The sequence below is a fragment of the Triticum aestivum genome, chromosome 1D, assembly GCF_018294505.1.
Source record: "Triticum aestivum cultivar Chinese Spring chromosome 1D, IWGSC CS RefSeq v2.1, whole genome shotgun sequence".
NCBI classification, from domain to species: domain Eukaryota; kingdom Viridiplantae; phylum Streptophyta; class Magnoliopsida; order Poales; family Poaceae; genus Triticum; species Triticum aestivum.
The window spans coordinates 113,380,977-113,453,065 of record NC_057796.1 but is presented as its reverse complement, the minus strand read 5'-3'; the positions used below and the strand labels follow the sequence as shown (position 1 = coordinate 113,453,065).

At 44.5% G+C, this 72,089-nt stretch overlaps 2 protein-coding genes across 2 annotated transcripts; both read right to left on the bottom strand.

Annotated features, from left to right (window-relative positions):
- Nucleotides 1-12,948: 12,948 nt before the first annotated feature.
- LOC123180644 (RING finger and transmembrane domain-containing protein 2) lies at nucleotides 12,949-17,213 on the bottom strand. The gene is made up of 8 exons (XM_044592732.1): nucleotides 16,494-17,213; nucleotides 16,211-16,287; nucleotides 14,744-14,912; nucleotides 14,188-14,276; nucleotides 13,914-14,078; nucleotides 13,759-13,836; nucleotides 13,531-13,634; nucleotides 12,949-13,427 (listed from the first exon to the last, which is right to left on the bottom strand). The coding sequence occupies exons 1-8, from the start codon at nucleotides 16,939-16,941 to the stop codon at nucleotides 13,322-13,324; spliced, it is 1,236 nt and encodes a 411-aa protein (XP_044448667.1). The 5' UTR covers nucleotides 16,942-17,213; the 3' UTR covers nucleotides 12,949-13,321.
- A 560-nt stretch (nucleotides 17,214-17,773) lies between these two features.
- Nucleotides 17,774-19,791, bottom strand: LOC542899 (60S ribosomal protein L10-2). The gene is made up of 4 exons (XM_044592733.1): nucleotides 19,597-19,791; nucleotides 18,299-18,800; nucleotides 18,121-18,202; nucleotides 17,774-18,011 (listed from the first exon to the last, which is right to left on the bottom strand). The coding sequence occupies exons 1-4, from the start codon at nucleotides 19,604-19,606 to the stop codon at nucleotides 17,946-17,948; spliced, it is 660 nt and encodes a 219-aa protein (XP_044448668.1). The 5' UTR covers nucleotides 19,607-19,791; the 3' UTR covers nucleotides 17,774-17,945.
- Between the last annotated feature and the right edge of the window lie 52,298 nt (nucleotides 19,792-72,089).

Here is a 72,089-nt window from a genome sequence, read left to right as displayed (position 1 = left end):
ACAGAACCAAAAAGCAACAAACAAAAATAAAATTGGGTTGCCTCCCAACAAGCGCTTTTCTTTAAAGCCTTTTTAGCTAGGCATTGAGATTTCAATGATGCTCACATGAAAAACAAGAATTGAAGCACAAAGAGAGCATCATAAAACACGTGACAAACACATCTAAGTCTAACATACTTCCTATGCATAGGCATCTTATAGGCAAACAAATTATCAAGGCAAGCAAAAACTAGCATATGCAAGGAAGCGGAAAGAAACAATAGCAATCTCAACATAACGAGAGGTAATTTAGTAGCATGAAAATTTCTATAACCATATTTTCCTCTCTCATAATAATTACATGTAGGATCATAGGCAAATTCAACAAAATAGCTATCACATAACATATTCTCAACACGATCCACATGCATGCGAAGTTGACACTCTTCCAAAATAGTGGGATTATCATTAACTAAAGTCATGACCTCTCCAAACCCACTTTTATCAAAAATACCATAAGATTGAACATTCTCCAAATATGTGGGATCTAAAGTTGACACTCTTCCAAACCCACTTTCAATATTATTGCAAATACTATTATCAATCTCATATTTATCATGGGGCTTAAATAGATTTTCAAGATCATAAGAAGAATCACCCCAATCATGATCATTGCAACAAGTAGTAGACAAAGCAAAACTAGCATCCCCAAGCTTAGGTTTTTGCATATTATTAGCACAATTGACATCAAGAGAATTTATAGTAACATCGTTGCAATCATGCTTTTCATCGAAGGAACTATCATGTATGGGTGCAATAGCAACGATCTCATGTTTAACATAAGGAACTATAGCAAATTCATCTTCATAAATATTGGCATCATGGCCACAAGAATAGCAAGCATCATGTTCATCAAGGGATATTTCAATCAAATCATCGGAATCATAATTATCTATAGATTCATGCATATCATTATTTTCTTCAGAAGCAACGGTCATTCTTTCAATAAATTCTTTGACATAGACATTATGAGCATAGTTTTCATAGCAATATTTAAGTATGTCAAAATTTTCAGATTCGTAGAGAGTAGTATCATACTTTTCAATCAAAGAAGCAACTTCATAAGCACCCTTAAAAGCAACAAATTCTTCAATTTGTTCAATATCGTAGTAACTATAAACACCCTTTGCATAAGAAGATAAGATTTCATTATCATTAAACTCACATAGGTAGGGGAGGTATTTTTTAGGGTTCTTAGAGCAACAAGTAAAATCATACATTTCACAAAGATTCCAAGCATAACACGGCAATTTGTTTATTTGATCCCATAAGAGTCTCCCTTTTTCAGACAAACGGTGACGCACAAAATGAGCATGCTCATCTAAAGATTTCCCATCAACTAGGCTAGTTGGGGTTTTAGCACGAGCGCATAAGGATCGAAGATGATCCAAGTAGAACACTTTAAGTGGATCCATATCAATAGATTTTTAGCAAGAAAAGATGCAAGCAAATAGAAGGCACATGGAAACACAAAACAAAAAACATACGGGAAGAAGGCAAAGAAAAGGCAAGGGTGAAGTGAGGGAGAGGAAAACGAGAGGCAAATGGCAAATAATGTAATGCGAGGGATAAGAGTTTGTGCTGGGTACTTGGTATGTCTTGACTTGGCGTAGATCTCCCCGGCAACGGCGCCAGAAATCCTTCTTGCCACCTCTTGAGCATTGCGTTGGTTTTTCCCTTGAAGAGGAAAGGGTGATGCAGCAAAGTAGCGTAAGTATTTCCCTCAGTTTTTGAGAACCAAGGTATCAATCCAGTAGGAACTACACGCAAGTCACCTCGTGCCTACACAAACAAATAAGAACCTTGCAACCAACGCGATAAAGGGGTTGCCAATCCCTTCACGGCCACTTGCAAAAGTGAGATCTGATAGAGATAATAAGATAAATATTTTTGGTATTTTTGTTGTCTAGATTGAAAAGTAAAGATTGCAAAGTAAAATAGATTGGAAACTTATATGATGGAAAATAGACCCGGGGGCCATAGGTTTCACTAGTGGCTTCTCTCAAGATAGCATAAGTATTACGGTGGGTGAACAAATTATTGTCGAGCAATTGATAGAAAAGTGCATAGTTATGAGAATATCTAGGCATGATCATGTATATAGGCATCACGTCCGCGACAAGTAGACCGAAACGATTCTGCATCTACTACTATTACTCCACACATCGAACGCTATCCAGCATGCATCTAGAGTATTAAGTTCATAAGAACAGTGTAACGCATTAGGCAAGATGACATGATGTAGAGGGATAAACTCAAGCAATATGATATAAACCCCTTCTTTTTATCCTTGATGGCAACAATACAATACGTGTTGTTTCCCTTTCTGTCACTGGGGTCGAGCAACGCAAGATTGAACCCAAAGCTAAGCACTTCTCCCATTGCAAGAAAGATCAATCTAGTAGGCCGAACCAAACTGATAATTCGAAGAGACTTGCAAAGATAACAAATCATACATAAAATAATTCAGAGGAGATTAAATATTGTTCATAGATAATCTTGATCATAAACCCACAATTCATCGGATCTCGACAAACACACCGCAAAAAGAATTACATCTAATAGATCTCCAAGAAGATTGAGGAGAACTTTGTATTGAGATCCAAAGAGAGAGAAGAAGCCATCTAGATAATAACTATGGACCCGAAGGTCTGTGATAAACTACTCGCACATCATCGGAGAGGCTATGGTGTTGATGTAGAAGCCCTCCGTGATCGATTCCCCCTCCGGCGGAGCGCCGGGAAAGGCCCCAAGATGGGATCTCACGGGTACAGAAGGTTGCGGCGGTGGAAATAGGGTTTCGTGGTGCTCTCGGATGTTTTTGGGGTATATGGGTATATATAGATGAAAGAAGTCAGTCAGGGGAGCCACGAGGGTGGGGGGCGCGCCTACCCCCCTGGGCGCGCCCTCCTGCCTCGTGGCCTCCTCGGTTCTTTCTTGACGTCCACTCCAAGTCTCATGGATTGCGTTTGTTCCAAAAATAACTCTCCTGAATGTTTCGTTCCGTTTGGACTCCGTTTGATATTCCTTTTCTATGAAACACTGAAATAGGCAAAAAAAACAGCAATTTGCATTGGGCCTCCGATTAGTAGGTTAGTCCCAAAAATAATATAAAAGTGTATAATAAAGCCCATTGAACATCCAAAACAGATAATATAATAGCATGGAACAATCAAAAATTATAGATACGTTGGAGACGTATCACTTGTCAATCCTAAAGGTGCTAACAAAGTGTGCAAGCTCCAGCGATCCATCTATGGACTGGTGCAAGCATCTCGGAGTTGGAATATACAATTTGATAAGGTGATCAAAGCATATGGTTTTATACAGACTTTTGGTGAAGCCTGTATTTACAAGAAAGTGAGAGGGAGCACTACAACATTTATGATAAGTATATGTGAATGACATATTGTTGATCAGAAATGATGTAGAATTTTCTGGAAAGCATAAAGGAGTGTTTGAAAGGAATTTTTCAAAGAAAGACCTCGGTGAAGCTGCTTACATATTGAGCATCAAGATCTATAGATATAGATCAAGACGCTTAATAAGTTTTTTCAATGAGTACATACCTTGACAAGTTTTTGAAGTAGTTCAAAATGGAACAGTCAAAGAAGAAGTTCTTGCCTGTGTTGCAAGGTGTAAAGTTGAGTAAGACTCAAAACCCGACCACGGCAGAAAATAGAAAGAGAATGAAAAGTCATTCTCTATGCCTCAGTCATAGGTTCTATAAAGTATGCCATGCTGTGTACCAGACCTATTGCATACCCTGCCCTGAGTTTGGCAAGGGAGTACAATAGTGATCTAGGAGTAGATCACTGGACATTGGTCAAAATTACCCTTAGAGGACTAAGGAAATATTTCTCGGTTATGAAGGTGATAAAGAGTTCGTCGCAAAGAGTTACGTCGATGCAAGCTTTTACACCGAATCCGGATGACTCTGAGTCTCAATCTGGATACATATTGAAAGTGGGAGCAATTAGCTAGAGTAGCTCCATGCAGAGCATTGTAGACATACAAAATTTGCAAAATACATACGGCTCTGAAAGTGACAGACCCATTGACTAAGCTTCTCTCACAAGCAAAACATGATCACACCTTAGTACTCTTTGGGTGTTAATCACATCGCGATGTGAACTAGATTATTGACTCTAGTAAAACCCTTTGGGTATTAGTCACATGGCGATGTGAACTAATCACATGGCGATGTGAACTAATCACATGGTGATGTGAACTATTGGTGTTAAATCACATGGCGATCTGAACTAGATTATTGACTCTAGTGCAAGTGGGAGACTGAAGGAAATATGCCCTAGAGGCAATAATAAAGTTGTTATTTATATTTCCTTATATCATGATAAATGTTTATTATTCATGCTAGAATTGTATTAACCGGAAACTTGATACATGTGTGAATACATAGACAAAACAAAGTGTCCCTAGTATGCCTCTACTAGACTAGCTCGTTAATCAAAGATGGTTAAGTTTCCTGACCATAGACATGTGTTGTCAGTTGATGAACGGGATCACATCATTAGGAGAATGATGTGATGGACAAGACCCATCGGTTAGCTTAGCATTATGATCGTTAAGTTTTATTGCTATTGCTTTCTTCATGACTTATACATATTCCTCTGACTATGAGATTATGCAACTCCCGAATACCGGAGGAATACCTTGTGTGCTATCAAACGTCACAACGTAACTGGGTGATTATAAAGATGCTCTATAGGTGTCTCCGAAGGTGTTTGTTGGGTTGGCATAGATCAAGATTAGGATTTGTCACTCCGTGTATCGGAGAGGTATCTCTGGGCCCTCTCGGTAATGCACATCACTATAAGCCTTGCAAGCAATGTGACTAATGAGTTAGTTACGGGATGATGCATTACGGAACGAGTAAAGAGACTTGCCGGTAACGAGATTGAACTAGGTATGGTGGTACCGACGATCGAATCTCGGGCAAGTAACATACCGATGACAAAGGGAACAACGTATGTTGTTATGCGGTTTGACCGATAAAGATCTTCGTAGAATATGTAGGAGCCAATATGAGCATCCAGGTTCCGCTATTGGTTATTGACAGGAGATGTGTCTCGGTCATGTCTACATAGTTCTCGAACCAGTAGGGTCCGCACGCTTAACGTTCGATGACGATTTGTATTATGAGTTTATGTGATTTGATGACCGAAGGTTGTTCGGAGTCCCGGATGAGATCACGGACATGACGAGGAGTCTCGAAATGGTCGAGAGGTACAAGATCGATATATTGGAAGGCTGTATTCGGACATCGGAAAGGTTCCGAGTTTCGGGTATTTTTTGGAGTACCGGAGAGTTACGGGAATTCGCCGGGGAAGTATTGGGCCTTAATGGGCCATACGGGAAAGGAGAGAAGGGCCTCAAGGGGTGGCCGCCCCCGCCCCATGGCAAGTCCAAATTTGACTAGGGAGGGGGCTACGCCCCGCCCTCTTTCCTTCTCCCTCTCCTACTCCTTCCCTCTCTTCCCTCTTGGAAAAGGAAGGGGACTCCAACTAGGATTGGGAATACTAGTTGGACTCCCCCTATAGGCGCGCCCCTCCTAGGCCGGCAACCTCCTCCTCCCTCCTTTATATACGTGGGCAGGGGGCACCCCAAAGGCACTCCAAGATTTTTCTTAGCCGTGTGTGGTGCCCCCCTCCACAGTTACACACCTCGGTCATATCGTCGTAGTGCTTAGGCGAAGCCCTGCACCGATAACTTCATCATCACCGTCGCCACGCCGTCGTACTGACGGAACTCTCCCTCGGCCTCAACTGGATCAAGGGTACGAGGGACGTCATCGAGCTAAACGTGTGCTGAACGTGGAGGTGCCGTACGTTCGGTGCTTGGATCGGTTGGATCGCGAAGACGTTCGACTACATCAACCGCGTTACTAAACGCTTCCGCTTTCGGTCTACGAGGGTATGTAGACACACTCTCCCTGCTCGTTGCTATGCTTCTCCTAGATAGATCTTGCGTGATCGTAGGCAAATTTTTGAAATACTACGTTCCCCAACACTTAAGCATTCTTGTCCATCCGTTTGGCAAAAAGAAAAACCAAACAATCAAAGCAACAAATGGATGTCCTCGAATGAAGAAAATTATGCAACCAACATGCTCACACAATAAGATGGCAAATAAATTATGTGGCAAAGCATGCACAAACACTCTAGCATCTATCAAGCAATTGGCGATGACTAGGTCATCTATATATGAGTATATTGACTGGGGAGTCAAATGAGAATATTTGATCGTAGGTCATACTCATCGTTTAAACACAAGTGGGGTTGCCACTTTTACATAAAGCATTGTTGTGTTCACACCATTAGAGTTGCTTTAGCTCAATTCTTAGAGCAAAGATCCCCCTAGATGTGATATCCCCACTTAGAGGGATGAACTAACCTTGGCTTTTGTCGATGATGACTTCATGTAGGTGTTAAAGATGTGGATGCTCAATGTTGATGTAGATCATTTGAAGCAATCCATTGGAGTGAGTTGCACTTTCACTGCCTACATGGGTTAGTCCCACAAGGATATCCATAGGCATAGAGCGAAACACACATATGATGATGTCCATGAAAGCATTAGGTTACCTTGTCCCTTGTCTTACCAACAAGAGGGTTTGTGACTCCATGAACTAGTGCAAGATATGGAAGTTGGTTGCACTTGTGCTTGCCAAAATGAATGTGAGTGAAGTATGTTGGCAGAGTCACCCTCAAGAACTCTCTAGTTCTTCTTCTTTGGGATCCACATCAACTTGATGGGAATCCTTGGAGTTGTAGTCGTACTTGATGAAGTAGAACTTGATGTAGTCTTGGGAACCCACTTGACCAAGGCCTTAGGAGCTTCTTCAAATGAATCAATTTCCTCTTGAAGCTTGTCCTTGCCTTTTAGCTTGTGGTCTTGTGCTGGAAGATCATCTTGAGCTTGTGTTCCCTTGAAAGAAGTAGGGTCATACTTCTCTTGTTGAGGAACAAACTTCGTCTTGGGGTATTGATCTTCTTCCCACTCAACTCCATTGGCATTGAAGTTTCGTTCAAAACCAACACCTTGATTCTTCCGGTGCCTTCCTTGCTTGCGTACAATTTCCTCAAATTGCTTACTTCCGACAAGGCTTTTGTGAATACCTTTCTCTATAATTCCCTTTAATAAGCTATTTTCTTGCTCAAGTGTAACTTGGCTAAGAGAATCATTAGTGGAATCAAGAGAACTACTAGAAGCAACAATATCGGATTTAACATTGTTATTGTTACTACTAGAAGAAGAATTTTTCTTGTTCTTATTGCTAGATTTTACTTGTGGCATATAAGTAGACAGGAGTAAACGCTTGGAAATGTAAGAAGAACTCTTCTTTCGAAGATCATCATTGATTGTTTTTAAGAACCCATGCTCTTGCTCTAAATTTAGCTTCTCGAAGCGTAGCTTCTAATGAGTTCTTAAGAGCTCTATATGATCCTCTAGAGTTGTTTCATGAGCTAACTTAAGACTGTTTAGTTCTTTAGTTGAACGCTCAATCTCCTTCTTATCATTGTCATTCGTTTCATCTTGATTAGCATGATTAATAGCAATTTCATAATAGTTTTCATCACTAGTGTTGTCAACAAGTAAATCATCATCACTTAGCAAATCATCTTCATCACTATTGAAATCAACATACTCGGGGTGTGATACCTTAGGACCTTTAGCCATGAAGCATCTTCCAATTCCTTCATTTGGTGAGTCAAATATGTCGTAGGAGTTGGATGACACAAGTGCAAGACTGGCAACACCTTCATCTTGAGTATATTCGGAGTCGGAGTGATAGCTTCTCTCAGAGTAGTTGTCGGAGTCGGAACCGAATACTCATTCACCAACATGAGCTTGATGTCTTCGTCTTGTGTAGCTCTTTGATGACTTGTCCTTCCTTTCCGAATCCTTGCTTCTACGAGAGGGTCTTCGTTCACAACGATCATCTCTACTCCTTCTCTCTCTTGGTGGTGATTCATCTCTTTTACTTCTCCTCTTTGGTGAATCTTCTCTTCTCTTGTAGGGAGCCGTACACTCATTGGAGTAGTGCCCGGGTCTTCACAATTGTAGCAACTGCGATCACGACTAGAAGATCTTTTGTCATTATAGGACCTTGACTTGGAACTTCTCTCTTTGCTTCTATTCTTGTAGAATTTGTTGAAGTTCTTCACCATTAAGCTCAATTCTTCATTGAAGATTTGTTTCTCACTTGATGTTGTAGGAGCATCGCATGAAGCTTTGTAAGCACCACTTGACTTGTTGTGAAGCTCTTCCTTATCCTTGAGTGACATCTCATGAGCAACAATTCTACCAATGACTTCCGTTGGCTTGAGATCTTTGTAGTTGGGCATCATTTGGATCAAGGTGCACACGGTATCATATTTTACATCCAAGGCTCCTAGGATCTTCTTGATGATGAATTTGTCGATCATCTCTTCACTTCCTAAGCCGGCAATCTCATTTGTGATGAGAGCAAGCCTAGAGGACATCTCAGCGACTCCTTCACCATCCTTCATTTTGAACTTATCAAGTTGACTTAATTTGAAGCACATCCAATTTGGATTCCTTGACGGACTCGGTACCTTCATGCATATCAACCAAAGTATCCCAAATTTCCTTTGCATTCTCAAGGCGGTTGATTTTGTTGAATTCTTTGGGGCACAATCCGTTGAAGAGAATATCGCAAGCTTGAGCGTTGTATTGCAACATCTTCAATTCTTCGGCGGACGCATCACGATTTGGTTCTCTTCCATCCTCGAAGTGTTCATCTTGCAAGCCAATTCGCACAATAGCCCAAACGGCGGGGTTATGACCAAGAATATGCATTTTTATCGTATGCTTCAAACTAGCAAAATTAGTATCGTCAAAGTAAGGACCTCTACGATGGTAATTTTCCTTGCTAGACGTCATACTCTCCTAGGTTGTGAAACCAAGGCTATGATCACCAAATCTAGGGAAATCAAAGCAAATGGAGACCAAAGCTCTGATACAATTGTAGGATCGAAAGTAGATCTAGAGGGGGGTGATTAGACTACTTGACCAAATAAAAATGTAGCCTTTTCCCAATTTTAATTATTGGCAGATTTTAGCAACTAGTACAAGTCAAGCAATCAACCTACACATGCAATTCTAAGAATGTAGCGGCGGAAAGTAAAACATTGCATATGAAGGTAAAGGGAGGGGTTTGGAGAAGGCAAACGCAATGTAGACACAGAGATTTTTGGCGTGGTTCTGAAGATGGTGCTATCGTACATCCACGTTGATGGAGACTTCAACCCACGAAGGGTAACGGTTGCGCGAGTCCACGGAGGGCTCCACCCACGAAGGGTCCACAAAGAAGCAACCTTGTCTATCCCACCATGGCCATTGCCCACGAAGGACATGCCTCACTCGGGTAGATTTTCATAGAGTAGGCGATCTCCTTGCCCTTACAAACTTCTTGGTTCAACTCCACAATCTTGTCGGAGGCTCCCAAGCGACACTTAACCAATCTAGGAGACACCACTCTCCAAAAGATAATATATGATGTGTTGATGATGAACTCCTTGCTCGTGTGCTTCAAATGATAGTCTCCCCAACACTCAACTCTCTCTCACAGATTTGGCTATGGTGGAAAGATGATTTGAGTGGAAAGCAACTTGGGGAAGGCTAGAGATCAAGATTCTAGTGGTAGGATTGGAATATCTTGGTCTCAACACATGAGTAGGTGGTTCTCCCTCAGAAAATGAGTAGGGGAAGTGTAGGCACGTTCTGATGGCTCTCTCACAAATGGAGAAGGGGTGGAGGGGTATATATAGCCTCCACACAAAATCCAACCGTTACACACATTTGACCCAACTCGGTCAGACCGAATAGAAGAACTCGGTGAGACCAATTTAGTTCAAAATCTGAACGTTAGGAATCTTGGTGGGACCGGTGAGAATAACTCGGTGGGACCGATGTGCTAGGGCTTAGGGCAAACATCAACTCGGTGGCACCGATTGCATCAACTTGGTTAGACCAAAGTGAAGCAATAAGGCAATAGAGAGGATGTCAAACAAACTCGGTGGGACCGATCACACATTTCGGTGAGATCGAAATAGTTGCAATGGGCAACAGAGAGTTTGCAAGGCCATCTCGGTGAGACCGAGATCCGTATCGGTGTGACTGAATTGTCTAGGGTTTCTGGCAGTGGCTATATCAACTGAACTAGGTGGCGCCGGATAGAATGGTTCGGTGGGCCGAGTTTGACTTTGGGTTTTGGACATATTTGGAAATGAGAAAGTGGTTGAGGGCTTTTAGAGCAATATCACTAAGCACTTTGAGCAACTAGACCATTAAGCAACACAGCATCCCCTTTCAATAGTATTGGCTTTCCTATGGACTCAGTGTGATCTTGGATCACTAAAATAGAAATGAAGAATCTTGAGCTTTTGCCAATCTTTGTCCTTAGCATTTTGAGGGGTCCACATCTCTAGTCCATGCCATGCCAATCATTGAACTTTCTGAAATATTATTGAACTTTCTGAAATATTTAACTTGAATGGATATTAGTTCAATGAGTTATGAATTACCAAAACCACCCGGGGATTAGTTGCACTTTCAGATAGCATCACCACCACCGTCACCGCGTCGTCGTGCTGCCGGAACTCATCCACTACCTCATCCGTCTTGCTGGATCAAGAAGGCGAGGACGTCACCGAGCTGAACGTGTGCTGAACGCGGAGGTGCCGTACGTTCGGTACTTGATCGGTTGGATCGCAAAGAAGTTCGACTACATCAACCGCGTTATTAAATGCTTTCGCTTACGGTCTACGAGGGTACGTAGACACACTCTCCCGTCTCGTTGCTATGCATTTCCATGGATAGATCTTGCGTGTGCGTAGAATTTTTTTTGTTTTTCATGCAACGTTCCCCAACAGCCCGCCGGCTCTCTCTAGTAACGACGAGGAGCGGGAAGGAGGAGAAGGGTGGCGGTGGCGGCTAGGCTAGGTCATTGCCCGAGTTGCCCCTGGTGAGTGACACGAGGGCCTACACGAGGATCCGTTCCAAACCCACCAATTCCATAATTTTGTGATTTTAGGGCCTTGTGGGTAGCAAAGAGTCAGACTATCGTAGGGTGTGTTTCTAATGATGTCTATAGGCGATGTGGAGAGTTATTATGGACAACGTGTTTCAACACTAATGTACATGCCCTTAGCCAAAGCCGTTGGTGTGTTTTCTACAGAGATTCTATATGGAGTGGGTTGGAAATCCTAGAGAATTTTTTAGTCCACGACCCTCGTTCTTTCATTCCTAACCATAGCCGCGCTCAGGGGCGGAGCTTAGTTGGGGCCAGACTGGGCCATGGCCCGCCCAGGATTTTGCAGTTTCTTCGTGCTTTAGAGTCCAGTCCACCAGAATTCCACCAGTCCACTCCACTAGCAATCGATCAGCCTCAAAGGTCTCGCACGGCGGCGCGCAGCAATCAGCAGGAGCAGCCGGCGTTACTCGCATAGACAACTCCCTGCCTCGACTCACCATATCGCCGGCCAGATCGCCAGTCACTAGAGGTCCAACAGCTAGGAGCAGCGGCCAGCCGGCGACCAAAGTATGAAGGCAACGCGAACTAGCAATCCAACACTGCATCTCCATTTCCCTGCAATTACAAGTCTGCAAGACTGAAAGACAGCAAATGTGATCTGGCCGGCAAGTTTTCTTTACATTTTACAAATTGCAACGTAGCTATCCATGGCAAGGCCAATCACATTGAGCGAAGATTTTTTTAGCATTAATCTGGCCCGCCCAGCTTTTTCTTCCAAGCTCCGCCACTGGCCGCGCTCTCACCTCACCTCTCTTGTCCGGTGATCTCGTTGGCAATTAGAGGAGTGGGGGGCCATCGCTATGCCCTTGTTTCCCTTAGATTTTGTTTCCCTAGCGGTACTGACGAGGTGGTGGCGGCGATGGTGCATTGGAATAAGGTCTCTCCGGGCTCTGCCTACCTTGACGATAGTCGATCAGACGCCGACGAAGGGCTTGCAAGGGCAGACGTTGCCAGATTTTGTGGTTGTCTTCATATTCAATATGTGAAATCAAAGTCGCGATCAGATAGGTACCTATCCAAACGAGAATCCGAAAAGTGCTGGTTCAATCAAGGGAAGTAGTTGCTTGGCTCTTGGTGCAGTGATTTCAACCTCCTCTTTTGATTTGTTACTATGGCATGGTTCGGTTTCTCCTTCAAAGGCCGGTATTAAGAGGGTGTACATTTCTCTTACTGTCAATTCGGTACAATTTTTTAAGCTTCGACAGACAGCATACAATCAAAGGAAGAAGACAATCAGCATGGTTTGGTTGTAATTTTATTATTTGCTGGTTGTTTTATGACTTATTGTCTATCCATTGTACTAGCTATATTGTTTTCCTTGATGATCATTAGATATAAATTGACCGTCTTTCCTAAAAAATAACATCAACTTCTACTATAGAGCTCATCTCTTTCAGTCAGTTCAGGCAACGTTCGGGCGTCCGGGCAGGTTGTTCTCCCCTTGCCCTCTGCTCCGGCATAACAGGATATTCTTGTGCACCTTCCTGTGATGTCGACATAATAACGTCCACGCCCAGAATAACTATTCAACAGCACACAACTAATATTACACACATTAGTGCTGTCGGGGTCTAGGGTATGTTTGCCTGCTACCCAAAATCAATTCTACCAACCTTCTGGTTATGACAAACAGGCTTTTGCCTTGCCCGTCGGGTTCATGCCATCTTGCCTACTTTGGTTCATTTTCGGTGCCAATATTGGCTAAATCTGGAGCAAGCAAAACATACCTCACTATATCAAATCAGACCCAACTCCTTCGCCGAAATTACTAGAAGACATATTTTAGGTGGCAAGAATGATGATGCGACTCATGTGACACAAGCAGGAAATAAAGGGATATGTTCATCTCATTTTACAAGCAACAAGCTACGTTGGCTCAGGAGTCAAGAGTTAACATTTGTGATCTTGTATAAGGTCAATTCTGAATTTTGCAGATGTGGCGGCACCCACCCAGCCACATGCTAATGGAAATTCACCTCTATAGATTCAGTTATTTCATCATAACATTCCTCTTTTTTCTGATGGAGAATCCCGCAAGGACCTATACAGGGTAATATGCACACCCACGGCACCTACTACTTGTCACGAAGTGGCGGAAAAGGACCTGGACTGGAATAAGTCTCAGCACACGGCAGGCTGATGGAGAGTAACAGGGGGCGATCCAACATCTGCAGGCCGAAGGTTAGCGCTTCTTGTTTCTTGTTAGAAGAGCTGAAAGAAGAGGGTCGTTGAACCGTCGCTGAATGACCGGATGTCCCCTGGCTTCACCAGCGCCCTGCATAACGGGCATGTCCGCTCCCGCTCCAACCTGCCATCATTCGGCAAGCGATGAGAAGTTCCAATTTGGTAACTGTTAGAGTAGATGCCAGCAAAGCATCAAGAACCAGACAACAAAGGTGTATGGGATATACCATTCAGAGGCACAGTCTTCGCAGAAGATATGTTTACACTGCAGGAGGATGGGAGTATGCATCTTTTCTTGGCATATAGCACACAGATCTCCAGCAGCAAGAACCTGCATACCATATAGTGAAATGAATGCAGACTTTCTTAGCTAGAAGCTCCAGAGATATAAACCAAGAATGCATATGCCACCAACACATTTCACTCATGCGCCTAGAAGCCTAACACTGCATTACCTGCTCAGTTGTTGCATGTGAACCATAATGCAAGTCCTTATGAGACAGCGCATTCACTGAAGCCAAAAGTGAACGAACCTGGTAGAAAGCAGCAGTAATGTCAGCTATTATAAACCCAGAATCGGTTAAGAAATGAACAAGGGAACTAGAAGTACCTTTTCCACCATTGATGCCACCTTGAAAGTAAGGTACAATCCAGTTGTTAAAGATGAAAAAAGACTTCCATATTCCTTGTTCAGGAAAAAACGATACCACACAGGAGCCGGCAACAACGCACGGTACAGAAGAAGGGAATATTCCACAACTGTCAACATTTGACCCTAAAGAGAAAGTTGAGTTACAACGAGAAAAGCTTGGCTGTACATCTCTCCATCGAAACTAGTAAAATTTACATAATTAGCTGAACAATGATAATGTACAGCAGATTACCTGTCTACGATAGTGACGACCTTTGCTGTTTTTGTAGTATATGAGCAGCACACACTTGACAACCATAGCAGCTTGCCGGACCATTGTATCTGTGGAGCACAAAACAGCAGTCAGCCTGATTAGAAATTTTAAAGAGCGCAGTGCTAGTTTAAGAGTTATGGACAGATAGCAATGGTGCATAAATTCCTACTATTCAACAAACATAAGTTATTTCCAAGTGAAACGCAGGGCAAAGTTATCCGCTTCAAAACAAAACAGAACACACAGATACACACATCATCAAGTTTTTCCACAAATGAGTTACTGACTGAGCCTAGTTCATGAAATGACCAAGGGCCTCATCGGTTCACAGGACCTAAAAAACTCTTAAATAGGAAAACCATTGGGTTGCAATGTCATGCCCTCTCTTGAAACAACATGATCGAAAGGATGTCTTGAGTGCATCATAGAAAACCATAGAAGTTTTTCAAGGTCTCATATTACAATCATATGGAATAATTTGAAGCAGAGAGGCCCCAAACAGAGAAATCCTGCTGTGTGAGGGAAAAGAGAGTACCGTTCACAGCGATGAAAAATATAGCATGCCAGAATGGTGGTATTTCTTTTGGAGGAAGCATCACCAAAGGTCTAACAAGGTCATCATTCCTGTACCACCAGTAGACTCCAAACACGTGAATGGTGAATACTGTTACAATCCCGATAAGCATTGGCATTTTCCTCTCCCCCTGAAATAAGAAAAATAAATACAAGTGACAGATCAGCTGAAGATCTTGTTTAATTGATGTTGACCGCATTAACTTAAAGAGGAAACGACATGATAGTTACATTCTAGAGCACACATCCATACCAAAATATCTACAGTGTTTCCAGCTCTTCTAAGCATGTGAGATCACTATGAGGACAATCAAATGGAGTTATCTAGGCAATTTGACAATCAAATGGAGTTATCCCTGGCCCAATTGTTAAGGATGTATATGGCTGCAGCAGTCTGCCAGCCCGCTTCCTCAATAGAAAAGACAGACCCAGTGCTAGAAGCTCCCACGCCAGGTAGGGTCTGGGGAAGGATTATACAAGGCAAGCCTTACACCTGCACAGTGCAATGCAGAGAGGTCGCATCAACCCACGACCTCTTGGCACACAGCTTGCTTCCTCAATGACGCATGAAATTGCTATGAGGCTCACCGCACAGCTTTAGCGGCACTCAGCCCACAAACACCAGCAATTGGTTTCATCAGCAACAGCTAAGCCCCGACTCTCCTATGCCTAATTAAGAGCGTCACCTTTCCTGGCGCCCGAGCATGAGCGCAAGTCAGGCCAAAGAGGCTTCAACAGTTCAGTGAGGCACCAATTACACATCTATGTGTTGTTCTTTGTGTGCCATTTTGATAATACCTACTCAAGTAACCGTAAGGAGGCATGGTCATTGTGGATTATTCTCGGAGTTGGAATAGATCGTCTTATAGGCTTAGACATCCGTTGGCGTTATCAATTGCCCTTAGCTGTACACATTCATTTCCCAACACATGAAAGGACAACCAAACCCTTCATATTTCTTTTCATATCAAATGATAAGTGATGTGCATTTTTGGCGGACACGGCGTTGCCAAATGTTACATGGGCAGACGCATATGCCCACATAAAGGCTCGTGGCCAGCTCGCAATTTATCTACTTACATCCTGACCCAAACCCAATGTAGCCGTGCCGCTGAAAGCAGCAGAAGGGTTTGCATTTATTCACTGGGTTTGCAGAGCAGCTGTGCATCATGACGTTACATATGGCGAGAAGATATTCACATTTCTGCTGCCAGTTGCTGTGCAAAACTAACATGATCGACAATATGACATCCAAACAAACCTCTAGAAGCATACCAATTAACCTCGACACTAGAACCAGAACAAGAAAGTTGATGCACAAGATAAGCACAAGCCCTTGAGAGCAGTCTGCTTGCCAGAACAATTAATTAACCTCTAGAAGCAGAACAAGCACGTTGATAAGACAATTTATTATGAAGCACAAACAAACCTTGAGAGCGGTCTGCTTGCGCAAGATATCATTGGACTTGAACATGACTGCGGCAATCCAGATCATGACGAAGAAACCTACACAATATAAACTCAATTGGAATGAGGAACTCGCCATCATCTTCTGACCGGCGACTTTTTCACGCCGTGAAGCAGGCGCACAACGGAATGGATCGAACCAAACTCGCATCACAATTCACGCGTATAGCGCCTGGTGAGGCCGGCAAACCCTCACGCTACATAGAGATGGAGAAGGGGTAGGTGGTGCACGCGGATTCGCGTACCTTGCAGGTGCTGGCGGATGAAGACGCCGAGCAGGAGCAGGGAGAAGGGCAGCGCGTGCTCCACCCACCTGGCCAGGCGCTGCACGTCGTAGCCCTGGTACGGCGAGTCCCCCCTCCCGCTCCCGCCGCCCGCGCCGGCCTCGTCCCCCCGCGCCGCCGGGGCCTCCTCGTCCGCGGGCTGCTGCCCTCCTCCCGCGTCCCCCGCGCCGGCGCCGGGCGCGTCGTCGGGCCCGGCGATCCGAATCGACACCTCCCCGTCGGCCCCCGCGGATGGCTCCCCCCGCTGGGGCCCGCCGCCGCCGCCGCCCCCGCCGGCCTGGGCCCGCAGGACGCCCGAGGAGTACTCGAGCAGCGCGGAGAGCGGCGCGTGGATGAGGCCGGCGGGGGAGAAGCGCTGGGCGTAGCCCCCGTGCGCCGGCTGCGGCGGAGGCGGGGGCGGCGGGTCCATCGGGGCGGGCTGGCGTCGCCGTGCGATGGCGCGACCCGGTCACCGGCTGCGGTGCGGTGGGGTGGGGGTGGAGGGGAGGCGTGGAGCCGCGCTCGCAGCCGAGGGGGGAAAGGGGAAGAAGGAAGGAAGGAAGGGGGTTTATGTCCTCGTCGCTCTTGCGTTTGGATTTTGTGGGCAACAGAATGAGAATTCGATCGATCGATGGAACGTTCCTGTGGGCGATGCTCCTGCGTTCGGATTTTGTTCGTCTCGCCGGGTCTACCCCCTTGCTTTCGATGGTCGTCTATTGGTATTTCGCTTGTGGGCGAAGGGATTCGTCGGCGTCAAAGGCTCCAACAGACCGATCCCAACGTTGCTATCCCTGGGATAGCATGTTGGTCAATTGTGTTCCCAAATTCAGATCACCCTACCGCTGGTAATTCTAGGGATTTCGAACCATCAACTGCAGGCTATTCAATTTGGCACGGATGAAAAAAGAATCAACTACAGGGGAAAAAGGAAGGCAAAGTGACATGAATTTTATATTTTATAAAAAAGAGAAAATGAAACGCAGTTCGGATGCATCAAAGACACCGGCAGACGAAACACCAACCAACTGAACGAACTAGGCGTCCGGAAATTGTGTAATACTCTCCTAAACGCCAGCAAAATTGACCAGCACACGATACACTAACCAATTAGACATCCGGAAATTGTATACTGGTACTTCAAAAACATTACTGGGCCAGAATTTTGCTTGTTTCAAAGAACGTATAACATTTTCCTGATGTAGCTTCATAAAATGAAGCATCCACCACAGCAAAATACATTGACAAACGAATTCAAGCGGCAATGATTCAACAGGCGGTTCATATTAGTACCATCATCACAAAATAGATAATATCTTCCATAACAAGGTTCGACACAACATTCAGACAAAATAACATAGCACCACAGGCACTTGGAATCTAAGTTCCACACAGTAAAATAAGTTCTGATAGAACGGATAGACTTCTTCTGCTAGATTATGCGGCAGACAGGAAAGCTTGTCCAGGGGCACGGTTCGCAAGGCGGCCATGGCATCCGAGCAGCTGCAAAGCAAGAAACATGAACAATTAGTTGATGCAGGGACAACGGTTTACTAAGGCAGGATAAAGAAGAACATCGACAAAACAATTGCCCAGCATCAAGTATATTTACCTTAGCGTTGACTCCATCAGGCAAGATCCTGCCCTCACTCTTGAACTTGAGGTAGTCGTTGCGGTTGAACTTGGTGAAGCCCCTGAGAGAAGAAGCACAAATTAGAGATATGGGCGCACAGAAATTTAAACAAGCATATCATATCATCTCAGCACATTAAACAATCTTCAGTGCTTACCACTTCCTGCTCTCAATGATCTTTTGGCGGCCAGGGAACTTGAACTTGGCACGACGAAGGGCCTCAGTGGCATGGATGGCATTGTTGGGCTTGCACCGCACAGAAAGGAGGACCTGCCCAATGGCAACACGGGCACAGACTCCCTGCGGCTTCCCAAAAGCACCCCTCATACCAGTCTGGAGCCTATCAGCCCCGGCACACGAAAGCATCTTGTTGATACGGAGCACATGGAACGGGTGAACCCTGACCCTGAGGTGGAAGGCATCCTTTCCTGCATGCTTGGTCATGTACTTATTGCAAGCAATACGGGCAGCCTCAAGAGCCTCACTGGACACATTCTCCTTCTCCCATGAGACAAGGTGAACACAGTGAGAGAACTCGTCGACACCCTTCTTCTTCATGCCAACATCATAGATCCTGATCTTAGGGTCAGGCACACCACGGCAGTACCTTGACTTGGGGTACGGCTTGTTCTTGATCTGCCGATAGCACCTCGCAGGTCCTGACCAGAGAATTTTGTCATTCGCAGAACAAAACAACTAAAAGCAGCAAACATGCAAAGAAAATAACTAAATGCAGTTAACATTGAAAAGAATGTGCAACTCAGTTCAGACAGTGCATCATTCCAGGTACTGAGAATGAACCATTTTAATTTGCACCACATTCAACACTAGATATGAGTAACATGTAGAGTCAGACTCAATTTAACATAGGTTACCATTGACAGGCAAACAAGAGATTACAAACTACCATGATTCAGAATGAGCAGTTGGCGGGTTGAACGACTTATTAACAGGGAACGCATACCATTGTAACCACAGCAACTACTCATTCACATTCATGGAGTATCATTGACCATACAACCATACCAACAACAGCAGTGTTAAGAGTGATTAGAATAACTTTCAAGCAAGAGCATACATCTCTTCATTTACTAGCAAACTACTACATGAAGAGCACAGGAAATATTAACACCTGAGATGCCTAGAGCATTTTTCTGGCACCATTATATGAACCGAACAGAGGATGAACCCGAAGCTTGTACTACTCAAATGTTCTTTCGAATCCCCACAAGAAAACAGCTACGGGCATGAATTTGTTCTCCCAAATCATCCAGACAGAAACTAAATAAACAACGGGAGCAACACATATCACAGGTTCCGCGCGGCTACGACGGATCTAGGCCAGATTCACACGCAACCGCGCCAATTCAAACGATTGCCCGAACCATAGCTACCAGCCAGATGAACGCTAGACTAGAGTAACATACAGAGGGAGAGGGTAAAGCGCTTGCTTACTTCTCCCCATGGCGACGGCGGCTCGAGGCAGGCGGCGGCTGCGGCGGCGGCGGGAGGAGACGGAAGAGCTGCGGCTAGGGTTTGGTGTGGATCGACGGGGCCGCTTATATAGAGGTGGGGATTGCGAATGGGTTGCTGTCCTGGCTGGGGTTTCCGCGTGGAGGTGGTGCTATTGGACTTGGACTGTCCATATTGGGTCTGCGTCATGCGTGACCCGGTGGAGCTGTTGGGCCTGAGGAGAAATTAGTCCAGGCCCAGAAAACACTAGAAGATTCGGGCCACACTTTACTACCAGTATTAGCCGTTGGATTTTTCAATCGTTCGGCTCAAATCGGTTATTGGACTTGGACGGCCGACGTCCACATTTGGTTTGCGTCATGCGTGACCTGGGAGTTTGAGCCGCAGAAGAAAATGGTTTAGGCCGAGAAGCACCACAATCGTGTCATGATTAGCGGAAACTATCACGTTACGATTGTGACATTTCGCACCGAACCGAAAATCTGACAATGACAAAAACATTGAGCAATTTTTTGAGCATGTTTTGACGTGGCCGATCCCTCGCGGTCCGAGTGCGTCGACGGCGCGCCGTTAATGGCTCTATCCGAAGCGACTGGGCCGGCCCAACCCGAGCACTTCCTCCGTCACTCTCCTCCCTCGCTTTCTCTCCCTCGAGTTCCTCCTCTCCCTCTCCTCTCTTTTGGGCATGGCGGCGGTGGCGGCTCCGAATCCATCGGCGAGGTAGTGGTGAGGACAAGGCGTGGTGGATAGAGCATGAAGCGTAGTTGGCCGGTATGGCAGGGGGCGCCCTTTGCGAGGAGGAGATGAAGATTGTTGTGGCAATATCATATTCATTTCAAAGTATCTCATCGTCGCCAGCGACAACGGCAACAGCTGTCGCCCGCGCCCTCACGGTGGTGGTCGAGCCCCTAGGTGAGCTGCCTTCCTTTCTCCACTAGCAAATGCGGTTGCTGGAATTCTAGGGATTCGGATAAGTGAACTATGGTTTGCTGGAATTGTAGCAAATTTCGTTGCTGGGCCTAGTTAACTGGATCTTGTTGTCATGTTTGACTGAATTGGAGATGCCTCACCACCAGCTCGCCGTAGAGCCCTGCCGCGGCTCGAACGGTCGCCTGTGGGCAAATCCCTAAGAACCTCTGCCACTTCTGTTAGTCGCCGAAGACCATCGGCACGTGCCGCCGCGTTAAACTCCGGTGTGGGTCACCGACAGGTGGACCCCACGGGATTAGCCACTAACAGCCACCCCTAAACACCCATTGACACGCGGGCCCCTTTCCTGTAGTGATTAATTAAATTAACTAAACTCTGGATTAGTTATTGTCACAGACACGTCGACCCCACCCCGTAATTAACTAGTTAAATTAATTAACCCACGGGTTAAGCTAACAGTCACCACAGCTGGGACCTACTAGGCCCAGTTGACCCAGTCAAATGCTGGTTGGGCTAGTCCTAGTCCATGAAAGGTGGGTCCGTGTTGACCCTGTTGACTAGTCAACTGTTCAACTATTGACTGCTGAGTCAGCCCCCTGGCCCCACTAGTCAGCCTCTGCTGACTGGGCAGTTGACCCGGTCAACTGGGCCCACTGTCATCCCATGTAGCACATCTTTGGGTACACACATGCATGCAGTGCTTCCATCCCGGGCACACATATGCATGCACTTACTCCACTCCGTAGTACTACATCGAGAGCAAATTGCGGTTACCACGCCCTAATTAATTGAGCATTAAACCAAACGCGTCTAAAGTCTCTCTGGTGGTGGAAATGCATTGAGAGAAATGCATCATAATGAAGCGCGCCCTGTAAACTGTGACGGAGGGAGGAGTAGTATGAAGGTGCAAAACCAAGTACGCGTATGGCCAGTCGGTCAACGCACCTCCTCTTGGAATATCACTGACATGTGGGACCGGTGTGTGAGCAAACCGATCTCAATTGACGGTAAAATGGCCAACCCGCCGTTCCTTGAGAGAGACGAGGAGCGAGAACACACAGACGGGCTCGCACGGAGGCCAAGATATATTCGAGCATGGTTGATCGATATCATCATTACATGTTGGACTGCCGTTTTTCGCCCTTCTCCGGAATAAATGTGTACTTTATCAAAGATTGAGAAAAATAAGAGTACAGAGGCTCCACCATGCGGTTCCAGTAGTAGTACTACTCGTACTACTAAACCTTGCGCTTGGCTCTTCGCCTCTTCGTGAAGTCGAACAATGATGGTACTCCGCATGTTCGGTACTACAGTGTATGCCTCTGGCAATCTGACACCGAATGAACTGATGCATGTCCACCGCCTGGGCGAGGGTACGTTGCATTAGTCAAAAGGCGTAAGCGAGCTTCACCTTGTCCTGCAAGCTTCTCCTCATTCCGTGAGTTGACGGGACACACCAACAAGTAGTGCTAGTCCATACTCCCTCCTTTCCGGTTAATATGGCTTAATCTTTTTTGCGGGTAAATGAGAGAGCTTTATTCATATATAAGCATTCTTAGGACGATCAGCCAAGACACTGGTCACTAGGAAGAGAGGTACCCCGCAAAAAAAAAGAAGTAGGAAGCGAGGTGTTTCATCAAGCCAGCTCTCGGCAAATTCAAAGTGCAGCAAGCACGGTTCGCACAAAGATGCGCCGCAAGGTTTGCTGACCTGTTTACATGCTGAATAACAAAAAAAAGAGGAAATATTTGTTGGGGATCGTAGCAGAAATTTAAAATTTTCTACGTATCACCAAGATCAATCTATGGAGTCATCTAGCAACGAGAGAGAGGGGAGTGCATCTACATACCCTTGTAGATCGCGCGCGGAAGCGTTCAAGAGAACGGGGTTGATGGAGTCGTACTTGTCGTGATCCAAATCACCGATGATCCTAGCGCCGAACGGACGGCACCTCCGCGTTCAACACACGTACGGAGCGGGGACGTCTCCTCCTTCTTGATCCAGCAAGGGGGGAGGAGAAGTTGATGGAGATCCAACAGCACGACGGCGTGGTGGTGGAAGTAGCGGGATCCCGGCAGGGCTTCGCCAAGCGCAAGCGGGGAGGAAGAGGTGTCATTGGAGGGAGGGAGGCGCCAGGGCTTGGGGTGCTGCTCCCATGCGCCTCCCCACTATATATAGGGGTGGAGGGGCTGGTTTCTTGCCCTCCAAGTCCATTGGGGCGTTGGCAAAGGTGGGGGAAAGAAATCCCATCATTTCCCTTCCCCACCGATTGTTATCCCCCCTTTTTAGGGATCTTGATCTTATCCCTTCGGGATATGATCTTATTCCTTCTAAGGTGGGATCTTGGTGCGCCTTGACCAGGGGTGTGGGGCCTTGCCCCCACTACCCACGTTCATGTGGGTCCCCCCATGCAGGTGGGCCCCACTTCGGAACCTTCTAGAACCTTCCCGGTACAATACCGAAAAATCCCGAACATTTTCCGGTGGCCAAAAATAGGACTTCCCATATATAAATCTTTACCTCCGGACCATTCCGGAACTCCTCGTGACGTCCGGGATCTCATCCGGGACTCCGAATAACTTTCGGTTAACCGCATACTAATATCTCTACAACTCTAGTGTCACCGAACCTTAAGTGTGTAGACCCTACGGGTTCGGGAGACATGCAGACATGACCGAGACGACTCTCCGGTCAATAACCAACAGCGGGATCTGGATACCCATGTTGGCTCCCACATGTTCCACGATGATCTCATCGGATGAACCACGATGTCGAGGATTCAATCAATCCCGTATATAATTCCCTTTGTCAATCGGTACGTTACTTGCCCGAGATTCGATCGTCGGTATCCCAATACCTTGTTCAATCTCGTTACCGGCAAGTCACTTTACTCGTACCGTAATGCATGATCCCGTGACCAAACACTTGGTCACATTGAGCTCATTATGATGATGCATTACCGAGTGGGCCCAGAGATACCTCTCCATCATACGGAGTGACAAATCCCAGTCTCGATTCGTGCCAACCCAACAGACACTTTCGGAGATACCCGTAGTGCACCTTTATAGCCACCCAGTTACGTTGTGACGTTTGGCACACCCAAAGCACTCCTATGGTATCCGGGAGTTGCACAATCTCATGGTCTAAGGAAATGATACTTGACATTTGGAAAAGCTCTAGCAAACGAACTACACGATCTTGTGCTATGCTTAGGATTGGGTCTTGTCCATCACATCATTCTCCTAATGATGTGATCCCGTTATCAATGACATCCAATGTCCATAGTCAGGAAACCATGACTATCTGTTGATCAACGATCTAGTCAACTAGAGGCTCACTAGGGACATGTTGTGGTCTATGTATTCACACATGTATTACGATTTCCGGATAACACAATTATAGCATGAACAATAGACAATTACCATGAACAAGGAAATATAATAATAACCATTTTATTATTGCCTCTAGGGCATATTTCCAACAATATTACCGAGCGCTCCTATTTGTAACAGGATATGAGCCAGAATTAAGCGAGAATTGTGGCGAGTGTTCCATGCAATCAACTTCCATTATCACATGCGAGAACCCTCGAAGAGAACCAAATGTGTTGAAGATTGCTTTATCACATTCTAAAAATATAATAAGAGTGCAGACGCTCCTCCATCCGGTTCCTAGTACTAGTATAGTACCTCTATAGACTATAGTAGTAGTACTAGTAAACTTTGCGCTTGGTTGTTCGCCTCTTCGGGAAGTGCAACAATAATAGTACTAGTATAGTGTATGCTTCTGGCAATCTGACACCAAATTAACTGTTGCACGTCCACCGCCTGAGCGAAGGACAGCTTGCATTAGTCAAAAGTTTCTCCTTATCCTGCGAGCCACTACGCGCAAGCTTCTCCCATCCTGCAAGCTTCTCCTCGTTCAGCAAGTTGACGGGACACAGCAAAGTAATGCTAGTCCATACTGCCTCCTCTCCGGTTAATATGGCTTAATTTCAAACGAAATAAATACATTGTCTGTCGCTGTATATTTGTAAAAATACGGTCAGTGGACTTCATAATACGCTCATTGCGCTCAATATATACATTTTCTGGTGTTTATACGGTCACTAGCTCACCCTGGCTGAGTATGTGTGTGCATGCACGTGTAGGTTGAGCACTTGAGCGTGACCGTGTGTGTTCTGTCGTGTGCTTGGACATGCATGCATTAGGGCGTCGCGCGCGTTTTTGCGTTAATGTGTACGTGTGACTGTTGCATACACGTAGGGGGAGTACGTCTAGGGGCCACTAAAGGAGCAGTCAAATCACACAGTAAGTTAGTCGGAAGAAGCAACCATCATTTCACTCTTCAGTGACACGTACGCAATATAAAATGGTTGATATGGAGAGAAAAAGAAAACCACTATACATACACTAGCAGGAGCCTAAGCTACAAGTCTGCTTGCTTGGGTTGCTCTCTTCACAAGCATAAAATGACGGTGGCCACACCGCTGGTCACATATCCGGCTTGGTCCCGCAGTTGGGGGAAGGGAACAATGTTCTGCGTAGACGCGGTCGACATCGGCGAGGGAGAAAATCCACAGTCGGTGCATCCCAATCGGGGGTCACAGCGGTATGGGCCGATGCCGCGTCCCAACCGCCCTTCTAGCTACAGCCCGACGTCCGTTTCGAAAATATTAGTGCATGTCAACAAAGATTATACTAGTATCGTTGTTCCGTTTCGAAAAAAAAGCATATAAGCTGTTACTTCTTACCCAAAGGATCTTTATATCCAACAGACACAAAATATCCATTCGACTGTTCGAAATTACTTTCACTGCTGATCTGATGTCGAGGTAATTGCTGCATCGCCACCAAAACCCACCATCTCTTAAGCTAAAGTAGACCGAGCTAACCCCTATATTAGCATATTACTAAGATAAACAGAAGGCACTGCAGAATCATTTAGGACGTGAGCTTGTCAATCTGAATGTGGAGGGACACCAGCTTAGCCCCGGCCAGCAGCTTGGGTGGAACTGTGAAGAAGGTCAGCTCCTGCACAGCGACGTCGCCGGGATCCCTGCTTCTTGTCACCTCCATTTCCACCTTGACGGCATCGGTCCTGCCTTTGGGCTCCCCCGGCGGGCCGTTCGCCCACAGCTTGGCCACGTAGTGTGGCAGTGGGACCGCCCCCACTCTGATGCAGACGACCGACACGGCGATAGGCGCGCCGATGTCGAGCACGCCGCCGACCAAGAAAAACGCGCGACCGTCCTCCTCCGCGAACAGCAAGAGCCGTGGCTCCGGCAGTGGCACTTGCAGCTGGAGTGCCTTGCCGTACTGGATCATGTGCACGGGCATGGGATGCACGGAGCTGATGTGGTGGGAGAGCACCGGCGGCGGGCCTTCGTAGCCACAGACGGGCACGGGGCATTTGCAGGGCGCGAGCGGACACATGCTTTGGTGATCGGCGAGCTTGTGGTAAGTGACGTAGAGCCCACAGCCTTCGTGCAGGCACTCCACCCTCACCGAGGAGAGGACGGCGTCCACCGCTGTGTTCCGCACATCGAAGCCGCCGCCGCGCTCGCACTTCTGGCACTGCCGCTGGTTCCCGGGGCACTCGACGCGGCAGTCCGCGCAAGCCAGGTGCCCTCCCTTGCACTGCACAAATCAATCGAACAACACATCAATCAAGAAACCTGCACCTTGCTCGATCAGCCGAACGGATGAGGTGTATTCGAACCTCATACACTGGAGGCTTCAAGGGGCGGAGGCACAAGGGGCAGTGGAGCAAGGTGAGGTCCATCGAGACCATAGAGAGCTCCATCGTCGGGTCCTGTTCCGTTTGCATGATCTCGCCCTCCTCGTGCACAGCCATCTCTCGCTTTATTAGGGCCGGGGCATTACAAAGCTTTACCGTCACATATTCATACTACTTCAAGGTGCATTAAATCAACACATGCAAGTATCAAAAGGAGAGTCACGTCATGCATGCATGCGTTGTAATTAATGCATCGGTAAACGCAAATTATTGAAATATATCGAGTGCAGTGCTTTGATGTGTCGCGTCAACTCGTACAAGACCGAGAAGTTTGATTACTACAACGCCCTCTCGCCTTAACCGCACATGCCTTGGGCTGCATGACAGGTGGGCCACCGACCTGTTGGGCCCACCTGTCATGGACGCAAAGGCAGGAGCACTAAGTCAATGAAGCTGCGTCCCTCCCTCGCCCATGAGTGTGGTGGCTGGCAGGACTAGGAGAAGCTTTCGTTCGCTACACGCTCTCCCTCCCGTACGTGGTGGACATGCAGCAGTTCAATTGGTGTCAGATGGCCAGAAGCATACTGTAGTACTCCTCCACTGCAGTAGTACTCCCGAAGAGGCGAAGAGCCAAGCGCAGCCCGAACGCTCGTGTGGCAATTTCATGTGTAGAGTAGTCTAGGATAGCGTGTACCGTGCCTGTAAGCTTAAAATCGTTGGGGTCGGCTCCATGCTATATTTTTTGATTAAACTAATCTTTTGGCCCTACCTGTCATCCTGGTGATTCTAGTTTGCACGCTCATCTGGTCAAGACAGGAATATATATTTTAATTTGTGGTGGGGTAAATGTTAGAGGTTGCAGCAAATGGAGTATTGTACACTGCGGGTCTTTCAGCCAAGTTTAGAGGCAACCATGTGGGGCCAGTGCTATGATGTGTCGCGTCAACTCGTACAATGAGGAGAAGCTTGATTTTACTACTACACGCCTTCTCCCTCGCCCATGCGTGCGGTGGCTCGCAGACGAGTTCAGGCTTTTGCTTATAGTACTACAACACGCTATCCCTCCCGCTCGCGGTGGATGGACATGCAGCAGTGGATTTGATACTGTAGAAGCAGTAGTAGTAACATCATTGTTTGTCTTCTCGAAGAGGCGAAGAACCAAGTGCAACCCAAACGTGGCAGTTGCGAACCTTGGAGCACGCATATAGCCAGGCTCTTGCATGAGACAAAATTGCTATGTGAGCCCACTATTGTAGTACTCCCTCCGTCCGGAAATACTTGTCATCAAAATGAATAAAACAGGATGTATCTAGATGTATATTAGTTCTAGATACATCTTTTTTATCCATTTTGATGAGAAGTATTTTCAGACGTAGGGAGTACTTGCTAGTATAGCCCTGTAAACCAGAAAGGAGTATTTGCCTTTCTAGAGATTTCAACAAGTGACTAGACTACACCGAGACGGAGTACATATGGAGCAAAATGAGTGAATCTACACCGTAAATAAATACATAGTTCTCTCGTTTTCCTCTCGGCCTTGGTCGCGGTGCACAATATTGAGTATACTAGTACTATCATCTTGAAGTTTACGAAGTCACCATAGGCACCTCGTCGTCGACGGGAACGTCTCCTGACACGCGATAGACACGAGCGGCAGTCGCCTCCATAGGTGCTTGAATGCCAAGGAGGGAGAGGGTAGCGGTTCCCGAGACGTTGAATGGTCAATGATGCATCCTCAAATTACTCTACATGCAGAGGGAATTAATTGGAGAAGCGGAATAGAGCCAGCACAATGTGAATGCAACAGAGTTTGGATTCTCATATAAAGGCGCCCCACCACTCCAATCCATCTACTCCTAGTCTCTACGCAACACTGCTCGCTCCAATCCAAGACCAAGTGACCAGAAGCCAGAAGCACCTATGGAGGCGATGGATGCGAGCGGCAGTCGGCTGTGCCAAATCATCCAAGGCGCCAGCCTGCGGCCCCGCACCGCACAACGTTTCCAGACGGTGCTGGCGACCGCCGGAGTCGTAGCCCTCGCCGACGCCGGCTTCGCCTCTCGCATGGATGACATGATGGTCAACTCCATCCGCAAGTTCACCGCTGTCAAGAAGCGCGCGGGCGACCTTGCCGTACTGCTCCAGCCCGCGCGCCCAGGCTCCTCATTGCCTGCCACCCTCATCGGCCTCCATGGTGACGAACTCTTTCAAGCCCTGGTGGCCCTGCAGGTGCCGGAGGTCGCGACGAAGAATGTGCACCTCGAGGCCGCGCTCGTCGCGCAACGCCTCGCCATGCAAGAAATCGTCGACCTGCACATCCACGTCTATGAGGAAATTGTCTACATAGGCCACTACAAGGCCAGCGAGGACAGAAAGACGTTGGCCTTCTTCCAGCGGCTGGAATCTTTGGACGCCATTGTTCAGAAGCACGTCGACCTGGCCACAAAAGCCGCTGCTACATAGCCGCCGTTCGGTGGGCCGGCGCCCTGAGTCGAGGAGGTGGACGTCGTCGATGGATGCATCTCTTCTTCTTGCCTCCTGTAACCAGCACTGCATCGCCTCGTGGCCTTAATGTTTTATTAGTATAGGAGTATATGGCATTTTTATTCCAGTAGTAACGTTTTCACTGTGAGGTGGGGCCGCAGTTGAGCAAACCGACCATCGGCAAATCCCAACCCCTCCAATCCATCTACTCCTAGTCTCTGCGCAACACTGCTCACTCCTAGTCTCTGCGCGACACTGCTCTCTCCAAGAAATCCATGATTTCGCACAACTGAACTTCAGCCATGTTTCTTTTAGCTTCGCCCCGCGGGCATGAGTTAGCTGCCTACGGTGCCCGTCACCAAGTTGATCAGGAGTTCTGGCTAGAGGACATGCCAGATGATGTAAATGTTCGTATGGCCAACATCTTGGCTGGACCTGTGTGAGTTATGGAATCGAGTGTTCCGTTTAAAAAAAAGACCAAGTGACCAGAAGCCAGAAGCACCTATGGAGGCGATGGTCGCGAGCGGCAGTCGGCTGTGCCAAATCATCCAAGGCGCCGGCCTGCGGCCCCGCACCGCGCAGCGTTTCCTCACGGTGCTGGCGACCGCCGGCGTCGTAGCCCTCGCTGACGCCGGCTTTGCCTCTCGCATGGACGACATGATGGTCAACTCCATCCGCAAGTTCGCCGCCGTCAAGAAGCGTGCAGCGAAAGCTCCTACTAGTCCTGCCAACTACCACGCTCATGCGCGAGGGAGGGACGCAGCTTCATTGACTTACTGCTCCTACCTTTGCGTCTATGACAGGTGGGCCCAACGGGTGGTTGGCCCACCTGTCATGCAGCTAAAGGCAAGTGCAGTTAAGGCACCGGAGCTCAGTCCGCAAGGGAGAGGGCGTTGTAGTAATCAAACTTCTCGGTCTTGTACGAGTTGACGCGACACATCAAAGCACTGCACTCGATATAAGTCTTTTTACACATTTCAAATGGACTACTACATACGGATGCATGTGGACATATTTTGCTTAGTCACTTGTTGCAATCTCTAAAAAGACTTATATTTGGAAATGGAGGGAGTACAACGCATGCATGCATGTCGTGACTTCCCTTTTGATACTTGCATCTGTTGATTTGATGCACCTTGCCAAATTTTGACTATAAATTTAACTAACCAAATTTTCATGCATGTCACAAAAATTACGGGGCTGTTTGGATTGTGACTATGTTTGTCTCATGTTGCCACATTATTTTTCCCACACTTGCCACACTTGCCTAACTTGAGTTGCTCAAATTGTTAGACACACTTTGGCTTGCCTAAGGGAATCTTGCCACACTTTTTGTGTCTATGACATGTGGGGTTCACTGCTAATAAAAAAAATCTTGTCTTAGGTGTGGCTAATAAAAAAGACTTATATTTAGGAACGGAGGGAGTAGAAAATATAAATAATAATGCATGTTGGGGCAACCCACGTTTCCAATAATTTTAGCCGTGGGCTTGTTCACAATTTTTATGAGGGGGTGGTTGTTCATTTAATGGAGGGACTTGTACCAGACTTGAACGATACAAAGTGTGACCTGGCACACCGTAACACCACTTGGAACAAGCGGGTAGCTATCTCAAAAAACAATCAACAACTAAAAAAACGGCGACTTGGCACGTAGTACACAATTTTAAACGATTGTTTTGATGGGGAAGGAAAACTACCCCACTACGTATATATAGGCCGGAGCTTCCGCGCTTGCGTGCTAGGGTTGCTCTATTCACACACTCACATCCTCTCCAGATCTAAACAAGATAGGGGTGGTAACACTGTCTTTCTCCCTTCAAAAAACACTATCTTTCTATCCTCACCACTGGTTACAGATCCGGACGTATCCCCCTCCGCCGGTGAAGGGGAGGAGGGGCAACATTTAGGCCGTCGTCGACAGCAAGGGAGGAGACCCACTGCCGGCCGCACCATTATCTCTGGCCGAGCGCCGGCGCGGGAGGTCCTCCAATCCCTTCGTCATTGCCCTAGTGTGGGCGGATCCGGCCTCCCGCCGCCCACCTATCCACATCTCGACGACCTTCAGGTATATCTTCCTTCGAAACCGCCTTAGCTCTACTTCCCCAGCTCGCTACGTCGCTGCATGTGCATCATTTTCTACCTCTCAGCCCCTCTCGATCGGATAGTCCAACGTCACCTATTTTCTTCTTCTATTGTTAGAGGCAAAGCTACTTCATGGAGTCGAATCTTGTACTTGGTTCAAACAAGAAATAAAGTGGGGGTGGGGGAATTTAGTATGTAGTACATCGGACTTGGTACAAACAGGAAGGGGGTGAAAGTAGTACAGACTGGTCATCCAACCGGTCTCTTGGTCGAAAAGGGAAATATAGGGGTAACGCTGAACACAGTGGTATGACCAGGACTAGATTTGCTATCCACACATAGGAGTAGGTGGCTAAAGTGAACAAAAATGGGACCAACCCAGATATGTTTCTTGGATGTTTGTTTCTCGAGGCAACAAACTATGAATCACCACTTTATGCCCCTGTTTAGGTACATGGTGCTGGACTGCTGGTGCACCCACTGTCCCATGCCCTTATACCAAATATTTAGTTGTTCTTAATTTAATGTCCCTGGTAAAAATGAAGCCATGCCACTATTATAAGCCATGACAAGTTTAGCCAAATGTTTTTGCCTGTAATTGTTTGAGACTCTGACTGTTTCCTCTGTAGCTTTTTGTGTAAACAGGGATATCCATTTCACCTGGTTGCTATTGTGACCTTTTGGTGCACTGCACAAGATTCTTAAAAGAAGTGACTTTTGTGTTGTTTAACTGGAATGTCAGAATGGAACAGTTGGTTCATTTCGGTGGAACTGCACAAAGGGAGATCTGTGTTCCAATCCTCATCATCCATATTGGCACCATAACCTTCCTTTAGGTAAGAATGATATTTAATGCATGTGTTCATCTCTATTTTGAGACTGCCATGAGAAAATAATGCTATTTTTTACTAGTACACTTGTACTCCCTCACTAACAAAACCAATTCTGAAATAGAAGGCCAATCATGTACTTGGTTTCACCAACTGGTGAGGAGAATGAGAAACAGGGCATGAAGAGGAAGTTGAAGAATAAACAGTGCCAAGGCGATCTTGCTGAAGCCAGAGGCCTCAGTCGAGGCCATTCAAGGGCTCCGGCAATGACTACCTTACATGTGAGACGATCCTCCAGGGAGCCCTTCCACTTCTGCTGTCTCACTTAATTAATTAGGAGTACTTAAGTACCACTAATTTATTGCTGCCTAATTTTCCTGTCGGAGTTAAACAAATCTTTAGTAGCACCCTATGCTGAATCATGTACGTGTGTATGTTTGTCTATGGAGGTGAATCATGTGGTGGAGCAAGGAGGGAATATTATTAGTGTCAAGACATAATAGTGCTATTGTTTTGCATGTCAATTTATTGCCATTGGTTCAATGAGGCAATGTTGTGCGTATTGTCCATCATGAATTTTATGCCACTGTTAGAGTAATATGCTAATGTATTTCTATCCTTTCTCACTAAGCTAATGAAGGTTTCGCCTTGTTCCTACTTGTGCAAATAGGGATCATGTTGTGCCAATCATACATTTTAGTGGAACTACACAAGACAATACAATGAACTGTATCCCAGCCTGTGCTTTAATTCTGCTGGAAGTTCTTGATAATCTTTCGATATAATCTCAGCACTGGTAAACAAGAGTGACTTCAACCATACATTTGAAGTGCACAAAAATATATACTATTGAGTGATTCCAGTGAGTGCTTTATCATCTCTTATGGGACTACATGAATAAGCTTTTTTCCTCAGGTTGGTACGGGCCTAAGGCCTTCATCCATATTAGTTTGCTGTCATCTCTATTTGTATCGTGCTACTATCATGAGAAACTCCTTTATCTTTGCACGTTAAAGTTTTGCAACCTATGATACATGGCAATGCTTTGAGTGTTGAGCTAATTGGCACTGATTAAATAAACTAATACCTCTCTTTAAGCAAGACTACTATGTTGCTAACTTTACCCATTAAGATAATGAGGGTGCTTCTATTTGTTAGTGTATGTTTTATCAACTAGTCCCACTATTACAGTAATCTCACTCTCTCAATATGTGTGCCAACAGGGATGCTCGATTTTGGTGGAACTCCACAAAAACTTTGGGTGCTTCATTGCCTCGACAGCTTCCGTCCTTTCCTGTCAGTCGCTAATCTGGGCCTGCTTTCTTCCTTTGTTGTCAGTCGCTTCGCTTATCTCGGCTTCCAGAGGAAAAAGTAATTGATATGCTACCTCACACAGGTTGGTACTGGTCTTTATCCTGATTATTATGCTTGTCATGTATTGGTAATTTGGTATTGTGCTACTGTTTGCCGATTTTGTAAAGGAGTAACTTGGAGCCTGAACTCGCAGGCAAATCATTGCATTGGGTGATTTTAGTAGAACTGCACAAAAAGATCAGATGGACAGATACTTATGTTGCTGCTATGTACTCCAAAGTTCACTCAGACAAGCATCGATGTTGACAAGAAGTGCCTATATTCATTCGAGTATCAGCCGGCGTCAACCAGTTGTCAAACTCCAAGTATTAGGAGAGTGAACACTAAAAATATTGCTTGGCGCATAGCCCAGAAAAACACAGTCCAGTCTTTGGTCCCAAACTTGTGCCTTTTGGTTATCGGCAGATATGGTAGTGAACTGTATGGCATGGAGTCTAAAGGTTCTAGACAAGTTGGTTGACGCGTATATTCATATGGCACTTAATCAGTCTACACGCCAGGGATGCTCCATTTCAATTGAACTGCACAAAAAATTTGGGTGGTTCATTTTCTCAACCGCCTCCTTTCTCGTCTGCAATGTAGAATTTTGGCGAGCTACAGGACCAAGATGAGCCAGTAAACTAGTTGGATGAAAGTAGTGGCCAAGTTGCTCAAACCTCCCTCGGCACGAGGCCACTATTTGAGGATAAACCTACAAGCAAAGTTCAGATTGTCTGTGCTGCCTCTTATGTACTCGAAAGTTTACTCGTACAAGCATTAATTTTAGCAAGAAGTACCTCCGACTGAACACCATTTACCAGTCTGCAATGTAGAATTTTGGCGAGCTACTGGACCAAGATGAGCCAGTAAACTAGTTGGATGAAAGTAGTGGCCAAGTTGCTCAAACCTCCCTCGGCACGAGGCCACTATTTAAGGATAAACCTACAAGCAAAGTTCAGATTGTCTGTGCTGCCTCTTATGTACTCGAAAGGTTACTCGTACAAGCATTAGTTTTAGCAAGAAGTACCTCCGACTGAACACCATTTGCCAGTCTGTACCCTAGGTAATTAAAGTTCGTCCATGGATCATATTGGCTGTGATCTCAATCATTTGGACGCATAAACATACTGAACATGTGTATATCTGAATCTTTTTGTGAATTATCTATGAATATTGTTGTGTGATCTATCAATCATTTGGATCCATAGACATGTTGAACTTGTGTATATATAAATCTTTTGAGTTGTTGATAGTGAATGTTGGCTATGAATATGAACGTGTCCTGTGAACCTGAGTTTGATACAAATTTTTACCTTTTCTGTTGTGCTTGTGTGTGAACTTGTTAGTATGCCTACTGTGGGGTATGTGACGTGTGGGTGTCAACGGCACACCTTCTTCCCGAGAAGAATTGCACCTACTTTGTTAGGGTAGCAACGACGCATCAGCTCTTTTTAATCTTTTTGCTCTGTCTTGCCCCCTCCCCCGCTCAACCCCTGCCGTAATGTTTTCGGCCTCAAAACAAACATAGTATTGCGTTGTTTTGGGGGCTTGATGAAAAATCGAGTGCTGGTTTCTGTAGGTTGGCCCGCCCAGCAAATGGGCTGCTGGTCCACCACGGACTGGGAGGCTAAACATACAAGTTGTATGGTGCAGAGGCAAGTAAAAAAATGCCATCGAGAGCCATCCACTGAAGAAGAAAAATTGCTCCTGATGTGCTTCTTCAGTCGTGCCGCCGGCCCCCTTTATAATCCAGTTCGCTCGGGAATCTGGTGTCGCTTTTTTTCCAGAGGGCGAACAAGTATCAACTAGGCCTATTTTTTGTATTTTAACATGCGTAGCCCACGACATACGGTGACAGTGGTTTCAACTTATTTTTTAGGTCCATACCGGCCTATGGGCTTTTTCTTAAAGATCGGCAGCCCAATGTATTTTTTTAACCACATTATATATATTTATATTATTACTATTATCGTATATTTTATAGAGACTTATATATACATTATAAAAACATCCCACGTGTTATTAACTTATAAAAGTAAATGTTTAATAGAAGTTGGCAAGGAAAATCCTGGTTGTTTTTGACTCACAGGCAAGGAAAATCCTGGTGATTGCGTACAAAAGCTTGCGAAGATTGTAAGGACCAATGTAATAATAACGCGCTCATTTTTATTTTGAGCAATAGATCGCTAATTTGTTAATTATGTATATAAAAAATGTGCCTCTCCGGTTTATTTTTGATATTAACTGCTCCTTCTAACATAACATTATATATATAACGAGCCCAACTAATTCGTGTATTTGAAGGAAGTGCAAATGGGTTGGGATTTCTTAGATAATATAAATGGGCCGCATTGACGCGAAATTATTTGTTCACCCAGCCCAGCAAATGGACTGTACATTCTAGAAAAGATGGGTTAAATATATGCCACATTTTTGCAGGCTGACATGTGGGCCAACAGGTCGAAGCTTACGCAGGGCGTTGTCAACTTGGTCGGCATGCACCTTCAATCTCTCGTCTTCTTCCTCCAGCGTCACCGGGACCGCCTGGTCTGGCCTCCGGCGGCTAGCGGCTCTGCTTAGCACGCATCGCTGCGAAGCGCTACCCCACTGCCGGCCAGGCTATCCCTCCACCCCTCCACACCTCCTGTTATTCTCCACCGACTGCAGCCCCACGCCGCACCAGAACCAGCTATAACCCTTCTCCTCCACTCAATATACAACTCCACTGCCGCGTCTTCCCATCTCCGAGTCGTTCCCATCCGGGCCTCGCTGTCGTCCACCGCCTCGCTGCGCTCGGTGCGGCGTGGTCAACAAACGAGAGTCATCGGAAGAGGACTATACATGGAGAGCCTGACGGCTGGGACCCACGAGGTCCATGGTCGCACGCAAGGAAAGTTTCTCCTTATTAAGCTGGAAAAAATGTTTCCTCCACCTGATAGCTGGGACCCACCGGCTGTATCTTCGCACGGAAGGAAGTGCCTCCTTGTTATGCGAAAAAATTATTCCTCCCGTTGACAGCTGGGACCCGTCAGATTTGGTGGCTGACTTGTGGGCCTACTAAGCGGACGTGTACGCAGGGCTTTGTCAACTTAATCAACAAATGATTCTAGCAGATGGACCGTTGGATGTTAATCCAACAGCCGTGCTCCTTCTTCAACCTCTGTTCTTGCTCCTGTCTCCCGTGGGCGGCACCGCGGCTGTGCTGCCGCGCACCCGCACCAGTCAAGTTTCCCACTCCTCTCCATCTACGACTCCACTGCCCCGTCTTCCCCATCTCTGGGTTGTTCCAGTCTGGGGCCTCGCTGTCGTCCACCGTCCTTTGGTGCGCTCGGCCCGGTGTGGTCAACGTGGTCAACAACCGAGAGTCATCGGAAGATGACTGCACGTGAGAGGCTGACAGTGGGGACGCACCACGCCCATGGACGCATGCATGCAACGGAACGCGGCGTGGTCAACGTGGTCAAGGAACGGCTTCCATCGGACGTGGACTGTACGTGGAGAGGCTGACAGTTGGGTCCACGACGACAGCAAGGAAGTGCCTCCTTATTACGCGGAAAATAATGATTCCTCCACCTGACAGCAGGGACCCACTGGACGGGCCACCGTATTTCGTGAAAAAAAAACGTTTCCCCCCTGACTGCTGGGACCCACCGGACGGGCCACCGTTTTGCGCGAAAAAAATGTTCCCCCCGCTGTCAGCTCGGACCCACCGGAAGTGCCTCCTTATTACGCACAAAAAAATGAATACTCCCCCTGCTGGTTGGGACCCACCTTGGTGGGAGGCTGACTTGTGGGCCTACTAAGTTGACGGGGACGGAGTGCTTTGTCAACTTAGTCAATATGAACGATTCTAGCTCTAGTGACCGTACGATGTCCATCCAACGGCCGTAGTGCTTCTTCAACCTCTGGTCTTGTTGCTCCAGCCGACCAAAGCAGCGCCGGTCGTGCCACATGCTCCTGCCTCCCATGACCGGCTATGCTACCGCGGAGGCCTCACCGCCCCCTACTAATCCCACCGCTGGCCAGGCCCTGCAGCGACGGCAGCCTCACACCGCAGCCGAACCAGTGAACCCTCGTACTCCTCTCCGCGCGGGCTTCCACTACCGCGTCTTCCGCGGCTCTGCGTCGTCCCCTTCCTAGGCCTCGCCGCCGTCCACCGCCCTGATGCTCTCGGTGCGGCGTGGTCAACGTGGTCAAGGAATGACTTCCATCGGAAGAGTACTGTACGTGGAGAGGCTGACAGCTGGGTCCACGGCGGCCGCAAGGAAGTGCCTCCTTATTACGCGCAAAATAATTATTCCTCCACCTGACAGCAGGGACCCACCAGACGGGCCACCGTATGTTTCCCCCTGACTGCTGGGACCCACCGGACGGGCCATCGTATTTCGCAAAAAAAAACGTTCCCCCCGCTGTCAGCTCGGACCCACCGGAAGTGCCTCCTTATTACACACAAAAAATGAATACTCCCCCTGCTAGCTGGGACCCAGTATAGTGGGAGGCTGACTTATGGGCCTACTAAGTTGACGGGGACGGAGGGCTTTGTCAACTTAGTCAATATGCACGATTCTAGATCCATTGACCGCACGATGTCCATCCAACGGTCGTAGTGCTTCTTCAACCTCTGGTCTTCTTGCTCCAGCCGCCCAAACCAGCGCCGGTCGTGCCTCGTGCTCCTGCCTCCCGTGGCCGACTGCGATGTCGCGGAGGCCTCACCGCCCCCTACTACTCGCACCGCTGGCCAGGCCATCCCTCTACTCACCCACACCCCCTGTTATTCTGTGGCGATGGCAGCCTCACACCGCAGCCGAACCAGTGAACCCTCGTACTCCTCTCCGTGTGGGCATCCACTGCCGCGTCTTCCCTGGCTCCACGTCGTCCCCTTCCTAGGCCTCGTCATCGTCCACCGCCTTGGTGCTCTCGGCGCGGCGTGGTCAATGTGGTCAACGACCGACTTCCATCGGAAGAGTACTGTATGTGGAGAGGCTGACAACTGGGTCCACGGCCGCAGCAAGGAAGTGCCTCCTTATTACGCGCAAAATAAATATTCCTCCACCTGACAGCGGGGACCCGTCGGACGGGCCATCGTATTTCATGAAAAAATGTTTCCCCCTGACTGCTGGGACCCACCAGCTACATCTTCGCACGCAAGGAAGTGCGTCCGGGCAAAAAAAAACGATTCGCCCCCCTGACTGCTGGGACCCACCAGCTACATCTTCGCACGCAAGGAAGTGCCCGACAGTCGAGACCCACCTGGTCGAAGCGTACGTAGCGTTGTCATTCTGGTCACGAACATGTACGTATATACTGGTCGATGTAGAGGCGCGCACGTGTCGTAGTAGAGGCGCGCACGTAGCATGTACACGTACGTACAGCGGCCAGGGTGCAAGAAAGTAAATACGACCACGTACGTACATACGGGCGGGGTCTCGAACGCCTACTCGCGCGTACGTACGGCCAGGGCTCGTGTATATGGCTGGGTCGGAACGGAGAAACAACATCGTCGTCGTGTTCATGGGGAGCCAACCGGCTGGGTCAGAACGGAATGCATCGTCGTGTTCATCGGGAGGGCTTGGACGGAACAGCCGATGGAAACGAGGCCTGGCATACCGCAGAATGGAGGAAACGGCCTTGTGTTCGACTGGACACGTTCGAAACGGGATCCTGTTCATCAGGAGGGGTCTGGCGTACCGCAAAACGGAGGAAACAGACCTCCTACGGTCGAAACGGGGGTCCTGTTGATCGGGAGGGGTGTGGCGTACCGCAAAACGGAGGAAACGGACTTGTGTTGGAGCGCTACGGTCGAAACGGGGGTCCTGTTCATCGGGAGGGGTGTGGCGTACCGCAAAACGGGACTCCACGGGATACTGTTCATCTCCACCGTCGACCCCCTCCAGCCTCCACGGGCTACTATTCATCCACCATCGACCTCCTCCAGCCTCCACCTGCGACTGTTCATCCACGGGTTCCTGTTCATCTAGCCTCCACCGCGCGCTACTCCACCGGCTACTGTTCAACCAGCCCTCTCCACGGGTTCCTATTCAACCACCCCTCCACGGGCTACTGTTCATCCAGCCCTCCACCGTCTACTGTTCATCCTGCCCTCCACGGGGTGGTCCTGTTCATCCTGCCCTGCACGGGGTCCTGTTCATCCAGCCCCAACCGGCTCGATCGATCGGGGTCCTGTTCATCCAGAGGCACACCACGGGGTTCTGTTCATCCACCACCACCGGGAACTGTTCATCCAAACCCCCCCAGCAATGCTCACTGTTCATCCAAAGGCAGCATCGATTGGCTTCAGTTAGCAGCAGTAGCAAAGGAATCGCTCGATCGGGTTCAGTTAACAGCCATCATTCGATCGCTCGGGTTCAGTAACGCGTAGCCTACAGTGCAATCGCTCAGGTTCAGTTAGAGCCCAACGCCTCGCTCGGGTTCAGTTAGAGCCCAACGCCTCGCACCCACGCGCGTGCGTGTACGAGAGAAACACGCATCGCTCGGCCCCGACCACCCACCGTAACCGGGAACACCCCGATATTTTCCTCGCCCTCGCTTCTACCACGGTTTTTTCCGTCATGGACGGCCCAAAGAATGTCATGTAGTTGCGTCTCCAGCCCGCCCAGGACGAAAAGCCCATTTTCCATCATGATTTTTTGTCATAGAAGTAGGACCCCACCACATCTATGATGATACCGGGTTTTGTCACAATTATCGTCATAGAAGTGTCATAAGTATGACAAAAAAAAATTCGTTCGGCCCAAAGTGTCATGGATGTGTCTTTTTTTGTAGTGTTTGCTTCCTTGATGGATATTCTGGTTTTTCACAAATACATGTTTCTCAACCTGATCAAGAAAAGACCACTTTTACTTGTCCCTTTGGAACTTATGCTTATAGACGTATGCCTTTTGGTTTATGCAATGCACCTGCTATCTTTCAAAGATGTATGACTGCTATATTCTCTGACTTTTGTGAAAAGATTGTTGAAGTTTTCATGGATGACTTCTCTGTTTATGGGAAGTCTTTTGATGATTTTTTAAGCAATCTTGATCGAGTTTTGCAGAGATGTGAACAAACAAATCTTGTCTTGAATTGGGAGAAGTGCCAATTTATGGTTAATGAAGGTTTTGTCTTGGGTCATAAAATTTCTGAAAAGGGTATTGAAGTGGACAAAGCTAAGGTTGATGCAATTGAGAAAATGCAATGTCCTAAGGATATCAAAGGTATTCGTAGTTTCCTAGGTCATGTTGGTTTCTATAGGAGTTTTATCAAAGACTTCTCTAAAATTTCTAGGCCTCTTACAAATCTTTTGCAAAAGGATATTCCTTTTGTTTTTGATGATGATTGTTTTGAAGCCTTTGAAACACTCAAGAAATCCTTAATTTATGCACCTATTGTTCAACCACCTGATTGGAACTTGCCTTTTGAAATTATGTGTGTTGCTAGTGATTATGTTGTTGGTAGTGTTCTAGGACAAAGAGTTGATAAGAAATTGAATGTCATTTATTATGCTAGTAAAAATCTAGACAGTGCTCAAAAGAATTATGCTACTACTGAAAAAGAATTCCTAGCAGTGGTTTTTGCTTGTGATAAATTTAGATCTTATATTGTTGATTCAAAAGTGATTGTTCACACCGACCATGCTGCTATTAAATATCTTATGGAAAAGAAAGATGCTAAACCTAGACTTATTCGATGGGTTCTCTTGCTTCAAGAATTTGATTTGCATATCATTGATAGAAAAGGAGCTGAGAACCCCGTAGCTGATAGCTTGTCTAGGCTTGAAAATGTGCTTGATGACCCACTACCTATTAATGATAGTTTTCCTGATGAGCAGTTAGCTGCAATAAATGTTACTCATAATACTCCTTGGTATGCTGACTATGCTAATTATATTGTTGCTAAATATTTACCACCTAGCTTTACATACCAATAAAAGAAAAAATTCTTCTATGATTTAAGACACTACTTTTGGGATGACCCACATCTTTATAAAGAAGGAGTAGATGGTATTATTAGACGTTGTGTACCTGAGCATGAACAGGGACAAATCCTTCGGAAATGTCACTCTGAAGCATATGGAGGGCATCATGCTGGAGATAGAACTGCTCACAAGGTATTGCAATCTGGATTTTATTGGCCTACTCTCTTCAAGGATGCCCGTAAGTTTGTCTCTTGTGATAAATGTCAAAGAATAGGTAATATCGGTAAGCGTCAAGAAATGCCTATGAATTATTCACTTGCTGTTGAACCATTTGATGTTTGGGGTTTTTATTACATGGGACCTTTTCCTTCCTCTAATGGGTATAGACATATTTTGGTTGTTGTTGATTATGTTACTAAATGGGTAGAAGCTATTCCATCCAATAGTGTTGATCACAAAAACTCTATTAAAATGCTTAAGGAAGTTATTTTCCCAAGGTTTGGAATCCCTAGATATTTAATGACTGATGGTGGTTCACACTTTATTCATGGTGCTTTCCGTAAAATGCTTGCCAAGTATGATGTTAACCATAGAATTGCATCACCCTATCATCCTCAGTCTAGTGGTCAAGTTGAACTTAGTAATAGAGAAATAAAATTAATTTTGCAAAATAATATTAATAGGTCCAGGAAGAATTGGTCTAAGAAATTAGATGATGCACTTTGGGCTTATAGAACAGCATATAAAAATCCTATGGGTATGTCTCCTTATAAAATGGTTTGTGGAAAAGCTTGTCATTTCCCTCTTGAATTAGAACATAAAGCATATTGGGCAATCAAAGAACTCAACTATGATTTCAGACTTGCCGGTGAAAAGAGGTTATTTGATATTAGCTCATTAGATGAATGGAGAACCCAAGCTTATGAAAATGCCAAGTTGTTTAAAGAAAAGGTTAAAAGATGGCATGATAAAAGAATCCAAAAGCGTGAGTTTAAAGTTGGAGAATATGTTCTTTTGTACAACTCTCATTTCAGGTTCTTTGCAGGAAAACTCCTCTCAAATGGGAAGGACCCTATGTTATCGAGGAGGTTTATCGGTCTGGAGCTATAAAATAAATAATGCCGAATGTACTAACCCGAAGGTTGTTAATGGGCGAAGAATAAAGCATTATTTCTTAGGTACACCCATTAATGTTGAAATCAATATTACCCAAACTTTGACACCGGAAGAACACATAAAATAGTCCTGCCGGATCACTCCAGAATCGTGAAAATAAGGAGGTACGTGATAGGGTAAGTAAACGGACTCCGAAAAATCCGCAAAAATATTTTTGTTAGTTTTGGAATATTTAGAAAATTAGGAAAATAAGAAACTTCCAGGAAGCGTACCCTCAAGATAAAAATCCTTTATATAATCCCCGAACTTGTTGACCACCGTATCGCGAAGAAATCTTCTGTTCTCTTTTCTTGCTGTTTTCCTGTCAGATCTAAAATCATGTCATCCCAAGACTCTGAGGGTGAAAGCTATGATGCTGATTTCATCTCGAACCCCAAGTCCTATGGGGATGTAGAGCACTATGGCTGGACCACAGAGGAAGAGGAAGACTATTATCCTAGGGAAAGGGAGGAGACGAGCTCAGATGAGGACGAACCTCCATTACCTCAACCTGGGGACATGCATGTGGAATTCAAGAAGTCAAGCCTCCCAAAGAAACCAAAGAGGCCTAAGATTCAGTTCATACCTTACTATCTTTTGCAGGAGAATAAGCAAGATCTATGCAAGAAGGCACTGGAGCTTGAACAGGAGGTCGGTGAACTAAAGGAGGAAAATTCCATCCTCAAGCGTAAGCTAAGGAAGAAGGACATGCCCTCTACATCATCACCACCACCATCTTCTTCATCACCAGAGGAAAATTGAGTTTCGAGTATGGGCACTCCCCTTGGCTTCCGCCAAGCTTGGGGGAGGTGCCCCGGTGTCGTATCATCCCTACTATCTTTTTGCCTTTACTATTTTTAGTTCAATCTTTTTCTTTAGAATGAATAAAAGTTTAGTTCGATCCTTTCTTTTCAAGAGCTTGCTTAGTGATCTATCCTTGTAATCGTGTGCAAGATATATAATAAAGTTTAGTTTGAGTTTTTGATTTCTTTACTTTCATGTTGCAATAAAAAGAAAGGATATAAATAAAAAGAAAGGAAATAAAAGAAAAATATCATATGCTAATCTTATGGTAGGTGATGGCACCACATAAGGAAAAGTATAAGTAGAAAATTTTATTAGAGATTGACAAACATAGCATTGGTCAATGATGCAACTCATGAAAGAATTAATAAGGGAAGAGAAGATTCACATATAAATATACTATCCTAGAAATCTTTTGTGATTGTGAGCCCCCATCAAAATATTATATACCAAAATTGTTGACGTTGGACAAGGAAGACAACTTAATGGTTCATGTTTGTTCATATTCACATAGAAGTCATATTGTCATAGATCCTTTAACATGTGGTGCTTGCCTCTATCTTTGCTAGCCAAAAATTCCGCACTAAGTAGAGATACTACTCGTGCATCCAAAAACCCTTAAACCCAAATCTTATTTTCAAGAGTCCACCGTACCTACCTAGGGATTGAGCAAGATCCCTCAAGTAAGTTGTCATCGGTGCAAAAAGGCAATAAAAATTGCTTCTAAATGTGTGAGATCATTTAGTGTAAGAGAAAATTGAGCGTTGCACGAACTTGTGATGGTGAAGAATAAAAGCGACAGACTGCATAATAAAAGTCGCTATCACAAGGGGCAATGCAACGTGACGTTCTTTTGCACTAAGGGGTTGAGCATACAAACAAATAAGCACATGGCAACCTCTACTTCCCTCTGCGAAGGGCCTATCTTTACTTTTATGTATTTACTTTTATGCAAAGAGTCAAAGTTTTCTCTCTATTCCTTTTTCTTTTCTCCTTTGGCAACCATCATGTGGTGAGGAAAGATCTAGGCACATATGTCCAGTTGAATATGGGTGGCATGGGTTATTATTGTTGCCATCACCCTTGAGGTGAATACGTTGGGAGGCGAAACCATAAGCCCCTATCTTTCTATGTGTCCGGTTGAAACGTTTTGCTCATGTGTATGCGGTGAGTGTTAGCAATCATAGAAGACTATATGATGGTTGAGTATGTGGACTTGCCTAAAGGCTCCGATACGTGACCCTTCCTAAAAGATGATGGATTGTAGTTGCAAAGTTGACTGAGAACATAGTTTGTTGGTTTCTAATAGAGTTCATACTTTATACTTCGATTGTGTGATGAACTGTTACTTATTCATGAGAAGTTTATGATAAAAGCTCTATGATAAAAGTTTTATGTTTAAATTTGTTGTTGTTTTAATAATCTACATGATGCTTCTATGTCCGTATTTTGTTTTTATCGACACCTCTCTCTCAAAGCATGTGGACATGTTTTTCGATTTCGGTTTTCGCTTGAGGACAAGCGAGGAAGCTTGGGGGAGTTGATACATCCATTTTGCATCATGTTTTTTTACTGTTATTTATGATGTTTTTATCCATAATAATGCTTTTTGGAGTAATTCTAATGCCTTTTCTCTCATAATATGCAAGGTACACACAAAGAGGGAGAATTCCGGCAGCTGGAAATCTGGACCTGAAAAAGCTATGTCAGGCTACCTATTCTGCACAACTCCAAACAAGCTGAAACTTCACGGAGATTTTTTATGGAATATTTGAAGAATATTGGAGCAAATAACTACCAGAGGGGGCCCACCAGGTGGGCACACAACCCACCTGGGCGCGCCAGGGAGCCTAGGCGCGCCCTAGTGGGTTGTGCTCACCCAGGCCCAGCTCTGGTGCCCATCTTCTGGTATATAGGTCATTTTGACCTAGAAAAAATAAAGGGAGGACTTTTGGGACGGAGCGCCGCCGTCTCGAGGCGGAACTTGGGAAGGAGAACTTTTGCCCACCGGCTGAGAGATTCCGCCGGGGGAACTTCCCTCCCGGAGGGTGAAATCATCGTCATCATCATCACCAACAACTCTCCCATCTTGGGGAGGGCAATCTCCATCAACATATTCAACAACACCATCTCATCTCAAACCCTAGTTCATCTCTTGTATTCAATCTTGTTATGGGAACTATAGATTGGTGCTTGTGGGTGACTAGTAGTGTTGATTACATCTTGTAGTTGATTACTATATGGTTTATTTGGTGGAATATTATATGTTCAGATCCAATATGCTATTTAATACCCCTCTGATCTTGAGCATGATTATCATTTGTGAGTATTTACTTTTGTTCTTGAGGTCACGGGAGAAATCATGTTGCAAGTAATCATGTGAATTTGATATGTGTTCGATATTTTGATAGTATGTATGTTGTGATTCCCTTAGTGGTGTCATGTGAACGTCGACTACATGACACTTCACCATATTTGGGCCTAAGGGAATGCATTGTGGAGTAGTAATTAGATGATGGGTTGCGAGAGTGACAGAAGCTTAAACCCCAGTTTATGCACTATTTCGTAAGGGGCCGATTGGATCCAAAAGTTTAATGATATGGTTAGAACTTATTCTTAATACTTTTCCCGTAGTTGCGGATGCTTGTGGGAGGGTTAATCATAAGTAGGAGGTTTGTTCAAGTAAGAACAACACCTAAGCACCAATCCACCCACATATCAAATTATCAAAGTAGCAAACACAAATCGAACCAGCATGATGAAAGTGACTAGATGAAATTCCCGTGTATCCTCAAGAACACTTTGCTTATCATAAGAGACCGTTTTGGCCTGTCCTTTGCCTCAAAAGGATTGGGCTACCTTGCTACACTTTTGTTACTACTATCGTTACTTGCTCGTTACAAATTATATTGCTATCAAACTACTCTGCTACATACAATTTCAGCACTTGCAGACAGTACCTTGCTGAAAACCACTTGTCATTTCCTTCTGCTCCTCGTTGGGTTCGACACTCTTACTTATCAAAAAGAGCTACAATTTATCCCCTATACTTGTGGGTCATCATGGAGCTTGCGGACGAGCACAGGAGTGCGGGCACGGACGAAGACAGTGGCACGGGGCGCACTGTGGCTTTGGCCGCGGCGTGCCCATGCTCGTTGCGGCGGCTCCGGCGTCTGCGAGCGCTAGGGAGAGGTCAAGGGCGATGAGACGAATCTGGTGGCGCGGTGCGGCAGTCGTCGGCGAGCTCTGATACGAGCATGCGTTGAACAGAAGCACGGGCGCAGCGTAGAGCGCGTCGAACGCATTGCCAGGGCCATGTCCTCACGCGGTCACCACGCTAGCTCGGTCAAAATGACGCCTAGGCGATGCCAAACCGTGTCTAGTGTGTTGTCCATGCAGTGTTTAGTCTAGAGGAAGAGATGGCACACTGCCAGGCCGACCAGATTTAACAAGAGAGAAACGGCAAGTTTCTGGACAGAAACTTGTGCACTGTGTTTGGAGAGGTTCTAGAAGGGGTTTAGGGCTAATCTCCTGGGATTAAGGTTTTCTTAGGAGGGTAATGAGGCTCAAGAAAAATCAGCCTCATTAGATCAAGGAAAAGTATACTTGCTGTAGAAACTGCCTTTTGAGGCCAGAATAGAAATGATTTTCTGTAGCAAAAATATTCCAAAAACTTAGGCAATATTTTTGCTCAGGGAGGTGTACCGAGGTCCAAAGAATATTTGGGAATTTTCTCAGATTTTTGGGTGCAAGAAAAATGAGGGTTGCTTTGGAGCATATGTTGCTGAATTGAATTTCAGAGAAGAAAATGAATATTTCTCTTTTATGAAAAATATTACTTGGGTCATTTTGAGATTTTTCAGAGATAGAATAATGATTTTGAGAGGGATGGGTCACTTGGGTGAAAATCAAGGACATGCCCAAGTGTTTAAGTCCATTTGAATTGATTCAAAACTCCAAATTCAAAATCAGTTGCAAAGAAGCCCGGAAAAAGAGAGAAGGCAAAAACCCGGCTGTCACAAACCTCCCCCACTTAGGATGAATCTCGTCCTCGAGATTCGGTTGCTCAGGAAAACAATTCTGGGTAGGCTGTCCTTAAAAATTCCTCTCTTTCCCAAGTTGCTTCTTCCACGGTGTGATGCTCCCACTGAACCTTATAAACTTTATCACTTTACTGCGAGCGACTCTTTCTATCTCATCCAATATTCTGAACGGTTTCTCCTCATAGGTTAAATCCATAGCCAGCTCTATTTCTGCCATATCAATCTTAACTGTGAGACATGGAACACATCGTGTACTTCTGACAATTCTGGTGGCAATTCCAACTGATAAGCAATTGTGCCAACTCTGGTCATAACTGGGAATGGAGCAATATATCTGGTGCCAGTTTTCCTCGGGTCTGGAATCTCTTGACTCCTTTCATGGGTGTGACTCGGAGGTACACATGCTCTCCGGGTTCAAAACTGATCCAACGTTGCTTTGCATCATAATAACTCTTCTGTCGGGACTTAGCCAACTGCAGTCTATCTCGGATTTCCTTGACTTGCCTTTCAGCCTCCATCATTAAAGTAGTTCCAAAAATGCGGCTATCTCCGGTTTGAGACCAGTTTAGCGAAGTGCGGCACTTACGGCCATACAAAGCCTCATAAGGTGACATCTTCAGGCTGGTCTGAAAACTGTTGTTGTAGGAGAACTCAGCATACGGCAGACAATCGTCCCACTTGGGTCCTTGGGCCAAAGCACATGCTCGAAGCATATCTTCAAGTATTTGGTTTACCCGCTCAGTCTGCCCGTCTGTTTGAGGATGATAGGCTGTGCTGTATTTTAGGGCAGTCCCCAAGGCTTGATGGAGACGTGACCAAAATGCTGAGGTAAAGAGAGAACCTCGGTCTGAAGTGATTGTTCTTGGCACTCCATGCACACTGACGATTCTGGACACATATAGCTGGGCGAGCTGATCGGCTCGGTAGGTGGTTCGGATGGGAATGAAGTGGGCTACCTTAGTCAGTGTGTCCACCACGACCCATACTGCATCATTGCCTCGGTGAGTCCTTGGTAGGCCTGTGATGAAATCCATGCAGGTATCATCCCACTTCCATTGTGAACCGGGTAGGGGTTGAAGAAGTCCGGCGGGTTTCTGGTGTTCCGCCTTAACTTTGTTGCATATATCGCAGCAAGCGACAAAGTATGCAATGTCTTTCTTCATTCCATCCCACCAAAATATCAGTCGAAGGTCTTCATACATTTTGGTACCCCCTGGGTGAATCGAGTACGAAGACTCATGCGCCTCTACCAAAATCTTCTTCTCGGGTCTGCTTGCTCAGGTACGCAAATCCGTCCTCGAAACCTTAGAGTACCTTGCTTCTCCTTAGAGAAATCCTGGGTCTCGCCTTCTTGCATACACGTGACATGTTTTTGTAGGACTGGGTCATCTTGTTGGGCCATGCGGATCTCATCCTCGAGAGTAGGAGTGACTTCCAATATATTGGCAAGGCCCGCATCAACAATAACCAAATTGAGTTGAGCGATCTCTTCTTGGAGTTCGGGAGGCAAGGACTCTACCAGGGCGTTCAAGCTGGCAGGCTTACGGCTGAGAGCATCGGCAACAACATCGGCCTTACCGAGGTGGTAATCGATTCCAAGATCATAATCCTTGACCAACTCGAGCCATCTTCGCTGTCTAAGATTTAAGTCCGGTTGAGTGAATATATAATTGAGACTCTTGTGGTCGGTAAATATCTAACACTTTTTTCCAATGAGGTAGTGTCTCCAAATTTTCAAAGCATGCACAACTGCGACCAACTCCAAATCATGTGTTGGATAGTTCCCTTCGTGAGGTCATAGCTGTCGAGATGCGTATGCTACAACCTTGCCATCTTGCATGAGTACACATCCAATACCTCTCTTGGATGCGTCACAGTATACATCAAAGTTGCGGTATATGTCTGGAAGGGTCAACACAGGTCGTTGTCAGTCTGGTCTTTAGCTCATTGAAGCTCTTCTCACAATCCTCAATCCATTCAAACTTCTTATCTTTCTTGAGGATCTCTGTCATTGGCTTGGCAATCTTAGAGAAACCTTCGATGAAGCGGCGGTAGTATCCGGCTAATCCAAGGAAACTCCGGATCTGGGATACGGTCGTGGGTGCCGTCCAATCAAGCACATCTTTTACCTTGCTTGGATCCACGGCTATGCCTTCTGCTGAAAGAACATGCCCTAAAAATCCGACTTGCTTGAGCCAAAACTCACATTTGCTGAATTTTGCATATAGCTGATGGTCATGGAGTCTTTGTAAGACTGCCCTGAGATGTTCCTTGTGCTCTTCTTCACCTTGTGAGTATATGAGGATGTCATCAATGAAGACTACCACAAACTTATCCAAGAAATCCATGAACACCTTATTCATCATGCATGAAGAAGGCAGGGGCATTGGTGAGGCCGAAAGACATAACTGTATATTCGTAAAGACCGTATCGAGTAGTGAACGTGGTCTTAGGAATATCTTCCTTCTTGATCTTGAGTTGGTGGTATCCGGTCCTCAAATCAATCTTGGAGAATACTTTTGCCTCACTGAGTTGATCAAACAAATCATCAATCCTCGGTAGTGGATATTTGTTCTTGATAGTGACATCATTCAGCTGACGGTAATCCACACACATCCGGAGACTGCCGTCTTTCTTGTCCACAAATATTGCGGGGGATTCCCATGGTGAAGAGCTTGGGCGGATGTATCCTTTCTGAAGCATCTCATCAAGCTATTTCTTTAATTCTACTAATTCTGACGAAGGCATCCGATAATACTTCTTGTATAATGGTGCGGTCCCGGGCACAAGATCGATTGCAAACTCAAGCTCCCGGTCTGGCGGCATTCCTGGTAATTCCTCAGGGAATACATCTGGAAATTCACTGACCACATGAATTAATTCCAATTCTTTAGCTACAGCAGTGAAGACCAATTCTTTCTTGGGTATGCTCCTACGGGCATAGAATTTTGTGGTTCGACCTTCCTGGCTTGTCAAAGTGACTTGTCTGGTCGCACAGTTGATGCATACTTGATATTGGGTCAACCAGTTCATCCCCAAAATAATATCCAACTTGGCAGACTCGATGACTATCAAGGAAGTTGTAAATCTGACTCCCTTGATATCAATTTCCAAATTACGGCAGACCAGATTACTTCCGAGCACGGATCCCGGGGATTGTACCATCATACTTTTTCCCAAAATCGAGCAAGGAAACTTGTTTTGGGCAACAAAACTCCGCGAAATAAAAGAGTGGAAGCCCCAGAGTCAAATAAAATTATTGCATGTATGCTATTAACAGGAAACATACCAATGGCGACTTCAGGGTCCTCTCGGGCTTCATCTGCGGAGAGGTGGTGAACTTGCCCTTGGATGGTCCTCTGGACATGGCATGGCCCCATGTGGTTGACTTGCGGCCTAAATCGGGCATTTGGCTTGCCGTTCTTGGGGCACTGTCTGGCATAATGTCCGGTTTGCCCACAATTGAAGCATGAATTGTTGCGCTGACATTCCTCGTGCACCGGGCTGGTTACGACATTCTTGACTTGAGTAGTGGTCGTGTTCACGTTCTGCTGCCAATTGGGCTTGTACTCAACCTGAGTCTGCTTCCAAGTACGAGCCTTCTGCACTGGTTGTCCATCCTTCTTAGGCTCGAATTTGCACTTGTTATCATTATTGGCGGGTCTGTTGTCGTGCACGAGCTTGTGTTCTCTTTCTGCAATGAGGGCTTTGTTTACCAAAGTCTGGAAATCCGGAAAGTCGAGCATACTGAGAGTGCATCTGAGGTGTTGATTCAGTCCTCCAATAAATATGTCGATCTTCCTTTCTTTTGTGGCCACATCATAGAGAGAATAGCGAGCCAAATGATTGAACTTATGCAGGTGCTCACTTACTGACAGGCTTCCTTGGGTGAGAGTGAGGAATTCGAGCTGCTTGACCTTCATAATCCCGGCGGGAATATGCTACTTGCAGAAATGGTCCTTGAATTTAGTCCAAGTAATTTTTTCGTCCGCAGGCCACATAGCTTTAGCATTATCCCACCATATAGCAGTAGCTCCTTCAAGATAATGCGTAGCGAACGGAACCTTGTCAGCTTCTTCAGTGCGAGCAATCTCAAGATTTTTCTCAGTACTCCTTAACCAATCATCGGCTTCCAAAGGATCGATAACTTGACTGAAACTGGGGGGCTTGGTCCTCTGAAAATCTGACAGCTTGGAGTGATGACCATTTTGATTTCCATTCTGCCCAACCATAGCTTGCACACTTTTCAATAGCTCAATCAGATCATTGTTCCTTCTTTCTTCAAACATACGCATGATCTGCTCAGTGGATGGCAGATGTGGCGGTGGCGGAGGATACGGCTTGGGGGAATGTCCTGCCTGTCTTGCTGAGCGACGAACAGGGACATCCTCACAAGCGTGGCTGCTACTGCCTCCCTGCATCATCCTATTATTTGTTTTCCCAATATAAAGCAACCGGGATGAGCAATATCCAAAAATGGGAAGAAAAGCCAGCGACAAACCCGGAAGAAAACATCGAAAAATCAAGGCAAATAATAAAAAGTCCCAACATAATTATACATAGACTCATACATGAAAAATAAACATCATGACGGGTTCGACTACCCTCATACATGAAACTAAGCATCATGACACATATGACTACATCCGTACATCAACCTCATGACGACTGCAGATACTCTAACGATCTAGTGCTCGGCTGGTGCTGCGGGTTCCTCTCCTGAGCCGGACTCAGATGCTGAGCTGATAGTGGAAACCTCCGGGTTAAAAGTGACACGACAACGCTGCCTCGAGGACTCTCCCTCAGGGGCAGGTGCAGGGCAAGACTGGAGCATAGGGGCTGCAGGAGTAGCGACAAGGGAAGCCCACGCAGCAGGGGCACTGCAAGGAGTCACTGCCAAAGGGTTCGTGGTACCCTGAGTGGTCACCGGAGTAACAGGAGTAGCAGAGGGTGGAGGAACGAACGGGGTAAATTCGACAGTAGGTGGAGGGTTCCTATTCCGAGCAACGATAAGGGCTATCCGGGCTCGGGTTAACTCTCGGGCCAACTCATAGATCAAGAGATAATTGGCAGTGATATAGCGAGAAAGGTGGCTAGAAGGACGATCACACGCCGGATCAATAAAAGGGAAACGGATACACCCGTTCTCGTGTAGAGACGGGTAGAAATAGAAACCTGGATGGGCCTGCATGCGAACCTCGTTGTAGTGCAAGTCTACAAGTGCCTCGAGTGCAGCAAACTGGATGGCCTGAGATGGCGTGGAAGCGAAACCACCCTTAAAGGAACGAGTGTAAGCGCCGGAGGGGGAACTGTGGTGTAAAGTGACCTCCGCGTAATACTCGTACAGTGAGCAGGTCAGATGCTCCCGATACACCTGGTACACTAGATCAACACCCTCTAGGTAAAGTCGACGCCACACATTCTGAAGCAGATGCGGCGAGGTGTACGGTGCTGGTTCGGACTGGTGCAGGAATGGGACTGGAGCCATCTACACTCACAATCATTAGACGGTTAGCAATAACAATAATTAAAATGCATGCAATGCAACAACCAATTTCTATCACTACCATCACTCAAACTAAACTAGCTACCATTCAACTAGCATGACGACGGTCTAGCGTGTCCTACAGTCAACGCGGCTCTGATACCAAGCGTTGTGGCACCCCGGCTCAAAGCAACTGGTTTACCTTGCATTGCCAGCCCAGAGATCAAGTCTTCTGGCAACACACAACAACTTGGTACAGAAAACAACCGCTTTATTGATGCTAGCGGCAAACATAGGTTCGGTATTACATCAAATAGCGAGGCCAAGCGGCACACACGATGCAGCTGAACAATATGTACATTATTTAATGAACATGAAGAGGCCTCGATCACAATAACTACGCGGCAACAGAACGACGACCAGGTGGAAATCCACAACACAGGGACACCGACGTGGACCCGGTCTAAACACGAGAAGCACTCCGATCCAATAAGACTTTCCTGAAAACTGGCATGACACGCCAGGTCAGTACATTGAATGTACTTGCAAGCTCACAACAAGCATAAGCATAATGGCAATCAATATTATGACAATTAATCAGGTTAAATGTAATGCCAAACATACTGCTGATGTAGTGAAATCAACTTGTGCACCGAATCCCGCGGACTCTCTTACCAGACGAGTTACCTCGTAACCAGAACGGTGATCATACACGGATCACAAGTGAAACCAACACTTTGGTTCCCACAAAGATCATCTTCATGATCTCACAAATCATCACATAACCAGTGCCAAACATAAAACTTTAGTGTGCAAGATTACTTAATCATGTTGATCCATGGTGTGACTTACTTACGAGCTATGTCTGTAACCGAGGACACAACTATCGATAGATTTAATAAACACTTTGTACCCACACCACAGAATCCATGGCCTCGCACTCCCATTCGGGTGGACCAACGGCATTTCGACAGAACCCTCCCATTGCCATGACACTCTCTCGGCCACTCCGACCAACTCCCCTCTGGGATCAGTCATGGGTGGCCCCGTGCCTACCAAAGGCATCAACGGCCACCGTCGTGGCAAAACTTAAACGATCCCCAACGGGGACAAGGTACCATAACAACAAATGGGCACACAAGGTTATGTCTGCTTACTGGGCCAGGCACACGCCCATAACCTTCCCTCGTTGGAGGTACCGACCAGAGGCATGACAACGGGCTGAGTAACAGCCTCCCCATAAAGGCAAATGTGGTTGCACTGGGAAAACTCGATTCAGTGGCACCATGACTCGATCAACGTTATGTTCAAGTTGAATTAACATCAGGTTTAACTTGAAATAAAATTACTCGAGTCACAATATGCCGTGAACATGCAACTATTCGACATGCATCACATACCACTTAAAGTAAAAAGATCAACATCATCAAAGTTTTCTACTTGCACTACTCATCATTAAACTTTACTGATTTTACTTGACTGGTTTTAACACTCATCATTTTGGTTATACCATAATATATTAACATCAATTTATTGCATAAAGAAACTACTATCAATCATATCCAAGAGCATAACCACACAATCAAAATTTCTTCTACTGCCTTAAACTAGTCCATGCATTCAAACAGTACTGTAAACTAAGCATTTCAACCATGACAAAGTAACTAATATAAGCAATATTCATTTAAATAATTAAATGCATGAAATAACCCATATTCAAGTTGGAAAAATCATATATATTGAGATGACACCATACAAATGTTGGTGTGGCTTGCCTTAGTGCAGAGGAGATTCACACTCCTCCTAGTTATCTTCAAGACAAGCTTCTCCCTCTAAAAATATTTAAAAAGAGCAAAAGAAAATATCAAGAATCATTCTGAAAAACACCAGAAATTCTAGACGGCAGAGAAAAATCTCCATTTTGGTGTGTTGCTGGAACTTCTCAAAACAAACACAATGCAAAAAGAATCAACTCATTTGGACTTATGGTTTAAAAGTTATGGCTGGTCAAAGTTTCTGTTCAAAATATTTGAATTAAATTCAATTAAAAGAATTCCGGGGGGTGACGCTGAAAGCGTATTTTGAGAATAAGCCTATACTCGTACCGCTTCGGGTGCGAGTGGAGAGGCTGACAGTGGGCCCTGCCCGTCAGGTGTGGAGAGAGGGAGAGGGAAACAGAGGGGTGGCGGTGCTCTGCCGGAGCTCACACCGGCGAGGAGGGCTCGTCGGCCGATTTGAGAGGGATAGAAAGCTAGAGGGGGTCACAGCGCACCTGCCTGTACCCGTGGCTCATCGAGAGGTGGCCGGAGCAGCTCGAAATCAACCTCCCAAGCGGCGGTTGCGGTCGGGTTTCGCCGGAGTTGAAGAAGACGACGGAGAGAGGCGGTTCCAGGGGCCCCAACCGGGTTAGCAGGCACCAGTGAAGCACCAGGGAGTCACCGGAGAAGTGGCATGAGATCGAGAGGGGCTGGATGGGTGGGGGCAAGTAGGGAGGATCACCAGTGAGCTCGAGCTCGAGGACGGCAGCCCGAGGCCTGCCCGGCCGAGCTGCGGCTCCTCTACTACTTGTGGTGGTTGGCGGAGTGGATGAGTGAGCTCGGAGAGGCCAGGGGGCTCGGTATCTATAGGCGGAGTGGATGAGTGAGCTCGGAGAGGCCAGGGGGCTCGGTATCTATAGGCGGAGGGGATGGGGGTTCACGTCAACACCGGAGCTCTCCGGAAGTGGCGCACGGTGACGAGCGGTGCCAGGGAGGGGTGGAGAGGGCTCAGTGATCATGCGGCCACTGTGGAGCTTGCGGACGAGCACAGGAGCGCGGGCGCGGACGAATACAGTGGCACGGGGCGCACTGTGGCTTTGGCCGTGTCGTGCCCATGCTCGCTGCGACGGCTCCGGCGTCGGCAAGCGCCAGGGAGAGGTCAAGGGCGATGAGACGAAGCTGGTGGCGCGGTGCGGCAGTCGTTGGCGAGCTCTGAGACAAGCACGCGTTGAACAGAAGCACGGGCGCAATGGAGAGCACGTCGAACGCGTTGCCAGGGCCGTGTCCTCACGCGGTCACCATGCTAGCTCCATTGAAACGACGCCCATGCGATGCCAAACCGTGTCTAGTGTGTTGTCCGTGCAGTGTTTAGTCTAGAGGAAGAGATGGCACACTGCCAGGCCGACCAGATTTAACAAGAGAGAAATGGTAAGTTTCTGGACAGAAACTTGTGCACTGTGTTTGTAGAGGTTCTATAAGGGGTTTACGGCTAATCTCCTGGGGTGAAGGTTTTCTTAGGAGGGTAATGAGGCTCAAGAAAAATCAGCCTCATTAGATCAAGGAAAAGTATACTTGCTGTAGAAACTGCCTTTTGAGGCCAGAACGGAAATGATTTTCTGTAGCAAAAATATTCCAAAAACTTAGGCAATATTTTTGCTCAGGGAGGTGTGCCAAGGTCCAAAGAATATTTGGGAATTTTCTCAGATTTTTGGGTGCAAGAAAAATGAGGGTTGCTTTGGAGCATATGTTGCTGAATTGAATTTCAGAGATGAAAATGAATATTTCTCTTTTATGAAAAATATTCCTTGGGTCATTTTGAGTTTTTTCAGAGAAAGAATGATGATTTGAGAGGGATGGGTCACTTGGTTGAAAATCAAGGACATGCCCAAGTGTTTAAGTCCATTTGAATTGATTCAAAAGTCCAAATTCAAAACCAGTTGCAAAGAAGTCCGAAAAAAGAGAGAAGGAAAAAACCAGACTGTCACAACAGGCATGCCAACAAACACGTCTATGTTTATCTTTTTCATCGGGTTTACCAATTATAGCAGCTTCATCACAGAAGTAAATAACATGCCCATCTAAATTTTCAACCAGGAGATCTTTAACCATAACAACACTAGGTTCTACTTTAATTTGTTCAACGGGTTTAGGTGCTCAAATATTACTTTTATTGACCATGATTGAGACCCTTAGAATGATCCTTTATCTTAATAGGGAAAGGTGGTTTTTCAATATAAGCAGTAGGAACAACCGGATCAACATTATAGATAATAGTTTCATCTTCAGCTATTACCGGTTCTTTAATTTCTTCTTTAATAGGTGGGTGATATTTAAACCACTTCTCCTTAGGAGATCAACGTGAGTAGAAAATGATTCACAAAAGGAGGCTACTATCTCAGAGTCAAGTTCATATTTAGTGCTAAATTTAAGAAGCATCGGTATTCATAAAAGATTTAACACAATCATACTTAAGCTTAATACCTGACACTTTACCTTCATCGAGTTTCCAATCTTCAGAGTTGCCTTTAATTCTCTCTAAAAGATCCCATCTGAATTCAATAGTCTTCTTCATAAAAGAACCAGTACAAGAAGTATCAAGCGTGGATTGATCGTCATGAGAAAGCCGAGCATAAAAATTCTGAATGATAATTTCTCTTGAGAGCTCATGATTGGGGCATGAATATAACATTGACTTCAGCCTCCCCCAAGCTAGAGCGATACGTTCTCCTTCACGAGGCCAATTGTATATATAATTCCGATCATGATGAACTAGATGCATAGGATAATTTTTTGGTGAAATTCCAATTTCAATCGATTCCAATTCCAAGATACAATATCATCGCATAGCCTATACCATGCCAATGCTTTTCCCTTCAAAGATAAAGGGGAAACCTTCTTCTTAGCTTCATCTCCGGGTAAACTTGCAAGCTTAAATGATCCACAAATTTCATCCACATATATGAAGTGCATATCAGGATGTTCGGTTCCATCTCCTACATAAGGATTAGCTAGCAGTTGTTCTAGCATACCCGAAGGAATTTCATAACCAATATTTTCAGTAGGTGCAGTAGGTTGAGGGTAACTAATTGTGGTTCCGATTGAGGTGAAGATACCCCGAACAAACCCCTCAAAGGATTGTTTTCCATAGTAACAAGTGACAATAAATTTCAGCACGTAGTAATAATTTTTACTTACCGATTTCCACTTACCAAGAGCGCTTCACTCTGATACGTCCCCAACGTATCTATAATTTATGAAGTATTCATGCCATGTTTACAACAATTTTATATGGTTTTGGTATGATTTGCATGGAACTAACCCGGACAGCCGCTGTTTTCAGCAGAACTACCGTGGTGTTGTTTTTTGTGCAGAAATGAAAGTTCTCCAAATGAGCTGAAACTTTTTGACGTTTTTTTTGGAACAAAAGAGACCCCGAAGCTTCGTGGGAGGTCCAGAAGAGCCACGAGGAGGGCACAACCCACCAGGGTGTGCCTGGTGGGCCAGGCTCGCCCCGGTGGGTTGTGCTCACCTCGAGGCCCATCTTCGCGTGAAATCGATGCCAAAAAATCCTATAAATAGAGAAACCATTAGAAATAACCCTAGATTAGAAGTTCCGCCGCCGCAGGCCTCTGTAGCCACCGAAAACCAATCTAGACCCCGTTCCGGCACCCTGCCGGAGGGGGGAATCATCTCCAGTGGCCATCTTCATCATCCCGGCGGCCACCACGATGAGGAGGGAGTAGTCCACCCTCGGGGTTGAGGGTTTGTACTAGCAGCTATGTCTTTAATCTCTCTCTCTCTCTCTCTCTCGTGTTCTTGATATGTCACGATCTTGATGTATCGCGGGCTTTGTTAATATAGTCGGATCATATGGTGTTTTCCCCTCTCCATCTTGTTGTGAATTGGTTTTCCCTTTGAGATTTTGTTTTATCGGATTGAATACTTTTATGGATTTGAGAGCACTTGATATATGTCTTGCATATGAATACTCGTGGTGACAATGGGGTATCGTATTGATTCACTTGATATATGTTCTGGCACTCAACTTGCGGATTCCCGAGGTGACATTGGGGTAATCTACACATAGGGGTTGATGCACGTTCTTGTCTTTGTTTCTCTGGTAGAAATCTTGGGGCAACCTTTGAGGTTCTTTGTGTTGGATTGAGTATTATGAATTTGAAATTATTTGGTGTTATTTTAGTACGAACTCTTGGATAGATCGATCGGAAAGAATAGTTTCGAGGTGGTTTCGTACCCTACAAATAATTTCTTCTTATGTTCTTCACTGGATAGGAACTTTGGAGTGATTCTTCATCGCACTTTGAGGTACGGTTATATGATCCAATTATATTAGCATTGTTCAGAGATTGCACTAGCGAAAGTACGGACCATAGGCCTCATTTTCAAGCACCGTTTGTGCTCACTTTTGTTACTTGCTACCTTGCTGTTTTTATTTATTCAGACTATAAAAATATATTTCTACCATCCATATTACACTTTTATCACCATCTCTTCGCCGAACTAGTGCACCTATACAATTTGCCATTGTATTGGGTGTGTTGGGGACACAAGAGATTTCTTATATTCGGTTGCAGGGTTGTTTGAGAGAGACCATCTTCATCCTACGCCTCCCACGGATTGATAAAACCTTAGGTCATCCACTTGAGGGAAAATTGAAACTCTGCGCTTGGAGGCCCAACACGTGTCTACAAGAATAAAGTTGCGTTGTAGACATCAAGCTCTTTTCTGGCACCGTTGCCGGGGAGGCTAGGTAAGCGACACTCACAACCCGTCAACGAAGCTCTTTTTTGGCGCCGTTGCCGGGGAGGTGAGTGCATGAAGGTATATCTTTATATCTTGCAATTGAATCTTTTAGTTTCTTGTTTTATAACTAGTTTGGTTTATAAAAGAAAACTACAAAAAATGGAATTGAGGTTGCATCATATTGTTCATCTTTATAATATCTTTCGTGAAAATGATGGAAAGGAAAATTGTGCTCAATTGATAGCAGAAGAATTCAATAGAATGTTTGGTATAATTGATGAGCATGATTGCAATGTTCTTAGTATGAATTCTTTGAATATCCAAGATTCTAATGATATGCAAAGCCATAATCTTGGGGATGCTATGTTTGATGAAGATGATATTTTTAGTCCCCCCAGATTTGATGTGCAAATTTGTTATAATGATTGCATGCCTCCTATTTATGATGATTATATTCATGAAAGTGGATTTGGAGAGGTCATGACTTTATTTAGTGATAAATCCACTATTTTGGATGAGACTTCAATTGACTATGATAACAAAGTTGCTATCTATGATGATTATGGTGATGACATGTATGCTATAAAGAATAATGATAACCATGAAACTTGTCATCATGATTTTAATTTTCACTCTCATGATAGTTATTTTGTTGAGTTTGCTCCCACTACTATTGATGAGAAGAAATTTGCTTATGTGGAGAGTAATAAGTTTTCTATGCTTTTGTGTCATGAAAATAATGCTTTATGTGATGGTTATATTGTTGAATTTCTTCATGATGCTACTGAAAATTATTACGGGGGAGGAACTTATGCTTGTAGGAATTGCAATAATATCAAGTTTCCTCTCTATGTGTTGAAAATCTTGAAGTTTTGCTTGTTTTGCCTTCCTATGCTAGTTGATTATTGTTCTCATAAATTGTTTGCTCACAAAATCCCTATGCATAGGAATTGGGTTAGACTTAAATGTGCTAGTCATGTGCTTCATGATGCTCTCTTTGTGTTTCAATTCTTATCTTTTATGTGAGCATCATTGAAATCATCATGCCTAGCTAAAAGACATTAAAGAAAAGTGCTTGTTGGGAGACAACCCAACACTTTTACCTACTGTTTTTGTGTGTTCACATGATTATGCTACTGTAGTAATCATGTTTTATTTCTTTTGTTTCAATAAAGTGCCAAGTAAAGCCTTTGGGATAGTGTGGATGATAGTTGACTTGAATCTGTGCAAAAACAGAAACTTTTGCTTCCAGAAAAAAATTGTTTAAATTCACTGGAGCGTGATAAAATTTTGAAATTTTTACAGATGATTGATATACAAATTTTATACGTTTTCCTAAATTTTCAGAATTTTTGGAGTAGCAGAAGTATGGTTATTCTGCAGATCATTACAGACTGTTCTGTTTCTGACAGATTCTGTTTTCAATGCATAGTTTGCTTGTTTTCTAGTTTCTATGGCTTATATTGCTCAATATAAATTGTGGAAATGATATGCTACAGTAGGAATTGTGTGGAAACAATTATGAATCTTGTCTTTGATAGTACCAAAGTGAAATGGTTTGCTCTTTATCATACTAACCTATCTCACGAAGTTCCGTTAAGTTTTGTGTGATTGAAGTTTTCAAGTTTTGGGTGAGACATCGATATGAAGAGAATAAGGAGTGACAAGACCCTAAGCTTGGTGATGCCCAAGGCACCCCAAGTTAATATCCAAGGAATATCCAAGCAACTAAGCTTGGGGATGCCCCGGAAGGCATCCCCTCTTTCGTCTCCAACATTATCGGTAACCTCACTTGGAGCTATGTTTTCATTCATCACATGATATGTGTTTTACTTGGAGCGTCATTTTATTTTGTTAGGATTTGCTTGCTGTCATTTAGAATAATGTTTTGCATCTTTCATTTCAATAAAAACAGCAAGGATAGCCTTTACCATGCTTATTTTGCAAGACTACATGTTGCTGTTTCAAAACAGAAAGTTTATCGCTATTGCAAAAATTCCCTAAAAAAGTCAGAATGTGATAAAATGTTGAAACTTTTTGCACAATAAGCTCTGATAAATTTTCTACAGTGTGGTAAATTTTCATAATTTTTGGAGTTAAAGAAGTATTGATACTCTTGCATTATTTACAGACTGTACTATTTTGGTAGATTGCTGTTATGTTTGCATTGTTTGCATATGTTTGCTTGTTTAATGATTCTATTTGAGGATAGGAGTATTAAATATGCAGAGGCATTTAGTATGCAATGTTGAATAATAATTTTAGTGATTTGCTACAGTAGATAATGATAAGGTTTTTGCATTGGTTTATACTAACTTATCGCACGAGTTCTTGTTGAGTTTTGTGTGGATTTTTAAGATTTAGGGAAACTGTGATATAAAAGGAATTAAGGAGACACAAAGCTCAAGCTTGGGGATGCCCAAGGCATCCCAAGATAATATACCAAAAAGTCTCAAGCTTCTAAGCTTGGGGATGCATCGGTAGGCATCACACCTTTCTTCATCAACAATTATCGGTTAGTATCGGTTGAGCCTAAGTTTTTGCTTCTTCACATGATATGTGCTATTGTTGGATACCATTTTGTTTTGTTTTGCTTGCTGTTTTAATAAAATACTTAGATCTGAAAGTTTAAAATAAGAGAGAGTCATCACATAGCTATCTATTTACTTAACTACTCGCTTGATATTCACTTATATCTCTTTTGGAGTAGTTTGTCATTTACTCTTGTGCTTCACCTATATCCTATGAGTAAATTGTTGAATAAATCAAATGTAATGAAGTTGAAGTTATATGTTCATATCATGCCTAGTGGTAGCTTCACATTGGGTTTAGAAAGTGAAATATTATGAAGCTTGACAATCACAATATTGGTCATACAAGCAATTCCTGAATGATTACTATAAGGAAGAGAACTTTCACATGCAAATACACTATCTTGAAAATCTATTGTGATTGTGAGCCCCCATCAAAATATTATATGCCAAAATTGTTGACGTTGGACAAGTAAGACAATATAATGATTTATGTTTGTTCATATTCACATAGAAGTTATACTGTCATAGATCCTTCAACATGTGGTGCTTGCCCCCATCTTTGCTAGCCAAAAATTCCGCACTAAGTAGAGGTACTACTTGTGCATCCAAAAACCCTTAAACCTAAATCTTATTTTCAAGAGTCCACCATACCTACCTAAGGATTGAGTAAGATCCTTCAAGTAAGTTGTCATTGATGCAATGAGGCAATAAAAATTGCTTCTAAGAGTGTAAGATCATTTAGTGTAAGAGAAAATTGAGCGTAGTATGATCTTGTGATGGTAAAGAAATAAAAGTGACAGACTGCATAATAAAAGTTGCCATCACAAGGGGCAATATAATGTGACGTTCTTTTGCACTAAGGGGTTGAGCATAAAAATAAATAAGCGCATGGCAACCTCTACTTCCCTCTGCGAAGGGCCTATCTTTTACTTTTATGTATTAACTTTTATGCAAGAGTCAAAGTTTTTCTCCCCGTTCCTTTTTATTTTTCTCCTTTGCCAAGCATCATGTGGTGAGGAAAGATCTAGGCACATATGTCCAGTTGGATATGGGTGGCATGAGTTATTATTGTTGACATCACCCTTGAGGTGAATACGTTGGGAGGCAAAATTATAAGCCCCCATCTTTCTATGTGTCCAGTTGAAACGTTTTGCTCATGTGTATGCGGTGAGTGTTAGCAATCATAGAAGACTATATGATAGTTGAGTATGTGGAGCTCTTACTTAGTCTCTGTTGAATAAGGAGAATTGCAATTGTTTGGTGATTGGGAACATAGGTTGTTGAGTTTCAAGAGAATTCATTGTTTGAACCTTAACATGTGAATTGATTGCTACTTTAACATGAGAAGTTTTATAAGAAAGAGTTGTTGTTATGATGCTAGGAAAAGTGATTGAAATTATCATTGATCAAACTTATGCACTTTGCTAGCATTCACACTTCATAAATTATTTCTTTTATCATTTACCCACTCGAGAACGAGTAGGAATTAAGCTTGGGGATGCTGATACGTCTCCAGCGTATCTATAATTTATGAAGTATTCATGTCATGTTTACAACAATTTTATATGGTTTTGGTATGATTTGCATGGAACTAACCCGGACTGACGTTGTTTTCAGCAGAACTACCGTGGTGTTGTTTTTTGTGCAGAAATGAAAGTTCTCCAAATGAGCTGAAATCTTTTGATGGGTTTTTTTTGGAACAAAAGAGACCCCCGAAGCTTCGTGGGAGGGCCAGAAGAGCCACGAGGAGGGCACAACCCACCATGGCACGCCTGGTGGGCCAGGCTCCCCCGGTGGGTTGTGCTCACCTCGAGGCCTATCTTCGCATGAAACCAACGCCAAAAAATCCTATAAATAGAGAAACCATCAGAAATAACCCTATATCAGAAGTTCCGCCACCGCAGGCATCTGTAGCCACCGAAAACAAATCTAGACCACGTTCCGGCACCCTGTCGGAGGGGCATTCATCTCCGGTGGCCATCTTCATCATCCCGGCGGCCACCATGACGAGGAGGGAGTAGTCCACCGTCGGGGCTGAGGGTTTGTACCAGTAGCTATGTGTTTAATTTCTCTCTCTTGTGTTCTTGAGATGTCACGATCTTGATGTATCGCGGGCTTTGTTAATATAGTCGGATCATATGGTGTTTTCCCCTCTCCATCTTGTTGTGAATTGAGTTTTCCCTTTGAGATTTCGTTTTATCGGACTGAATACTTTTATGGATTTGAGAGCACTTGGTATATGTCTTGCATATGAATACTCATGGCGACAATGGGGTATCGTATTGATTCACTTGATATATGTTTTGGCACTCAACTTGTGGATTCTCGAGGTGACATTGGGGTAATCTACGCATAGGGGTTGATGCACGTTCTTGTCTTTGTTTCTCCGGTAGAAATCTTGGGGCAATCTTTGAGGTTCTTTGTGTTGAATTGATATTATGAATCTGAAATTATTTGGTGTTATTTTAGTACGAACTCTTGGATAGATTGATCGGAAAGAATAGCTTCGAGGTGGTTTCGTACCCTATAAATAATTTCTTCTTATGTTCTCCGCTGGATAGGAACTTTGGAGTGATTCTTCATCGCACTTTGAGATACGGTTATATGATCCAATAGCATTGTTGAGAGATTGCACTAGCGAAAGTACGGACCCTAGGCCTCATTTTCAAGCATTGCAATACCGTTTGTGCTCACTTTTGTTACTTGCTACCTTGTGATACGTCTCCAACATATCTATAATTTTTGATTGTTCCATGCCATTATATTATCTGTTTTGGATGTTTATGGGCTTTATTATACACTTTTATATTATTTTTAGGACTAACCTATTAACCGGAGGCCCAGCCCAAATTGTTGTTTTCTTGCTTATTTCAGTGTTTCGAAGAAAAGGAATATCAAACGGAGTCCAAACGGAATGAAACCTTCGAGAGAGTTATTTTTGGTACGGAAGTAATCCAGGAGACTTGGAGGAGATGTCAGGGAAGCTTCGAGGTGGCCACGAGGCAGGGAGGCGTGCCTGCCCCCCTGGGCGCACCCCCACCCTCATGGGCCCCTCGTGGCTCCCCTGACCGACTTCTTTCGCCTATATATGTCCATATACCCTAAAAACATCGAGGAGCAGAATAGATCGGGAGTTCCACCGCCGCAAGCCTCTGTAGCCACCAAAAACCAATCGGGACCCTGTTCCGGCACCCTGCCAGAGGGGGGATCCCTCACCGGTGGCCATCTTCATCATCCCGGCGCTCTCCATGACGAGGAGGGGGTAGTTCACCCTCGGGGCTGAGGGTATGTACCAGTAGCTATGTGTTTGACCTCTCTCTCTCTCTCTCGTGTTCTTGAGGTGGTACGATCTTGATGTATCGCGAGCTTTGCTATTATAGTTGGATCTTATGATGTTTCTCCCCCTCTACTCTCTTGTAATGGATTGAGTTTTCCCTTTGAAGTGATCTTATCAGATTGAGTCTTTAAGGATTTGAGAACACTTTATGTATGTCTTGCATGTGCTTATCTGTGGTGACAATGGGATATCACGTGATCTACTTGATGTATGTTTTGGTGATCAACTTGCGGGTTCAGTGACCTTGTGAACTTATGCATAGGGGTTGGCACACGTTTTCGTCTTGACTCTCCGGTAGAAACTTTGGGGCACTCTTTGAAGTACTTTGTGTTGGTTTGAATAGATGAATCTGAGATTGTGTGATGCATATCGTATAATCATACCCACAGATACTTGAGGTGACATTGGAGTATCTAGGTGACATTAGGGTTTTGGTTGATTTGTGTCTTAAGGTGTTATTCTAGTACGAACTCTATGGTAGATTGAACGGAAAGAATAGCTTCGTGTTATTTTACTACGGACTCTTGAATAGATCCATCAGAAAGGATAACTTTGAGGTGGTTTCGTACCCTACCATAATCTCTTTGTTTGTTCTCCGCTATTAGTGACTTTGGAGTGACTCTTTTTTGCATGTTGAGGGATAGTTATATGATCCAGTTATGTTATTATTGTTGAGAGAACTTGCACTAGTGAAAGTATGAACCCTAGGCCTTGTTTCCTAGCATTGCAATACCATTTGTGCTCACTTTTACCACTTGTTACCTTGCTGTTTTTATATTTTCAGATTACAAAAACCTATATCTACCATCCATATTGCACTTGTATCACCATCTCTTCGCCGAACTAGTGCACCTATACAATTTACCATTGTATTGGGTGTGTTGGGGACACAAGAGACTCTTTGTTATTTGGTTGCAGGGTTGTTTGAGAGAGACCATCTTCATCCTACGCCTCCCACGGATTGATAAACCTTAGGTCATCCACTTGAGGGAAATTTGCTACTGTCCTACAAACCTCTGCACTTAGAGGCCCAACAACATCTACAAGAAGAAGGTTGTGTAGTAGACATCAAGCTCTTTTCTGGCGCCGTTGCCGGGGAGGTGAGTGCTTGAAGGTATATCTTTAGATCTTGCAATCAAATCTTTTAGTTTATTGTTTTATCACTAGTTTAGTTTATAAAAGAAAATTACAAAAAAAATGGAATTGAGTTTGCCTCATACGCTTCATCTTTTTAATATCTTTCGTGAGAATGATGGAAAGGAAAATTGTGCTCAAGTGCTAGAAGAAGAAGTCTATAAAATGTTTGGCACTAAATCTTTGAATGATGAGCATGATTGCAATGTTGTTAGTATGAACTCTTTGAATATCCATGGTACTAATGATGATTGCACTAGTCATGATGAAAACGTCTCTTATAAGTATGTCAATTTTTGTGGAGTGCATAGAGTTTGCAAGTACACACCAAATAGGGAAGATAGATTTTGCAAGAGGCATAAGTATTTAGAAACCAAATGGTTGCAAGAAAGCCTAGATGTTTGTGCTGAAAATTTAAAATATCTTTGCCACACTTGTGAACTTTGCAATGAACATGGTCATTTAAATCTCCAATGCAAATTGTTTCATGATCGAATCGTGTCCTAAAGTTGTGATGACTTGATTTCCCTTGCACATCATAATGAACTTAGTTTGCTTTTGGGTTATGAATAAATGAAACGTATAACTAAGCATATTCCAGAATATAACCTTGAGAAATTCCTCGATATTGATCTAGAAGAAATTTTTATGTATTGTGCGGTGAATTGCATTGAAAATACTTATATTGAAAATTACATAAAGAAAAGAAAACAAATAGAAGATGAAGAGAATACTAATGAAAGGGAAGAGACTTCCCAATATCCTCCTATTATTTCTTATGATGAATCAGGTAACGAGGAGGAGCTTTCTATTCAACCAATCTCATTAATAAGGAGCTCAAAAAAGAGGGTTAAACCCACACATGATGTGAAGAAGAAAAATAAAAGACAGAGAAGCAAAGGTAGAAAGGTATCCCTCCCAAATGACGTTGCTCCTATTACTCATTGTGATGATGATAATTGCTATACTATTGGTGCTATCCATACTATTAATGATGAGAGTGATTATGCTTATGATATGAAAGGGCCCAAGCTTGGGGATGATATGTTTGATGAGAATGACATGTTTGAGAATATATTTGCTGCAATTAATGTTTGTCCCAAGCTTGGGGATGCTATGATTTATGAAGATGATATTTTTAGCCTCCCAAGTTTTGATGAGCAAATTTATTATGATGATAGCATGCCTCCTATTTATGATGATTATTGTGATGACACTTATGCTATAAAAAGTAGTGATGATTGTATTAAAACTTGTCATGATTATGATTACCCTTTTTCTGAACATTACTCTTTTAATGTGGAAACAATTTATAGTATTCAAGTCTCTTATGATACTCCCACTATCCCGAATGAGAATAAATTTGCTTATGTGGAGAGTAGTAAAATTTCTATGCAAGTAGATCATGAAAAGAATGCTTTATGTGCTGGTTATATTGTTGAATTCATTCATGATGCTACTGGAAATTATTACGAGGGAGGAATATATGCTTGTAGGAATTGCAATAATATCAAGTTTCCTCTCTATGTGCTTAAAGTTTTGAAGTTATGCTTGTTTTGCCTTCCTATGCTAGTTAATTATTGTTCCCATAAGTTGTTTGCTCACAAAATCCCTATGCATAGGAATTGGGTTAAACTTAAATGTGTTTGCCATGTGTTTCATGATGCTCTCTTTATGTTTCAATTCTTATCTTTTATGTGAGCATCATTGAAATCATCATGCCTAGCTAGGGGCGTTAAACGTTAGCGCTTGTTGGGAAGCAACCCAATTTTATTTTTTGTTCTTTATTTTTTGCTCCTGTTCAGTAAAAAATAATTCATCTAGCCTCTGTTTATATGTGGTTTTATGTTTTAATTAGTGTTTGTGCCAAGTAGAACCTTTGGGAAGACTTGGGTGAAGTCTTTTTGATCTTGCTGTAAAAAACAGAAACTTTAGCGCTCACGAGATTAGCTAAAACTTTTTACTGGAGAGTGATATTTAGTTGATTCTTTTTGAAGATGATTAATAGATAAATTCCTCACGTCCAGCAATTTCTTTTAGAATTTTTGGAGTTCCAGAAGTATACGTTTGATACAGATTACTACAGACTGTTCTGTCTTTGACAGATTCTGTTTTCTATGTGTTGTTTGCTTATTTTGATGAATCTATGAGTAGTATCGGAGGGTATGAACCATAGACAAGTTGGAATACATTAGATATTACACCAATATGAATTTAGAATGAGTTCACAATAGTACCTAAGTGGTGATTTATTTTCTTATACTAACGGAGCTTACGAGTTTTCTGTTGAGTTTTGTGTTGTGAAGTTTTCAAGTTTTGGGTAAAGATTCGATGGACTATGGAATAAGGAGTGGCAAGAGCCTAAGCTTGGGGATGCCCAAGGCACCACAAGGTAATATACAAGGATAACCAAGAGCCTAAGCTTGGGGATGCCCCGGATGGCATCCCCTCTTTCGTCTTCATTCATCGGTAACTTTACTTGGAGCTATATTTTTATTCACCACATGATATGTGTTTTGCTTGGAGCGTCATTTTATTTTGTTTTGCTTGTTTTTTGAATAAAATACCAAGATCTGAAATTCTTAAATGTTAGAGAGTCTTCACATAGTTGCATAATTATTCAACTACTCATTGATCTTCAATTATATCTTTCGGAGTAGTTTGCCGTTTGCTCTAGTGCTTCACTTATATCTTATAGAGCACGGCGGTGGTTTCATTTTGAAGAAATAGATGAACTCTCATGCTTCACTTATATTATTTTGATAGTCTTAAACAGCATGGTAATTTGCTTTGGTTATGAATTTAGTCCTAATATGATGGGCATCCAAGATGGGTATAATAAAAACTATCATATAAAGTGCATTGAATACTATGAGAAGTTTGATACTTGATGATTGTTTTGAGATATGAAGATGGTGATATTAGAGTCATGCTAGTGGAGTAGTTGTGAATTTGAGAAATACTTGTGTTAAAGTTTGTGATTCCCGTAGCATGCACGTATGGTGAACCGTTATGTGATGAAGTCGGAGCATGATTTATTTATTGATTGTCTTCCTTATGAGTGGCGGTCGGGGACGAGCGATGGTCTTTTCCTACCAATCTATCCCCCTAGGAGCATGCATGTAGTACTTCGTTTCGATAACTAATAGATTTTTGCAATAAGTATGTGAGTTCTTTATGACTAATGTCGAGTCCATGGATTATACGCACTCTCATCCTTCCACCATTGCTAGCCTCTCTAATACCGCGCACCTTTCGCTGGTATCATACACCCACCATATACCTTCCTCAAAACAGCCACCATACCTACCTATTATGGCATTTCCATAGCCATTCCGAGATATATTGCCATGCAACTTACCACTGTTCCGTTTCTTATGACACACTCCATCATTGTCATATTGCTTTGCATGATCATGTAGTTGACATCGTATTTGTGGCAAAGCCACCATTCATAATTCTTTCATACATGTCACTCTTGATTCATTGCACATCCCGGTACACCGCCGGAGGCATTCATATAGAGTCATATTTTGTTCTAAGTATTGAGTTGTAATTCCTGAGTTGTAAGTAAATAAAAGTGTGTTGATCCATTATTAGAGCATTGTCCCAGTGAGGAAAGGATGATGGAGACTATGATTCCCCCACAAGTCGGGATGAGACTCCGGACAAAAAATAAAAAATGAGAAAAAAGAGGCCATAAAAAAAGAGAAGGCCCAACAACAACAAAAAACAAAAGAAAACAAAAAATGAGAGAAAAGAGAGAAGGGGCAATGCTACTATCCTTTTACCACACTTGTGCTTCAAAGTAGCACCATGATCTTCATGATAGAGAGTCTCCTATGTTGTCACTTTCATATACTAGTGGGAATCTTTCATTATAGAACTTGGCTTGCATATTCCAATGATGGGCTTCCTCAAATTGCCCTAGGTCTTCGTGAGCAAGCAAGTTGGATGCACACCCACTTAGTTTCTTTTGTTGAGCTTTCATACACTTATAGCTCTAGTGCATCCGTTGCATGGCAATCCCTACTCACTCACATTGATATCTATTGATGGGCATCTCCATAGCCCGTTGATACGCCTAGTTGATGTGAGACTATCTTCTCCTTTTTTGTCTTCTCCACAACCACCATTCTATTCCACCTATAGTGCTATGTCCATGGCTCACGCTCATGTATTGCGTGAAGATTGAAAAAGTTTGAGAACATCAAAAGTATGAAACAATTGCTTGGCTTGTTATCGGGGTTGTGCATGATTTAAATATTTTGTGTGATGAAGATAGAGCATAGCCAGACTATATGATTTTGTAGGGATAACTTTCTTTGGCCATGTTATTTTGAGAAGACATGATTGCTTAGTTAGTATGCTTGAAGTATTATTATTTTTATGTCAATATTAAACTTTTATCTTGAATCTTTCGGATCTGAACATTCATGCCACAATAGAGAATATTACATTGATAAATATGTTAGGTAGCATTCCACATCAAAAATTCTGTTTTTATCATTTACCTACTCGAGGACGAGCAGGAATTAAGCTTGGGGATGCTGATACGTATCCAACGTATCTATAATTTTTGATTGTTCCATGCTATTATGTTATCTGTTTTGGATGTTTATGGGCTTTATTATACACTTTTATTATTATTTGGGACTAACCTATTAACCGGAGGCCCAGCCCAAATTGTTGTTTTCTTGCCTATTTCAGTGTTCCGAAGAAAAGGAATATCAAACGGAGTCCAAACGGAATGAAACCTTCGGGAGAGTTATTTTTGGAACGGAAGCAATCCAGGAGACTTGGAGTAGACGTCACGGAAGCTTCGAGGTGGCCACGAGGCAGGGAGGCGCGCCTGCCCCCCGGGCGCGCCCCCACCCTCGTGGGCCCCTTGTGGCTCCCCTGACCGACTTCTTTCGCCTATATATGTCCATATACCCTAAAAACATCGAGGAGCAGAATAGATCGGGAGTTCCGCCGCCGCAAGCCTCTATAGCCACCAAAAACCAATCGGGACCCTGTTCCGGCACCCTGCCGGAGGGGGGATCCCTTACCGGTGGCCATCTTCATCATCCCGGTGCTCTCCATGACGAGGAGGGGGTAGTTCACCCTCGGGGCTGAGGGTATGTACCAGTAGCTATGTGTTTGATATCTCTCTCTTGTGTTCTTGAGGTGGTACGATCTTGATGTATCGCGAGCTTTGCTATTATAGTTGGATCTTATGATGTTTCTCCCCCTCTACTCTCTTGTAATGGATTGAGTTTTCCCTTTGAAGTGATCTTATCGGATTGAGTCTTTAAGGATTTGAGAACACTTTATGTATGTCTTGCATGTGCTTATCTGTGGTGACAATGGGATATCACGTGATCTACTTGATGTATGTTTTGGTGATCAACTTGCGGGTTCAGTGACCTTGTGAACTTATGCATAGGGGTTGGCACACGTTTTCGTCTTGACTCTCCGGTAGAAACTTTGGGGCACTCTTTGAAGTACTTTGTGTTGGTTTGAATAGATGAATCTGAGATTGTGTGATGCATATCGTATAATCATATCCACGGATACTTGAGGTGACATTGGAGTATCTAGGTCACATTAGGGTTTTGGTTGATTTGTGTCTTAAGGTGTTATTCTAGTACGAACTCTATGATAGATTGAACGGAAAGAATAGCTTTGTGTTATTTTACTACGGGCTCTTGAATAGATCGATCAGAAAGGATAACTTTGAGGTGGTTTCGTACCCTACCATAATATCTTTGTTTGTTCTCCGCTATTAGTGACTTTGGAGTGACTCTTTGTTGCATGTTGAGGGATAGTTATATGATCCAATTATGTTATTATTGTTGAGAGAACTTGCACTAGTGAAAGTATGAACCCTAGGCCTTGTTTCCTAGCATTGCAATACCATTTGTGCTCACTTTTACCACTTGTTACCTTGCTGTTTTTATATTTTCAGATTACAAAAACCTATATCTACCATCCATATTGCACTTGTATCACCATCTCTTCACCGAACTAGTGCACCTATACAATTTACCATTGTATTGGGTGTGTTGGGGACACAAGAGACTCTTTGTTATTTGGTTGCAGGGTTGTTTGAGAGAGACCATATTCATCCTACGCCTCCCACGG

Coding starts and splice junctions, on each gene's coding strand:
- LOC542899 (XM_044592733.1), bottom strand. Junction 18,203..18,298: donor ATCATTGAGAGCAGGAAGTG/GTAAGCACTGAA, acceptor TTCTTCTCTCAG/GGGCTTCACCAAGTTCAACC. Junction 18,012..18,120: donor CTGATGGAGTCAACGCTAAG/GTAAATATACTT, acceptor CTTGCTTTGCAG/CTGCTCGGATGCCATGGCCG.
- LOC123180644 (XM_044592732.1), bottom strand. CDS start 16,941: ATGGACCCGCCGCCCCCGCCTCCGCCGCAGCCGGCGCACGGGGGCTAC. Junction 14,277..14,743: donor ATTTTTCATCGCTGTGAACG/GTACTCTCTTTT, acceptor TGTGCTCCACAG/ATACAATGGTCCGGCAAGCT. Junction 13,837..13,913: donor TGGCATCAATGGTGGAAAAG/GTACTTCTAGTT, acceptor GCTTTCTACCAG/GTTCGTTCACTTTTGGCTTC.